We start from the raw sequence: 72089 nt of genomic DNA on the forward strand, positions 1-72089 counted from the left end.
CTTGTTGGGTCTTCCTTAGCATCTTGATGGTCTTCTTCGTCTGTTGCTCGATCATTTTGAGCCTGTAGCTCTTTGTTCTTGTATGTGATTTTGAGCCAATGACATAGCTCATCTTCCTCTTCAAAGAAAGTGTCCTCCCACAACCTCATATCTTTGAATATTTACATAAATCTTTAGGCTAAAAGATTCGCATGATTCCAGGTTTAGAATTGGCTACTTTGTCCTATCTAGCACTAAGAGTAACAGAGGCATGAGAGATCCATATCCTATTATGCTTGATGGTTGTGATATTTCGACTTTTATTTTCAATCTTCTCAACTTCCCATAATTAGATTTGGAGAGTTTTAGACTATTAAATAGAGGGAGTCTCAAATAAAATAATGTGAAATTCGTAACCCGACACCTTCTAGGGCTGATAAAATCTGTAGACATTCTTCACGAAATTCGCCATACATATGCACGATAGTCATGGCCCGTAAGTCAGAACTCACTAAGCACATTTAAAAACTTAGATAACTAAGAGGGAAAGTAAGAGAAAGCTTAAGATTTAAAAAGAAAGCTTATGAAGGAGAAGTTGACGAACACGTCGTCACTCCCCCCTTTTTTACGGAAAAATGCCAAATTTATCTCTCTCCTCCCAAAATTGGAGATGTTGAAAGCACAAAGAAAAGCCTGAATTCTCCACCTCAATCTCAGTAGAAGACTCTAGCAATCTCCCCCTTTTCTCAATTCGACAAGAGGCCTAGATTAGAGCAAGATCATCTAAGAGCCCAAGTGAATCAGTCATGGCATCTCTGGCAACCTCTCAGAGATTAGATCGCCAGCATCAGATTGCATCTTGAAAGCTTCAGATTGCTGGATTGCCAAGATACCCTCCACAAAGAGCTCCTCTTCTTGGCCACAACCCATAAACCCCTTCTTCTTCAATTTAACTATAAATATGGGGCATCAGGAGCCATTGGAGGGGCATCTTAATCGAAGAGAAGAGGCTCTTCTCAAACCAAGATTATAGAACAAGAGAAGCGCGAGGACAGAAATTCTTGTCATGAAAACAATGAGAATAATATGTCGTCTCTTGGAACCAAATCCCCCATCTACCTTCACTTCCCTATAGAATCAAGACTCTACTTGATTTTTTTTCTCAATTTCTAGTGATCATCCCCCATCAATTTGATTGTGACAATCCCTAAGCTCTATCACCAAAATCTCATCTACAATCTCATGATTAAAGACCATGGCCCTGAAGAAGAAAATTATGAAGGTCGAGAAAGGCAGGAGCTACTAATAACGCTGCGGATACGACCACTACTAACGGAATGGCGAGTATTGGGATTACAAATGAAGCTGTGAATACCATCAACCAAGCACTTGTTGTAGATCCCCATGTACCATATTTTGATATTAAAGGAGGCTAGCAAATCATCATCCTATGAGTTGGTAACAAAAAGATGCATTCATAAAATAGGAATTTTTTTAAATCTCTTGCATAAAATCTTTTGAAGAAATTCTTAACCAATAATTCCAAGGGATAAATTGGGTTTGTACGAGATGTTCCAAGGAGAAGTACAAGGTAATGTGTTCTTAAAAAGACGTAAAAATTTTGATATGTATTGAACTAATGGAATCTTTGATGGATAAACACGGACACTAATTCTCCATATGAAAAAAAAAGGGGTCTTAACGTGTAATTATTAAAAGACTACTTTTTTTAATACAACTAACCAAGATTTTTTTTATCACGAGCAAAGACCCACGAACTCCATTGAGAAAAGAAAAGACCATCATGGGAATTGTTCTCAAAAATAGAATTCTTGTTTAGATTCAATCTAGATTAGATCTCGAGGGGAGGGTAATCCGAGAAGATTATTCGAAGATATTGCCACTTATGCTAAGTTTTGCCTTGATATTATTATGTTTGGAAAGGAAAATTTGTCTTAGAAATAAATTTGTTAAAAGTTTACATATAATGCATTTGAAATAAGCTATTTGTGATTGTAAGTTAGGTACTAATCTTTCCTAAAATCATCAAGCTAAAATATGGATGATTGGGTACAGATCACCAACCGAGGCAGTATTCTGATGAACACAGAACACCGACTGAGGTAGTGTTCTTTGATAGCGCTAGACTTCCCCAAGGCCAGCGTGGATAAAACCTACTCCAATGGGTTCTTTTTGTTTTTGCGTTAGCGAGGAGTATAGACCAACCATGGCACGAAAGGTCTTATCCTAGGGAACTCTAGTTGGTAGGAGGAGGTGAGAATACCAAGGGGGTCTGGTCATAAACTCCTTAGATTCTTACAAACTGCCAACTACCCTTCGAATTCCAAATAGTATCCTGGAAGTTCCAATGCTAGTTTAGGAACTAAACTTGAAGAGAATAATACCTTCGTGTTGACATCATATCTAGCTAGAACAGAAAACATTGTAAAAAGTTATTTTTCTTAAAGGAACTATTGAGAAGATTTGCTTTACTCTTTCTTTGTGTCATGAAATAAAGGTGTGTAACGAATTTGTATCAAGAGATAGTCAAAGAAGCTATTTTTATATGTTGAATATAAGGTGGTAGGTAATTAGGTAATTAAAAATACTCTTTCGAGGGAAGTGGAAGGATGGATCCCCATCGACGGATCCAGACCTATGGTTGGGTGGACTCGGTGAGCCAAGAGCTTTTCTAAAAAGGAAAAAAAATACATTTTAAATAGGTAAATGCATGACCATTAGAGATCAGGAAGCCTCACTTGCATTGTTTTAGGGGTCGAAATGGGATTTTGCACCATGGGCAGAAGGGATTGAAGCAACACACTTCCCTTCGTCTCCCATTCCCGTTGAACCAATCGCAATGCAAGTTTGTTTCAGTCAGGTAATTTTATAAGAAGTGGAAACTCAAAATGCTGACACTAATCAGCTATTAATAGTTGATTTGACTCATAATGGGGATAAAAAACTCAAGTCAATCCTTGTGGGGACGGCCGGAAGAACTTCCATTGTGGGATAGACTCAAGCGAGTCTAGATAGCAAACTCTGAGGAATTTCATCAAATCACGGACGTCATTTTCTAGGACATCTCTTGATGGGCTACTAAGAATGTGCCAAAGAGGAAGCGGCTCAAGTAGGCACGTTACAATGGTGTATTGTGAATTTTCTCATAAAAGAAAATACATTCTTTAGCCAAAATAAAGAAATGAGGAGTAGAATGTGGAGCTAGAAGAGGTAAGAGCCTACCTACACAACCTAAAAGTAACGTAGTAAGAAGAGCACAAGGCCAAAGCATAGGGAGTAGTTGCTAAGGTAGAGCAAGGAAAGGTAAGGTTCATCAACCTCACTCAAAGGCTCATGGAAAAGCCAATTTTCTTGAGCCTTTATAGGCTTATAAATCACCTATGAAAAAGACCTTGCTAAAGCACTAACTAAGATACAAAGAGAAGTAGAACATGTCCAGGCCGATGTCCTCCATTGGATGGCATCAGACTTGGTCACAATGTCCTATTTAGAGAGAGTTACTGCGAGGATTAGGTATTAGTGTGTAGATATGCCCTTAGAACTAAGCCTTGCAATGACAACTTTGAATCAAGCTGACTTCGGAAGATTTCCACCTACAACTAGATTGAAAGGCCACCGATAGAAGAAATGCCCCCAATTGACATGGCCAAGCCTCCCAACTATGATGAAGAAGGGTCGAGAAATACTCAATAAGTGAAGCAATGACATAAGGATAGTAGGAGATGCATGCAAAGACAATCAATGCTCTAAGAGCTCCAATGCAAAAAGCAACAAAACTCCCCTTAGATGTATCACAAATGCCATAAGGAGTGAAAGAAGAGAACCTCTCACAAAGACCTACATCAATATCAAGCATTGCAATATTTGATTTCAAGGTGCATGGAAATCCCAAGTTTAGAAGGCCACTTTTCTTGCACACAATGAAATTGGTCATCCAAACAAGGGAGAATATAGGACAAAAATGGCTTGCCCAAAGAGACATAGAGGCTTACCACTGGAGATGTTGCCATGCATATACGAGAAGCATTGCCTTGAAGAGAAGTCTAGGGGTGCATGGTTACTAGCCAATGATGCCAAAGTGATCCCACCCCAAGATAGACAAGCTCCCCTACCTTGCCTTCTACTATGCACACACACCATCTGCAGCGGGGGGGGGGGGGGGGGGGGGGGGGGGAGAGAGAGAGAGAGAGAGAGAGAGATGTGTCTCTCTCTCTCTCTCTCTCTCTCACCTGCCCAGCCAGCCTCCAGCCAGCCTGGCCAGCCAGCCAGCCTGAAACAACCTGGCCAGCCAGCCTGTCCTCCTCCTCCTCCTCCTCCACCTCCACCACCACCCCCCCCCCCCCCCCCCCCCCCCCCCCCCCCCCCCCCCCCCCCCCCACCACCACCACCACCACCACCACCACCACCACCACCACCACCACCACCACCACCACCACCACCACCACCACCACCACCACCACCACCACCACGACTACTACACCCCATCCTTGAATAATGAAATTTGGACTATATAAATTACTCAAAAAATGAAAAGAAAAACAAAAACAAAAAGGAAAACAAAAAGAAAGAAAAAGACAAAGAAAAGACAAAGCCAAGAAGAGAGAGTACCACCATGTGCAATGCACCTAGAGAATCACTAGACCCTAGACACTTCACTTACTCAAGGCACCTTAAGAGCAAGAGCCCTGAGTACCGATCAAGGATCTATCACCCTAAGCATCACACTGCACAATAACTATGCAGTACCAATCTAGTCCTCAAGTATGGAACAATACTTTGGGCTTACCCTAAGTCTAGATTGTAGGACACACAATACCTTGATCCAGCTCTAGATTACATGACACACATACTTCACATCGGCCAACAAGGTAGTCATACCCTAGGGAATGCACATGCTTACTATTATAAGTGCACTAGTACCCATGAAGACAATCCAACAGTATCACTAGCCCCTCACCCCCCCTACATGTCCTATTTTCCACCCTTTTTTGCAACAACACCTTATCACCTAGCTATGACATGCACCCTCAAGTACCATCCCCCAAGATAACAAAGATAGCTCCACTTACTACACCATAATGACTACCAACCCTCCTATAAAATACCACATTAAGGCCACCCCCAACAACAAGATGCACCCCACTTGGTATAAAGTACCAAGGGATTCGTAGTCATCTCAAAGGATGGTAAATGTTGATCCCCAATAAGATACACATCGTGCTATGGAGTATCAAGGGACTAGCACTCATCTTGAAGGAGGCTAAATGTTAGCCATTGGTAGCAGCAAAAGAAGAAAGAGCAACATCAATGGAAGAGAGAGAAAGAAGGAAGCCCAATGCTTAAGAGAATGAATTTTTTAGGGAATATCACTCAACCTTGACAATTAATAATTGATTAGTTGCAATGTAGTTCATTGTAGAAGCCATTTTAAGATAGGCAAGCTCATTCTCAAAAAAATATCCTAGAAAATTATGCAAGACAATATGCGGTCTATGGAGGCAAGTGCTTAAAGGCAAAAGAGTAAACTCAAGGGTAGAGTAGAGAAAGGGTGCCCAATGTAGAAGCTTTGTGCTCTTTTGCTCCTTTCTTGCATCCAGACAGAGAGAGAGAGAGAGAGAGAGAGAGAGAGAGAGAGAGAGAGAGAGAGAGAGAGAGAGAGAGAGAGAGAGAGAGAGAGAGAGAGAGAGAGAGAGAGAGAGAGAGAGAGAGAGAGAGAGAGAGAGAGAGAGTGTGTGTGTGTGTGTGTGTGTGTGTGTGTGTGTGTGTGTGTGTGTGTGTGTGTGTGTGTGTGTGTGTGTGTGTGTGTGTGTGTGTGTGTGTGTGTGTGTGTGTGTGTGTGTGTGTGTGTGTGTGTGTGTGTGTGTGTGTGTGTGTGTGTGTGTGTGTGTGTGTGTGTGTGTGTGTGTGTGTGTGTGTGTGTGTGTGTGTGTGTGTGTGTGTGTGTGTGTGTGTGTGTGTGTGTGTGTGTGTGTGTGTGTGTGTGTGTGTGTGTGTGCAGGCACTTGAGGGAAAGGTAGAAGCATTCATCTACTTCTCCATCTCCTTTTCCTCCTCCCCCTCCTTTTGCTATGGAGATTGGATCTCGAAGTGCATTGAATGCATAGATCAAGCTCTTAGAGAAAAAGAGACTGCACAAGGATCATGAGACCATCTACTCATAATGATAATGGAAAGGGAGCCTCAGGTGTCTCTACTACAAACTTGGGATCATTCAGTTTGCTTACTTGCTTATGAACTTGATGGTTTGGAGAGGAGAAAATAGTGACTAGGTGAGAACTAGTCCATCAAAGTAGGTTTGCTTACTTGCTTGTGAACTTGATAGTTTGGAGAGGGAAAAGAGTGACTAGGAAAAACTAGACTATTATAGGTTGAACTCCTTAAGAAATAAAAGCTCCACTCATGTCTAATTTTTTAGTGCATGGACGGTTCGACATCTGATTTGTCATTGAAAAGCATGTTTAATTGCTATATTTGATCTATGCTAAGATTTCTTATTCTTTATCTCTTTAGTTGCATTGTTGCCTTGTTAGTTTCAAATGTCCTTAGTGCTTCTTTCATATTGGATCTATGGACAAGCTTTGTATAAGTCCATTGGTGTAATTATTTTAGATTTGTTGGCTTCCTTTAATTCTCCAGTGTGTCTCGTATGGCTAAAATAACTAAAATGAGCTTAACAATGGGTTTTCTCCATTCCTTGAGTTGCCCAAATTGATATGCTATCATATTCCTTTGCAAACCAAGGGGTTTGATTGTATATAATCTATTATCAAACTAAAAAAAGATGAATTAGTAAAGCACTTGCAATCAAACAATTGAACTTTAACAAACTTTAAGATTAAGTATCATATAGTGGGTGATATATTGATCTATCCATACACTAACCATTCACTTTTTGAACTCGTCTAATGTTGTTCCAAAGGCTTAATAATCATAGCGATTCCATACTTTGTCACAAAATTTAAAGTTTCAAAGACTTTCAAACATTGGCCTTACTTTATCATGCTTCACCATTGTTTGCATGGTCAAAAGTGTGTTATGAATACACTTAGCATGTTGTATTGAATCCTGAGTAAATTGTATTTCTTAATGATGAGTTTTATTGACTAAGATTGGTAAAGATAAAAATCTTTGTGCTTTTGCATCTCCAATCGAAAGCTCCATAGGTAAGTCTTTTGACCTTTTCTCATTCTTTTCAATCTTTGCATTTCCACCATTTAAACCAATGTTTAACAAGGTCTTCTTTAAGTGATGTGACTATCATAAGTTGCATGAAATTAGATCTTAAAGTCTAGGGAAAACATATGTACAAGAGCAATAGTTTCTCAATGGTTTTACATAGACCATGTATTGTGTCAATATGGACTCTCAGTAAAGAGGTGTTGTAAGAGGCATATAGGGAAGAGTGGGAAGTCACTTTGATGTTGGAACCATAGCCCACAGATGCTCCAATCTTCATTTTGGTGGCCAATTAGGATTTATATAATAGACCTTGCCAATCTTTTTCCATAATTCCAATCCGGACTGCCCATTAGAGACAACATCATAGAACATGTACTTAGAGAGGGATAATATGATGGTGGACTTACATAGCTCATCTAATTTAGCCCAAGCCTCTACCACAATAAGTTCGGGCTTGACACCCTTATGTTAGATAGTACTATCACTCAAGCTACCAACCATAATGAAGGCAAACAAGTGCATACTAACCAAGTAATGAATTATCCACAAACTCAATACAAAGAACTATCAAATAAAGGTGACATCTCACATAAACAATGCTAAAAAATTACAATTACAACATGTTGAAAACGAAGTACATCAATAAGAAATCAATGTCAAAGACGGGCAATCACTGATATAAGAAAAAATTCAACTTCCAGGAAATAGCTGCAAATAGCAGTGAGTTTATATGTGATGAGCACTAAGAATTGTCAAAGAATCAATATATCAAATTAAGATACATCCCATAGGCATAACCATTATGCATAGAGTGGGTCTCATGGGTAACATAAGAGACCAAGCAAAGGCACAATGGAATGGGCATGTAACAAAAGCTCAATATATAGCAAACCAAGATACATACATCACTGATAACATCATGACAAAGATAGGTGCTGGCCCAGGAGTAATGTCAGATTAGCCCACTAAGCATCAACTATGTACATAAAGAATGACAAGAGCATGTACACGTCACCAAGTCCCATAGTCTCACTGTAAAACTCTCAAGCTCAACTACATAACCAAATGTAATATCCATATCCAGGAGCATATGACCGAAGTAACTTGCAAAGCACTTACTAGAGCATCAAATAACCATACATAACAATGAGTGACATCTAATGTCAAGATTCAAAGCTCCAATTTTAGCTCAAAAGGAATCTAGGAGTATAACCAAGCATATAACATGAACCATAAGCATCGGTACATTACCTCAAATAATCGGTAAGCACCCTGTAGTAGCAATAAACATATGCTTTCACTGATAAAATAGTGTTCAACCCTATTATAAACAATACAAATCTCTATCCAAACTAAGCAAATGAAGTTCTCTAATCAACCCAAAATGATATCCAATGCATTGACATAACATTCGCAAGTGAAGTGATACCAATGGGCATCGGTAGAAGAATCACATAAGCATGTAGAGGCATTGTAGAACTCAGGACAGCCTGTTCCAAAACTATAAACAACAATGACAATGAATGTGGAGCTCAAGATCGATGCCTAATGTTGAATACAAGTGTCGAGAGGTGTTGCCAATGATCATTAAGATTGCCAAGAGTGCCATGAGCCTTTTAGAGGCTGGAGAAGTAGTTGAGCTCATCAGGGGAAATCATGTTAGAAACATGCGTAAATCACTCAACTTGTCCTAGGAGTGCTATAGGATGTACTAAGGCAAATGGGGGGCAAGGCAAGCTCTAAGTGTTGCCAAGGAAGGCCTGGAAGAGGTCCAATGCAGTTGGAAGTAGCCTAGAAGACATGGAGTATCAAAATCATACCTTCGAATGGGAAGCCATGGTTGCCAATGAAGAAACCTTCGAATACAAGCTATGTTAAGTCTCACGCTGTCAGAGGGGTTTTTGTCGAAAGGTCGTATCCACCGGGGATCTGAGATAGAAGGAAGTAGAGATAGGAGATGAAAGAGAATAAAAAGAATAGACAAGAGGTAAACATGACAAAGACAAAGCACAATAAATTGAATAAATATGTATTAATAGAACCTGAAATCCCTTGTCTGGCACTACTTAGAAGAAATCTCCAAGTATTAGATCTCCTGGAGCTCCCTCGTAGACCAAAAACATGGATCAAAATAACAACTTCCTCTCTGCTTCTCGGAACCCAAATCTAATGGCTCAGTTGGCTTCGAAAGGGGGGTTAAACCCTACGACATCCCAGAACACCTGGCCCAAAATCTCTCGGTTCACTCCTTCTTCTTCTCTTAGTTCAAAGTGCAATTTTCTCTCTATCCACTGCGATTGCGACGTGTGCGCTTTCGCCCATCTTTCTTTTTCATGAAAAATCCCAAAACTGGCTTAACAACCCACTTTCTTTTTGCATGTCATCCTAATCTAGAAGCTTTTCTAACTTTTTAGGATTTTTTTACAATAAATAATATAAAAAATAGGCTAAAATTATCCAAAAATCTAGTATTTTTGAACCATCCATGCCACGAACACTAGCACTAATGACTCAAATCACATTGACTCTTTACATCAATAAGAAAGTCGGATGATGATGTACTCCAGAGTTTTTCACAATGTACCCGCATAGTGGCACGACATCCACCCCCTCTGAACCTGCACATCCTTTGGTATGTGCCGAAATCCTAGTTGTCACTAGATTTTGTCCTCCTCATCCTCTACAACAATATCATTTGCTTCTTCATCTTCTATATCTTCGTGGCTAGCCCTTGTATCATGGCCACTAATTTCTTCCCATTCTGGCAACTCATAAGCAATAGATTCCTGTCTCTTGAATAATTTGATTCTTTTCCATACTTTGGGAAGTTTTATGGCTATCCCATCCAGCTCATTTAATGCATAAGTAGCATTATCAAACACATGTCTTACCACATAGAGTCCAAACCATCTTTTGGAAACTTTACGCATGGCACTATGCTGGTTGTCTAAACTGCTATCATAAACCAATACCCAATCCCCATCTTATATGGTTCTTAGTCTCAATCTATGCCTTTTGTCAAACCGTGTCTTGTTCTGTATCCTTGTTGCCCTTAATTTTGCAACTGATGCCTCTATGTCTTCTGACTTTCTTTGCAGCTGTCTAATGTGCAAGGCCAACAACTCCTCTCGATTCAACTCCTCTTCCCAAGGTAGCACACTCCATCTGAGTGTCATCTCTTCTATCGGCATGATAGGTTTTTGACCATACATCAATTCAATAGGCATATATCCTATAACGGCACTATGAGTTGTTCTGTCAACCCACAAAGCATAAGGGAGCAATCGTGGCCACTCTTTTACCTTTTTTCCACATGCTTTTGTCAATGCCTTCACAATAGGTGAATGTACTCTTTCACTTTTACCATTTCCTTCAGGGTTATAAGCTGAAGTTACAAGCTTTATCCCCAACCATGCAAAGAAATCATGAGCTTCATTTGCATCTAGCTCACCCCTATCTGCTGTAATTTTTCCCACATAGCCATATCGACAAAAGATCTCTTCTAAGAGAAAGGTACACAGTGCATTTGTTGTCTTAGTACATAGAGCTCTCCCTTCTACTTGATTAGTCAAGTCTTTACGAGCAAGTACAAGATATCTCATTTTCCAAAGACCTGTAGGCATCGTGACTAAATCCACCACCCACTTAAAATGAAGAGACAATGGATATGTGAGCTGCAATCCATATTGATGTCTCACAAATGAATACGTTTTCAACAAAGTGATCAACATCATTATGCATACCCTGCCACCAATATCTTTTTTTGATCTTTGCAAAAGTACCCCAAACACCACTATGGCCAGCCCACAAGCTTTCATGAAATTCTTGCATAACATTTACTTGTGAAGCTCTATCACCCAAAACTCGCAATGGCATACCCTATTTCTTTTTAGCATATTTCCATAAATATCCATCTTTTAAGAAAAACCCATATGCTTTTCTCTTGATCTTCTTAAACTCCTCGTCTGACCATTCGTCTCTCTTTGTTAATGTACTGAGGTATTGACCAATTCTCAGCCATTCTCTTGCATATTTGTCTTCCGAAAACACTTCGACACAAGATACAAAACATCTAAAGTGTCTTCTCTTTGTTGTCCATTCTATTAATGTTATAGAAACTCCTTGCATTGCTAAACCCACTCTTACAACATCATTTTCAGCCGCAAGAAAGTCATCTTCTTCCTCCTCATCCATCATTCCATCTTCATTCTCATAGTGTGCCCGAGATAGCATGTTGGGTTATTTCTTCCTGCAATATGCTAAAATTTAGGGTTCAAAGATTTGATGTATGTAATCCACTGGAGCATAGCAATGTCCAAGGTAGAACAACTAGTAATCTTATCCAATACCGGCAAACAATCGGTCTCAATGACTACACGAGCACCCATAAAATACTCCTTATCACATTTAAGTGCTATCACAATTTCCCATAATTCTCTTTTTACCTATGGATACCTTCTCTGTCATTCAATCAATACTTTAGCACCAAAGTGAATTGCATATATTTTCCCTTCCTCATCATCTTGTCCAATTGCCCATCCAATCCCGATTGGGCTTGTATCAACAGTAATAATGATAAGCTTTCCATGTGAATAATCAACTTTTCTCAATGTAAGAGTAAAATTTAAGAGCTGCTTCAATTTCTTCATTGCTTTTTTATGCTTCCTTTCCCAATGAAATCTTTGACCTTTCCTTAGAAGCTGATATAGAGTATCAGCTACATGTGCAAAGTGAGAAATCCATATCAAATAGAACACACATGCACCCAAGAATCTATGCACCTCTGATACATTCGTGCATATATCTTGCATTCTATCAATCCTATCTATTTTTGCCGGTGATGTTCTTCGCCCATAGGGCCCACACATATGCTCAACAATCAAAACCTCTTTAACTCCAAAGACAGACTTTTGTCCAGAAAGAGTTTAATGCACCTCTTCTAGAAGCGTCAAAATCCTCTCACAATCCACAATATGGTCTGCAACAAACTATTTGCACCCATGAGTATCCATCTCTTCATTCTTTTCATCCACTACACACCCTTTGATTGGAACATCATCTAAGAAGGGCGTTGTCAATTGTGGTATAAAATCCCTGAGTACCCTATTCATGGCATGTGTCATGTGTGCCACTGAGTTTGTTGCACCCTACGGGAGAGTACACATCCGTACTAATCCCAAAGGAGTCTTCATGGTTGTGATATCCTTGCTCTCAATTAAAGCTGAAACTGATCATACCTCAAGTAAAGATCACCCAAAGAATAGATCACTCTACCTGCAAAAGCCTCTGCAAATTCATCAACCACAGGACCTGCATCCACATTTCTTATGGTCACTTTATTGACCGGTTGCATGTCTTGAATAAATCTCAAAGCCCCATTCTTTTTTGGCACAATAAACCAACAATTTGAGTACGAGACTAAAGAGGCCTCCAAGATCTTCATGTAAATCTTTTCATTTAGCAAATCCATTAGGTTTGCCAAGTAAGCTTTAGGCATTGGAATAGGCCTCATATTCCATGGTACATGTGACACAGTAAATAGAGAGAGACAACATTTGGATCCACACAACCTATTTCAGTTGGTTGAAATGCAAATGTCTTTCCATGCCTAACCAACATCTGCATAAAACAGTCTCTTTCAGCAAGCAAAAGAAACCCTTCTGCATCAACTTTCAATTCCTGTAATGTTTCAGATGTAAACTGATGACCTATATCTATAGGATCCCATAAGCTTGGCTGCCTTGACAATTTTCATACAAACCTTCACTTTTTGGTGGAAGCGACAAAGCAATTGGTTTCACTTTTTTGTCAATTGTCTTATACTTTGTCTCCACAAGTGTTTCAACCCATCGTAGTCCTTCATGTTGAGCAAACAATGCTATAACATCATACATGTCCAAAGAACATACTGACAACACTCTATTTTCAACCTCATTTTTTGCATGTATAGTTGCTGAAATTTCAACCATAGTGTCATTAATATTCAACCCATAAAAGATGCTTGAAATACCTTATTTTTCAACTAACAACCTCAATACTCTCAGTTCCTTAGTAACCTGTTTCATAGATATGCGTTCAATCTTGCACATAGCTTTCATAGGCTTAAAAAAACATAATTGTAAATTGAGAATAACCAATAGTAAATACATGCTTCATTCCATCAAGAGGCAAGTATATCCTCTGAACATCACTACTATAGCCACGCATTACAGCAGTGCTTAATGAAAATCCAGGTCTTTGAATTTCCTTGCATTTGGAGGCAAAGGAGACTCTCAAAGCGTATCCTAATTTTTAGGATGATTAACACAAACAACAAGAAATTGGACTCCTTTCCTCCCATCCTTGCTTCTGACTCTTGCATAAGCAGAACCATCATCAAGCACCTTTGTTTCCATATGCACTCCTGTAATATAGGGTTGTCCCAAAATCACTACACATGAGAAATAATCTTGTACAAATAAGTGTTGCTCTTCTTGTACATCACCAATTGTCACTTTTACATTAGGACATCCAACATAGAGCTCTCCCGAAGAATTATTTGCAACCCTCATACGCCAACCATAATCAGTGTCCACATGCTATGCACCATTCTCATACAATCCACGCTCAATGACATTAATCCCATACCCATGGTCAAGCAAAGCAACACAAGGAGTTTCATGTTCCTCTATTTTCACTACCGTTTCAATGGTAGCTCTGGTCCAATGATTTCTTGTGTAATGACTTCAAGAAATAAATCCTAGAGTCTCTTCCCCGTATTGTTGCATTTGCCTTACTCCACCATACATATTGCTACAAGACAATGCATTTTCAACCATTTTCTTCTCTTTTTCACATGCTATCCACTGATTAGTAGCATCCTGCATAGATAATCCAGTACTTACTTCATGCTCATATTCAACCTGAATACCCAACAAATCAGTTTTCTCTTCAAATTGTAGCAATGCACTAGTGGTATTACCAAGAAATTGATGCTTCCTCTTAATTATGTCAATGATCTCATCATGAAATTCTCACTTAGCGATGCCAAGCATCTCTCCCAAGGTGAATTCCACTCGACTGTTTAAGATCCGTTCTTCAAGAACCTTCTTAAAATCTATGGCTGTCTCAATGTCAGACTGCAACTTATATCCTAGTTGCTTACCCTTCTTTTTGCCCTCTTGTTTGCTATTATGTTTTTGCTCCTAACTGACCTCTTCCATAACATGCTCGGGAGGTGGCTGATTTGTAGCTTTAGGTTGATCCATACTTCTTCTTGTCACTCTTTTAGATGTCATTGCATTATCTTCATCTCTCTTTCATTTCTCTTCCACAAGTACATCCATGTTTTGTACCTTTGCTAAATATGCATACATTGAATATGCATCTATCAGTGATTCCCAACCAATTATGTCCTAAATGTCTTGCCCTAGTCATCTAATACATCTTTCCTAACAGTGGGAACAATAGCAGATACAGCCATAGAAGTAGGTGGCTTACTGGAGACATCAACTATTTTGCCCATAACAGTGGGTAAGCTAGAGACATGTAATATTTCTCTTCTTCTATGCTTTTTCACAAGTGCAATAACACCTTGATATGTCTCCACTCTGTTTTAAGACATGTCTTTGTAGTTTGATCCTCTAGCAAACCATCAAGTTTCTCTTAAAGCTCAGAATCAATTGTTTGTAGAAACAATTCAATTTTCTGACTTGTAGGAGCTTATTGTTCTGCAAGATCTAATTGCTCAAATCGACTTTCAAATTCTCTTAACAATTCTGTAGCCACAAGACCCTTATTAGGTTGTAAAATACACTTGTAAAATACACTCTTGAAAAGTCTTGCACGTAATCAAACTGGTATCTTCAATGTAAAATTCTTCCCTGATTGTCTTTTTGAAAGCTACCCAATCAGCATCCTACATGTACAATTTAGTAATTTACACTTTCAATTCATGTACAATGATCCAAACAAAATACCGACCCCATGCAAGTTGAGCCACTCCAAAGAATTCCATCTTTTAAGCATATGTATGTACATATGCAGATACATTCTTGCCATTGAACAACTTTATCTCACGCTCAACTACTTGCAAAGCATTCATCACAACAGTTTCTGTTTAAGCAGAAGCCCATATCACCTATTGTTGTTGTACTTGCATAAGCATATTCATATTCTGCACTAGCTGCTGCAAAATATCATTGGAAATTGTATTCGAAGGTTCCCCCATCTTAGATTTCCTTCTGAACAACCTTTCACATCGGGTTCACCAATAACGGAGGGATTTTTGCTGAAAGGTTATATCCATCATGGATCAGAAATAGAAAAAAGTAGAAATAGGATATGGAAGAGAAAAAAAAGAATAGACAATAGGTAAACACAACAAAGACAACACAATGAATTGAATCAATATGTATTGATAGAACCCGAAATCCCTTGTCTAGCATTGCTCAAAAGCAATCCCCAAGCATTAGATCTCCAGGAGCTTCCTCATAAACCAAAGACGTGGATCAAAATAACAACTTTCTCTATGTTGCTCGGAACCCAAATATAATGGCTCCGTAGGCTTCGAAAGGGGGATAAAACCCTAAGACACCTGACCCAAAATCTCTCAATTCACTCCTCTTGATTCAAAGTGCAATTTTTCCCTGCCCACTGCGATCGCAACACGCGCGATTTCACCCATCTTTCTTTTTTATGAAAAAATCCAAAACTGTTTGCATGTCATCCTAATCTAGCAGCTTTTTTTACTTTTTAAAATTTTTTACAATAAATAATATAAAAAATAAACTAAAATTATCCAAAAATCTAGTATTTTTGGACCATCCATGCCGCGGATACTAGCATTAATGACTCAAATCATATTTACTTTCTATATCAATAAGAAAATCAAATGATGATGTACTCCAGAGTTTTTCACACTATGTCCGCATAGTGGCACAACAACACTTGAGCTCTTAGAAAAGATGGCTCTTATACCAATTGAAGAGAGTGAACCGTAAAGTTGAAGCATGGAGTGGAAGCAAGAGCTATGGTGGAAGAAGCAAAAGCAAGAGAGAGAGACACACACAATGTGGAAACTCCAACAGTCACAATATGTGATCGGTTTTCCCTTTGTTGAAATGTCACTGAAAGAATAAAGAATGAGGTAACAATGATGGGCGCCAACCACCTGCAATGTACAAATGTGTGGGTATGTAGATATTGTTAGTGTAACTAATACATGGGCAATTAGACACATGCGCATTTACCCCAAACAAAGATTTGGCAAGAGGACATAGTTCTCATATATTCGCTTAAGGGTTATACACAAAAAGTCAAGTTTAAGGGGATGGAGCCCTACCAAGTTTATGCAATTAGCCAAATTGGAAATTGGAAATATAGAACTAAAGACCCTAGAAGGGGAGGAAATTGGATATTTTAATGGTAGCTATCATAAGAAATATCACTCTCGAGGGCATCCTAGTTTATGAACTATCCCTAGAATCAACAAAAGTCCCTCTACTAGTAACATTCAACAAGATCACATAAATCCAATTAAACCTGGGAATTTCGAGGTTGAGGTTATCAAGCTTATTAATTTGGATGAGAAAGAAGTCTTGGTGATACCACCAACCTACCTTTGACTAAGGTTGCCAACCACTAAAGAAGTCCTTGTGGATGCCCTTGTCAATGAAGGCTTGTACTTTAACTCACTACTCTATCATTTCTAGAGCCAAGTGGAGGAAACTTCATAGGTACCTTCAATGCTAAACTCAATCCATAGGAAGAGCAAACGTATACAATATTGGGCAAATGTAAGTTCATGGTAGTAATGAAAATTTAGAGCATCTTTATGCTCTTCTACATCCTTTCTAATGGAGAAAATAGCGCTAGCATTTAGATTAGCTAACACAACCAATCGAACAAAAATACTTAGTTTTAGGATGCATTTTGAAGAAGGTGATCTCTAATTGTCAAATTGATTACCTTGATAGATGGGCTACCATGTGCCTCAATAATACCGCCACAATGGTTCCATCACTCTCCTTTTTGCCACCACCTAAGCCTAAAATGGAAGCAATTACCAAAGTTAACGACCAAAATTGATACAACTCTCTACACCCAAAGAAGGATGTATCCGTAGGAGGGCATCCACTAAACCAAGGTAAAAATTAGGGGCAAATGTTATCCCAAAGGATATTTATTGGAGGTTTTTTTTCATCAAGCTAATTTGTTATTTTAAAACTCAAAAAATAGCCAATATATACAAAAATTTACATTTTTGGATTTAAAAATTGATCCAAAAATAACTCAAAAATCCACCCAATTTTCTAAACTCTTCACCATTGCTCGACCAAAGATCCACCCACCTATCTACAAACTAAAAATCCACAAGGTCCCTTATTTTTTGTCATGGGCTTAACACACCCAAATTGCTACTTTACTTTGCTGAAAATTTAACAAGTTGTAGAAGTAATCGAATTATCACAATTGTTTCCAAGCTACTCCAATTAGGATATGAATGCTCAACATCCTTCACTCATGTCTAACACCATTGATTGTGCTTTTACGCAAGAAACACATCAATTATACTATGTGCTGGGGTGCCTATACATGTGTCCATTCTGGACAGTTGTCACTGATTGTATAGCCAACTCTCGAGACAATATCCTCAAACATTATCCGTGTATCTGTGACTAAAGACTGCCTTTGGAAAAGCTTGAAGTTTATGGTTTTTAAGCAGGTAAAGAGCTTCCCCCTATTACTCTATATAAACTGCCAATTGACGAGCAAGCAATGGGGATTTGAACTTCTCTTTCCGCGGCAGGCAACTCCACCGCCTTGACAAAGGCACAGGCCGCAACATTTTCTCCACAGCATTGGAGCTCTGCAATGGACTGATTGCAGTCGAGATAGAGCTAAATTAATGGATCGCATCAAGAAGCAGACCCTCAAAATACCAGCGAGAACTTGAGGATGGATCGAAGGTTTCTCTCGAGAACACCAGGCAGGAGCTCAAAAGACTGAAAGGGAGAATTTCACAACCAAGAACTGCCGTACAGGCAAAAGGCCGGGCTGACACCATTTCTACCATTGCAGGTTCCATCTCTGCACTCTTGCTTTGCGGCCGAGTGCCATGGGATTCGTGCAAAATCTTAAGAGGAACCTTCTGAACGATGAAGCCACTTCAAGGTTAGGGATCCTACTGAAGCCATTCAAAAAGCTATCCACAGCGAAAACAAATGCGGGCTGTGGGATAGGCCCGTGTTATACTTGGTGAGGGTGAACCTTGTTGAATCTTAAGGATTAATCAGTAACTCATCCCTTGAGGACTGTAATGACTCACAGTTCGAACCCACATAGCTGAGCTGTTGCTAGGAGCAAGGAAAGAGATGGGAACAAGTCGTTATGAAGGGACGTGAGTGCAGCAGTGAATTACATTATTGCAATTCTAAATTTATCCAGACGTGCTTGTTGACCGTTAACATGAAAATCGTGTGTGTGTGTGTGTGTGTGTGTGGGTGTGTAGAGAGAAATGTGCAAGGGACTCGTTTTAAAAGGAATACTCTTGAGAGTGAGTTGCACACATTCTTGATACGGCAGGCTCCTACATGGACAGAAATCTTAAGAGTAGTGCGCTTATTGCAGAGAGGGGACATGTGGAACCTTCTCGCGACACAGCAAGAGACTGCAGAATCCCATCAAGAAAGACTTACATAAGGCCACGGCAAGTACTGTAGCTGACATCCAACAATATACTGGTGGGAGAGCCAACACTGAAATCTATTGAATTGATTCGTTGAAATGCAAGGATGGTGTAGGTTTAGGCTTCATTCCAACTAGTAATTTATTTTCTTCTCCTCTGCCAGACTGTTGCAACTTGCATCATCTATGTTACTTTGCAAAGTCCGAAGTCTGCAATGCCAAAGATCAAGGAGAGTTGGAAGATGGTGTGGGGCCCTTTAAAGAGCTCCAAAGTACCAGACTTAACCATTATGGAAGATAGTGTGAGAGTTTTCAAGAGCCTCAAAAGTGCCAGACCAAACTGGAAAAAATGGCTGGTTGCCATCAAAAGAAGAGAGGGCTGGTTAAACCCTTGACCTAATCAATCTTGCACAAGCTAACGCAAGTACCATATCTGCATTTGTCATATCAAACCAACATTTCCAATCAGTAAGAAACTGTGAAGGATGGGTAGTTGGGAGACTCCATTGTCGGCTATTTAATTCAAACTAAGAAATGGGTTGTGATTGTTAGCTAGTTCAAGTGTGACTTGCATGCATCCTTACACGAGCTTTGACTGAGGCAAAGCAGCTTAACTAAGGAAGTTGTAGATGGACGAAGGCAAATATGTAGCTCCTCTCTTAAAGTAAGAATGTAAGTTGCACATGTAGCTTCTAAAGGGCAAGCTTATATATATGATGATATAAGTATTAATTGTGGTAACAATTTGTAAGTTCACATTACTCATAAACTTGTGAGTTTAGGGGTTGATCGAACTCTAATGTGGCAGAGACGTTATTTCTCAATGTGGCCAAAAAAAAAAAGTTTTTTCAAAACTTAGATGCCTCCAAAATGAAACATGCATTATTTACTGTGTTAAGTTGGAAAAGAAGACAAATACTCGCCATTCACGATTCACATGCATGACGTACCATACAACACATATCGCCAACTGGGCTATCTCTATTTCATAGACCCTTTGTTCTGCTGCCGGCATTACATGTGTGTGTGTGTGTGTGTGTGTGAGAGAGAGAGAGAGAGAGAGATGCCTGCCCTTGCTTTGGGTAACAAGCGGATGTCATTTAGTTATATTTTAACACAGATTGTGGCGAGAAACAACCAACTGATGCAAAAGTAACCGTCTTGTAGACACCAGAGCTTGCAACCAACTTCAGCACAGTGAGCCAATGCTTGATGTAAAATATTTAGTCCAAGGGAAAAGGACCAGAATTGATGGAACTGGTACCTCGCAGTTCATCAACCTGTGAAAAGTTGTCTTATTTACTATATATGTGATATATGTAAGTCATGTTTCCATCACCTGGAATATTTGCAGTTACTCTTCACACTCTCATGAATCTTACACTGATTGAAAATTGAGTTACATCTGATAGCTGCTAGGCTAACCTGTTTTACACTCAACTAGAACATCCTAGCGAGAGAGAGAGAGAGAGAGAGAGAGAGAGAGAGAGAGAGCGCTTGTACCTCCTGTACCAAATACAAACCCATCTGTTGGCATAATTTTCTTGTCTGCCACCTTAGTGATAACCTATAGGTGCAGGTGCTTCATTCAGCTTTTTCCCTTCCTCGTGAACATCCTGGAAATGGGTTGAAACTCAGAAACAGGACCCCTTGGATGTTGTCAAAACAATTGAACTTGACCTGCATTAAAACAACAGCATCAAACTAAGCACTAATAAAGAGGGGTTGAATCTTACTGCCGCAAAGTGATTGACATCTCGATGATGTGCTTCATCAGCCCGCACAACCAATACAACATCCCTGATTGTGGAATCCTTTGGTAGCCTCCAATAATCAATGGCTATGGCAGGTGCAGGTACGTTTGGTAAGTGCCCATTATCAATCTCTTTCAGATACTCTGTATATGAGTAAATGGCTTCTTCTTCTAGATAGCCAGTGATTCTGTGTGCAAGGCGTGGGGACAATATGTAGAGCAGAAAATAAGCATTGAAGAAGATCCCCTGCACCATGACCACCAGTGCACGCTCATACCACTTTGGCTTAACTACTTCCATGAAGGTCATCAGATGCATTCTTTCATTTTCTGCTTCATCTAATAGGGCTTTGATCCACCCTCCACTGTGCTCAAACCTTCTCAATGATCTCAAGTGCAAAAGCATACCCCCTACCATACCAGGAACTGCAGCCACTGTCTCTAACATCATTGCTCTACACCCATAGCGTTTCTATGTTCAAATCAAAAAATCAATAACCACTGTTTTCAGCTTTGCAAGAATGTTGTGTCAAATTGTACTTGCCAAGAGAAAGATCTGAGATTTAAGTCTGAAAACTCAAGAAAGTATTATGCTACATACGCAAGGAACTACATTGTGAATGAGAAAGGTGCAAACCGCATGGACATAGGGGTACCTGGAAAAACAGATCAGTGGGAACACGAAGTGACTTCACTGTCCAGAGTGCCATCTTATCAATAAAGCTATCTGGAAGGTGATGCTTCTTTAAGTCAATCTTTGTATCAGAAACATAAGTATCACTCGGCTGCCAACCAAACGATAAACCTTCTGATTCAGCATAGTGCAAAGTAAATCTTGCTAAACTTTGTCATCCAACATTATGCGCTAAGAACTAGTCCAGTCCATAGTACGTTGTGATAAACAGCCTCTGCAAATGTACTGATGTGAAAGATGAAAGATTAAATAGACAGAGAATCAAACCAGAGAACGCACAAAAACTCTTTTCTAGCAACATTCGTCATTTTCGATAAAGAAAAACTATATCTTACCCCATGCAGTAGAATTAACGTCAAGAGCTCCTGCAAGCACAGAACTCTTTCATAGTGATATTCATTTTCGATAATGGAAACTCTTATCTCATCCCATGTGGTAGACTTAACATCAAGAGCTCCTGCAAGGGAACCAGCCCATACCTAGACTATTGCAGCTGGAAACAAGGTTTTCATAGGGCAAAGCTCATGCAAGGGAGCCACCCCCCACTTAGCCTGCTGCAATGGGGGATAGGGATGTAAACTTGTGATCCACTCCTGTAGGCTAGTTGTGGGGCACAATAAGTTTTAGACAAATTCCCACATTGTGAATTATGACCACATCATGAGCTTCTGCGGCGGGGGGCAGCATATCTTGGGCAGAGAGCCGGCCGGTAGTCCACTCCAATAAGTTAGGCATGGATCACAAGAAGTTTTAGACAGATTCCACGATAATTCTCAAATTGTCAATTACAACAACATCATGAGCTTTCGCGAGGGGAGGATCCCATACTTGGCTAGGTGTGGTAGGGGGTCGGGGGCTGCTGCATGTGATGCCTCCCGAGCAGAAGCTCGTGATGTTGAACACTGTAGGGAAAAACGAGGGAAAAGAGCCCCTTTTCCCACATGGGAATCTGTCAAAAACTCATTGTGCTTGCAGAAGCTGATGATGTTGTCAGAGTTCTTGGAGGTCCGGAAAATGTCTAAAACGTCTCGAGGTGTGTCGACGACAAAATGAAAAGGAGAAAACAGTAAAACCTTGAAGCAGTGCCATGGCCATTGAGAGCCATCCTCTCGCTTGATCTCTTTGGGGATGATGCCCCAGTAGTTGGAGACATGGAGATCCTCGGATTTCTCTGCGCGGAAGAGAGCCTCTTTGAATGTGCTGCCGGGAGAATTCGATGATGACGACGACGACGACGATGATGATGGAGGAGCCGCTGCGGCCACCTCCTCGTCGCCTTCTCTTTTGTGGGGCGACCCTCCGGAGTAGCTCATACCAATGCTGTGCCTGTGGGTATGGTTGCTGCCGCTGCCGATGCAGTACTGAGGCGGCAGGGGGCGGCCACTACCGCCTCCTCCATGAATAGCGGCCATGAAGAAGAGCCTCCTACTACTGTCAGTAGATACAGGGGAGAAGCCGCCATGGCGCGGCGCTACGAGGGCGGGCAAGGATCCGTCGACGAAAAGGCTTGCGTAACGGCCGCATAGGAGTCCTCTACCTGCTCTCAAGACAGGCATCAGGCTTCTGCGAGAGAGACACAGGGAGAGGGGGCTTCTGAGAGAGAGAGAGAGAGCGCGAGCGAGCGAGCGAGAGATGTAGAGAGAGAATGTGTCTTCTTCAGGGGAGAAAGAGAGGGAGGGAGAGAGAGAGATATAGAGAGAGAAGGTATCTTCTTCAGGGAGAAAGCGAGAGAGAGAGAGATGTTAACATTGTGACGGTTGGCTAGCAAGGAAGAAATTTGTGCGCACAAGCTAACAAAAGGTATATCTCCAAGGTTCAGGTCACGCGTGCTCCTCCCTCCTTGCTCGGAAAGTCTTATGGAAATCTGCTCGATTCAGGATTAATGTCAACCTACGAAGACACGTGCAACCCATCTCATTTGGGTTGTTTGGTCCGAATAGATCTAGGATCTCAACATCCATGATCCAAGAAGACCTCTGCATAAAACTAGTGTGTATATTTTTAAGATCTCTCAAAGCATGCACACCACCAACCATGGTATTGGACTCACCATAGGTAGCAAGGCACTAATGTGGCATAGAATATTCACTATATTTTTTGCTAACCCGACTCTCCTCCAGTATTGTGGGGAGAGTTCGTGTTAAGCATTTATATCTACACTAATAGATTATTTTCGTTGGAGGTTGGGTGAAACACCAAACCTCCAAATTCATCCCAAGCCTTGGGAGGTTCTAAGCCTTTTAGCATACTTTTTTGAGATTTTTTTACACTTATTTAAATTTCAAACATGATTAGTTTGGAATCATGATGAGGGTGTAATTACACTCCTCCTTCTACCTCTTTGCTTTAGTTGATGCAGGTTCAAGTGTTAATCCTACTTGGGGAGGGGGGTGCGTAGCATGGTGCGAGTTAGGAAGGAGGAGGATACAATGGTGGCCTATCTATTGGCAAGCAAATATAGTTCGGTGGGACCACATGTAAGCACTTGGTCTCAACTGCACACAAATATCTACACTCCTACACATGGACACAGAGAGAAAGAGAGAGATGAGTTTAAACTTGTTCTCTTGTTCGTTCTCTCTCTCTCTCTCTCTCTCTCTCTCTCTCTCTCTAACATCAAGCTTTCTCCCCTCCCTTCTTTCGACTTGCCACCCCACCATAGTGCATGCTAGAGGCATTCCCTCCTTGAGGTGAAACTCCTTCCTCACCATCCAGCACACCATGGTGGTCACCCCCTCCCAGCTTGCCACCTACAACCAAGCCTAGGAAAGTCTCGAAGAGAGATAAGGAAGTGAGGAGGAGGAGGAGGAGGAGTAGGGTGAGAGAGGTAGTAGCATGAGCAACCAGAAGTAGCTTCAACTACATGACTAGGCAAAGACTATGCAATGGTGAGTGCACAACTCGGCTTTGACAAGTGGTGGCCGAGGCAAGTGTCTACACCGTGAGCAACTGAAAGGCCAACAGGAAGAAGGAAGGAAGGGAGAAGGAGGGGCAGGGTGAGAGAGATGGAGAATGAGAAGAAGAAGAAGAAGAAGAGGATTGGTAGGGAGAGAGAGAGAGAGAGAGAGAGAGAGAGAGAGAGAGAGAGAGAGAGAGAGAGAGAGAGAGAGAGAGAGAGAGAGAGAGAGAGGAAGAGGGGTAGAAGAAGAAGAGGAAGAGACTGTGCAGGGTGGGAGAAGAAGAATACACAAAGGAAGATGATTTGTGGTACTAGCCTGTGTGTCATGCCTGCATCCTTCATCACCTGCCCCAAGGAGAGAGAGAGAGAGAGAGAGAGAGAGAGAGAGAGAGAGAGAGTGTGTGTGTGTGTGTGTGTGTGTGTGTGTGAGGGGGGAGGGAGGGAGGGAGAGTGTGTGGTAGGCAGAGAGAGAGAGAGAGGGGAGGGGAGGGAGTGAGAGTGTGTGGCAGGCAGAGAGAGAGAAAGAGAGGAGTGTGTGGTAGACACAGAGAGAGAGGTAGTAGAGAGAGCATGAGAGTGTGTGTGTATGTGTGTGATTTATTATATTATTATTTATTGTTACTTTTAATTGGCAGAGAGAGAGTTTCAGGGAAGAGTGAGAGTGTGGCACAGAGAGAGAGAGAGAGAGGAAGAGAGAGTTTAGATTTAATTATTATTTTAATGTGTAGAAAGAGAAGAGACTTTAGAGATAATTATTATTATTATTAATTGGCAGAGAGAGAGTTTGGGAGAGAGTGAGAGAGTATGGTAGAGAGAGTTTGTGTGGCAAAGAGAAAGAGAGAGTTTAGATTTAATTATTATATTTAATATGTGTAGAAAGAAGAGAGGGAGGAGCAAGTGAATATATTTTTTATTATTAATTAGTTTTTATTGTTGATTTTGTTTTTTATGTAGTTGAGCGAGAGGGAGCATTCATGCTTTTGAGCAAATAGGGTAGGTAGAGTGTATCTCTCTAGGTTGCTCAATTATCTCTCTTTAACCTCTATTTGTTTAAGTGTTATCTATTTGTTTTGTTTTTAATATTCTATTAGTTGATTAATTGTTTTTAGTATTCTATTAAATTGTTTTTTTAATTACTTTAGTTAGTATTAGTTAGTTAGATTTACTTGATTAGTTGGTTAGTTTTTATATAAAAGTTAGTTCAATTCTATTTATTTTTTATTTAGTTATATTTAGTTTAATGCATTATCCAATGGGGGTAGTTATGTTTAGTTTAATTAAGTTTTCTTTTGAGTTAGTTTAGTTCAATTTAGTTTTTAGTTTAACTTAATTTTGTGTTTATATTGATGTTGATATGAGAGGGGGGGGAGAGGGAGAGGGAGAGAGCTTGGTTTATTTATTAGTTCTCTTTTAAGTTAGTTTAGTTCAATTTAGTTTTTAGTTTAACTTAGTTTTGTGTTTATGTTGATGTTGGTGAGAGAGAGAGAGAGAGAGAGAGAGAGAGAGAGAGAGAGAGAGAGAGAGAGAGAGAGATTAGTTTATTTGTTGGTTTTCTTTTAAGTTAGTTTAGTTCAATTTAGTTTTTAGTTTAACTTAGTTTTATCTTTATGTTGATGTGTGTGTGTGTGTGTGTGTGTGTGTGAGCTTTGTTTATTTGTTAATTTTCTTTTAAATTAGTTTAGTTCAATTTAGTTTTTAGTTTAACTTGGTTTTCTACTTATGTTGATGTTTAAGTGACTATCTATTAGTTAGTTATCAGTTTGTTCGATTGTTTAATTTGATGTGTGGTGTGGTGTAATGTGTAATGTTTGTTGGTTTGTTGGAGAGAGAGAGAGAGAGAGAGAGAGAGAGAGAGAGAGAGATGGTAATATTGAACGATGTGATGTGTGACATGGTGTGATGTGGGGAGAGAGACATAGAGAGAGAGAGAGAGAGAGAGAGAGATGTGGTGTAATGTTTAATTTGTTTATTTGTTGGTTCATGTACTTATTTGTTTTGTTTTTTTGAGTTTACAAACTATATTAGTTAGTTTGGTTTGGTTTAATTGACCAACTTATTAGTTAGTTATTTATCAACTTATTATTAGGTTGTTTATAATTAGATGTCTAATGTGTTGTAATGTGGGAGGGAGGGAGAAAGAGAGGGTTTTTTTGGGGGGGGAGGGCAGGTGAAGGGAGGGGGGAGGGAGGGATTGTAATGTTTAATATGATATGATGTGATGTGTGATGCAGGGTAATGTGTGTGTATATGTAGAGAGAGAGAGAGAGAGAGAGAGAGAGAGAGAGAGAGAGAGAGAGAGAGAGAGAGAGAGAGAGAGAGAGAGAGAGAGAGAGAGAGAGAGAGAGAGAGAGTTGTTGTACTATTCAATTTTGTTTATTTGTTGGTTTATTTACTTGGATTAGTTTGTTAGATTATTTGTTGTTACTTATTTATTTATGTAATGAGTGACAAAGAGAAAGCTTCTAATTATTGAAATGTTATGATTAGAGCTTTGATCGTGTGATTGTGAGTTGATAACAAAGTATTTTTTACCGCTCTTGGTTGAGATTGGTTTTGTTAGCTTGCCTATGTAAGTTTTGTCAATCTACCATCTCGTGGTTGTGTGCTCTTGTCAGAGTCTAATAGAGACATAGGAGCTCTAGTAGTTTAGGTGCATTTTCTTTATTTGTTGGCTTCCTGTGTGCATTCCTAGGCCCATTACCACTTTCCACAGTTTGCCTACACCTGCTAGACATTGTCATTGTCATCTGTGATTTTTTCGGGATTAGCTCTATTTTTCTGGTATTTTATTCTTTAGTGACCAACATTTATTCCAAGTTAGCCAGTATTTATGGCCTCCCCTAGTATAGGTCAATAGATTTGGGTATTTATGGCTAATAGCTAGCCCCCCCAATTGGCAAATACACACTCTTTAGTCTTCAATCTTCCCTTTGTAGGTGCACACTCCAACTCTCTATGCTTCGTGCTACCATCATCATCAGCTTGACCTAGTGCCCTCATTGACACCTTAGCCAACGCATAGGGACTAATCGGTCCATCATCATTGTATTAGCATTCTTCTTCAATCAATGCAATATTCTTCCTTCATCTTCTACTCTCTCTCTCTCTCTCTCTCTCTCTCTCTCTCTCTCTCTCTCTCTCTCTCTCTCTCTCTCTCTCTCTCTCTCTCTCTCTCTCTCTCTCTCTCTCTCTCTCTCTCTCTCTCTCTCTCTCTCTCTCTCTCTCTATGTGTGTGTTTGTATTTCTATTCCATTGTGCATTCTCACACATTCATCCCTTCCTTCCCTCTTTCATTTGATATAAGATTACTATTTTGTTGGTAGTGAAGTAATGCTTGAATAATATATAATGCTAGAAATGTTTGGTTTAGTATTTATATTTGAATATTTGAATGTCGCTTTAGTGATTTTTTGGGGAATAGTTTTACTCTTCTCAACAAATTATGTGATTTTATTTTGTAAGCAAAGTAGATCTCTCTCTCTCTCTCTCTCTCTCTCTCTCTCTCTCTCTCTCTCTCTCTCTCTCTCTCTCATCCATAACATTTTAAGATTTCATTTAATATTTCAATATTAAATGAAAATATTGAATTCTCTCTTTTTCTCTCTCATGCATAACATTTTAGGCTTTCATTTAATATTTCAATATTAGGCAAATGGGAATGTTGAGTTCTCTCTTTGTCTCTCTCCTTGGCCCCCCCAAAACAATGTAAGATGGAAATGTTTTCAATGTTTAATATTGTAAAAAAGGAAACATCCATGCGTATCATTTTTTATCAATATGTCACTAAAGTTGTATCTAATGTTAGTAACATTTCCTATTGGCAAATTATGTTTAAACTAAAGTTGTATCTAATGTTAGAAACATTAAATTTGTATCTAATGTCTTTTTCTCCCTCCCTGTCCCCCCAAAATAATGTAAGATGGAAAAGTTTTCAAAGTTTATTATTGTGAAAAAGGGAACTTCCATGCATATCTTTTTTTCTCCCTATGGCACTAAAGTTGTATCTAATGCTAGTAAATTTTCATCTTTTTGGTAATTTATATAACCAAACCCGTATCTAATGTAATTCACTCTGTAACAACTCCGAAATGATAATATGCAATTAGCATATGAAACCCCTCTTAGGGTAAGACAAGTCATAGGGATAAATTTTTTAATTAGATAAAGGCAAATTTTTTTAAATTTCCCCTCTGCCGAATGTCGAGCTAGAGGAAGAGGGGAATAGATAGTCTAGGCAAGCTCCTAATTAAAAAAATTATCCCTATGACTTATCCTACCCTAAGAGGGGTTTCATATGCGAATTGCATATTATCATTTCGGAGTTGTTACACACTCTCTTGTTCACTAAGGCCACATCTCCTTTGTATCACCTGTGCTTGTTGCAGAAAGGAGTTACTAAGTGGATCCAAACATCTTCCCACTTTCCACCCCCTTTATTGAACAACAATCCAACCAAAAAGTCTTGGAAATCTGTGAGCTAGAGCATATGGGGTGTTAAAGGCCAATGGAAAAAGGCATATATTTCTACCTAAGGAGGAGTCACCCTTTGTAGCTTCCCAAGACACTTTGAGAAGTAGTCCTTGCCACACTGACACTCGAAGCCCTTTGCAACTACACAGGTAAGGATCTTGATAGTTAGGTGTAGGTCAGTTAATACATCCTGCCAATGGACTCCTTCCCGCGTCTTCCCTCTAATCTTCACCTCTGTAACCTAACAAGCCATGAGGACTATCCAAGGTTGTGAACCATCCATCCTTCTAAGCCTACTCCTCATGGAGTTTAAGATATTATTCTACATCCTTAAGATACCTTTGCATTATTTGGTCGTCAGGAGAGCCCTTAAGAACCAATAAGAGGGCTCCGCTAGCAGGTGTAGCTTGCTCTAGATTCCCCTTCCTCATGGCTGCCTTCTTTCTACCATGAAATTTGGTAGCCTTCGTGATTGCACGCATTTAGTGCTCGCGTCTATAGTCTGGGTTATGGAGGGCTCTTGGCATTCTCCTAGATATGGTGCACTTGCTTCTTCATAAAGGACTTCTCTTCCAAAAATGACACATTGAATTGAAAAGGAGACGATCCATAGTTTTAGTGATTCAAGAGAATCAGCTTGAAGGTTGAGAGGATAGGGGTGTGATCAAATGCCACATAGCCCTCCACAACAGTGTACTTGATCCCACCACTAATCCACCGTGCTCCATTCGATGCATAGAACCTATCGAGTCTACTTTCCTACCATGTTGAGTCAAAGTGTTTATTGTGCCAAGTAATTTTTTGATGCTATGTTCCTGAAGCAACAAGAGCCAGGTCCTGAAGTTCACAATATGTCACTAGTGCTTGCCAGGCTTCCTTCTCTTTTGAAATCATAGAGCCACCCTCATGCGACATATCACAAGGATGCTCAATCATATTCCAATCCCCTCCTGGGATTGTATTCTTCCCCTCCAATTTTTGCTCCATGAAGGCCCATTGTTTTGCTCTTTCTACAGGGCAATTGTAGGCATAAATAGAGCCAACATAAAACTCCTCATTGTAGACTTCTACCCTTGCATAAAAAAAGCTACCATCTTTGGCCTTGCAATGGATTCAAGGCTTATATGATTCACAAATCAGTAGGAGAGTCCCTCCTCTCCCATGGCATTGTACATCAAAGATAGTGACATATCCTGGAAAGATTAAGGCTCTGCATGCCTCTTCATCTAAATTAATATCCTGTAACACCACAAAATTAGGTTTCATTTTTCTAACAATACCAAAGGCAACCTACTTTCTTACATCAAAGCTAAGCCTGGCCTCTTATGTTCCATGAGCAGTACTTCAACTTCGTGGACAGGGCTGTTCTCTCAACACATAGAAGCTGGTCTATCCAGCATCTCGTTGTCTTTGATGGGAGTATAGTAATTCTAGTCAACATAGCTATTTCTAGCTAGGTGCTTAAGAAATGGCTTACCACCCACCTTCTTTGCATTACCTTATGATCTCCTGCCATTTTGGAGGGATATTCTCCTTATTTGATACATCCTTTTGCTACTTTGGCAGAGGATCCTTCTTACCTTCCTTAGTAACACCATCCAATGCATCACCGGGGGATCCCTTACTAATTGTTTCGTCTCCTGGTTGCCTCTCGTTTTGCATGACTTGTGATCTATCATCCTCCTTCTTCTTATCTTTCCCATCATCTTGCATTTGCTTATTCGAAGCCTCATTACTTTGTGAGGATAGTTCCTTGCAAAGTGACCACTTCCCTTACAATGGTAGCATGCATTGGGAAAGGCAAAGAACTTGACAAATAGCACAATCTCCATTCCCAACAGATCCTATAGATGGAGGATGTTTGGGGGCTCGTTTTGTCTGTCCCATAATATGCATGCTCGATTAGTCAATTTGATAAGACCCCATGCAGTAGCTGACGATGGGGCATATGGAACTTTACCTAAAGTCGCAGCAATGTCAGTCACCTCATCAACCATCCAAGCACAAGCAGATCATCAATCTTGATCCACATAGGATATTCATGGTTGAGAACCCCCTTGGGAGAGAAGGAGGAAGACCATGGTACTGCATACACCAGATTCTCCTTATATCCCACTGTTGAGGCAAGTAGCTAGTCTCTTTCGGCTTTGGAGCGTAGAAACACCAAATAGAATCCATGACTTGTAAACTTGTACTAGACCAAGTTGGCTCAATCTTGATATGTACTATCAAACCACCTAACAAACTCATCCTCCACATGGGGTTTTCCCATGAAGTACAAGTAGAACCTTGTGGTGAGAAGAGTTGCATACTTGTTCCAAACTCGACCATGAGAAAGGGCCATTGTTGCCTTGTGAACTCTTGCTTCAATCGCCTTAGCCCTACATGCAATATTATGAATGTCTTGATCTTTCCATAGAGCCCTTTCAACCTTTATCATATCTAGAGCATGTTGATGCACTGCTAGCTTGTAGTCTAGAGCTTGGCTGCCATCTTCCCCCTACATCTCTTTTGTGTATTGTCTTTTCCCTTGCATGCAACTGGGCCTTGCACATGCCACATTAACTTCCAATGATTTTGCCTCCACACCAAGCCATGTTAGACTATGTGCATTAACTTGTGCCATGTCAGCCAATTAGTTGGGCATGCTTAAGCTTCGTTCCCCAATCCCTCGACAAAGGAAGAGGTTCAAAAAATGAAGCTTTATTGGTTCCATGTTTCCACTAGATAATGAAGATGAGTCTAGGATAATGAATATATGTATGGTGTGACCTTGGACAACATTTGGCATGTTAGACAATATTTTATTGGTATTTAACTAGTGCCATGTATGGATGTGACTAAATGTTAGTATAGACCATTAATATGTGTCGAAAATATGTTTTTATTTGTGGCACTAAATTTGTGAACAAAAGACTCATGTGTCTATAAATAAATTGTTAATGTCTCACCAAAATGACTTTTATTGTGTGCTCGATAACCTTCTTTTAGCTCAATAGGTGTAGATTGTTATGCTAGAACTCTTTTATCTTCAAGCCTATGGGTGGCCTACTAAAGTCATTGTCTTGGAGTTTGGGATTTGGGTTGTTTACTATGTTTAAAGTGAAAATTTTGTCAATTTATTCTTGATAGACATGATTGTTTTATTTTACATTGCAAAATGAGCATTCCATGGGAAAAGTAAACTTATATCCACTTCCACTTATGAATACGTCATAAAGTGGCACATTAAATACTGTGTTGTTCCTTTTGACTAAGAAGCCTAAACAATAGGATTGTAGAAATAGGTAATGATTTCATTACCTATTTCTAGTATACTATTAGAGTTTCACTAAGTCAATCATGATGGATAGAACCATAGAGCCCTCATTGGTTCTCTCATGGTTGATTATCTGAGTTATGTCATAGATGATTGTGTTCTAACTGAAATCCTTGTTATTTTCATACCCAACTGTACTTGCTTTTGATGCCACCAAATCCTCCATTTTGCACCTAGCTCAAGGAGGAGTAAAAAGAAATATATGGCTTGATCTTTGGACTTTATGCATTGATTCTAAAAGGTTAACGCTCAAATTAAGGTCACCTTTTTCTTTCCAATGCATCTAAAAGGATTTTTCAAACAAGTACTTGATAACCTTCTTTCACCTTAGTAGGCGTACACAGTTATGTTAGAAGTCTTTCACCTTCAAGCCAAAATGGTGGAAATTCAATCAATGTTGAATATTCACATTGATCATACAATGTTTTGGATGATCTAAAAATATATCATTTGATGATCATACAATGTTTTGAGTGATCGAAAACATATCATTTGATGTTAGCACAATGTCAAAAACATTCATTATATGAGCTAAGTAAGGTGCTTTGGAGATTTGCTTGGAATATCACTTGAAAATCTAGCCCCTTAAGACTTTAGAACTTTTTTGAAATTAGATTTTATGCATTAGAAGGCTAATCCAATGCTGTCTTAGATTTTTCACTTTTTCTAAATTTTGAGAATAGTTTACATACACCTCAATGCTAATGTATGCATTTTGAGAATAGTTTATATACACCACCTCAATGTTAATGTATGCATTTTGTGTAGTATGGAGGCTTCTACAGCAAACACAAATGTATCTACAATAAATGTTGTACAATGCACTCCTAACATGCAAATGAATATATGCAAAATGAAAGAGATCACAAGGAATAAGGAAATTCATAGTGTGCCCAAGCATGTTGGAGGGCATGCTAGTTTTGTTGGTTTCTTGAGGATCATTCATCTCTTGGATAGGATTGAAAAGCAAGTGAAGACACTATTTCAATATCAAAAAGCTTCAATTTTTCTTAGTTAGAGCATTGGTGACCATCTACAAAGGATGGAGAGAATATTGAAAGACAAATATGAAGGGAATCTTATGGATGGAGTAATGATACAAGACGAGTTTGAAGAAATCAGGGGTTATAAATAGAGGATGGAGTATGTGAGTTAATTGCTCACAAGAATGAGAGCTTAGTTGCACTAGAGAACATTGCTCTTGACGTTCAACTTTTTTGAAAGTTTATCTTAATAGATTTTTGGCAATGTTAACATGGATGAATTGTTACGCAGGCTCATTCTCTCACACCAAAAAATATTGCCCTTAATGTGCAATTTACTTCTTTGAAAGTTTATCATAATAGATTTTTGGCAATGTTAACCCAGGTGAATTGTTGCATGGGCTCATCCTCAAATCCATAGTTTGCTTAATATATGTAATCTCTACAAGACTTCTAAAATGAATTATTTGATGGAAATCTCCATTTTGAAATATATTGCCTATCTCTTATAAATTATGAAACTTTTTTTAAACCATTTTAATTTTCTCTTTTTTCTTCTATCTTGAAAGTGAAGTCAAAGTTTGAAGTTGAATTTGTTGTGACTTGCACTACATCATTAAGAAAGTCATATTATTAAACTCTACCACTTGATTATCAAATAATGTATCGATGTGTCACTCATGCTCATTTGTTCTACAAGGATCATAAAATGTTACAAAGAGAAAAGAGTTTAAATACAAGTCTTTAGGTTTCTAGAAATAGGTAATGATACAGTCATGAGTTTGTGACATTCCCACTTTAAAGCTTATAATGTTAAAGAGTTTGACTAAGTCAATCATGATGGATACAATTTGACTAAAGTGCTTTCATAACTTAGATTAGATACATAAAATACTTGTATCTTAAAGGTGTTGAGATACAAAAATAACTTAATAATGTGTTTTACAGTAATCCAGTGAGACAAAAAATGAATATTGCAAGGTCTCACCTTAAGTTACCTCATGATTAGCTAGCATCCTATTTGCTAATGAGATTAGCTACTAACACGTCAAGTGCAATAAGATGATGATGGTGAAATCTCTCACCTTAACTTACAGCATGCTGATAGTATTTAGGTTAAGCTTTTACTTTCAAGTGGACGCTTTAGGACAGCTTTGAGTTTAGGAGTAAGCATCATGTACGCATATACTTGTGTGTGGCTATTATTTTCTCTTTTGGTCTAGGATACGTTTAATTTTAGGAGTGGCCTACCGAATTTCTTGCCATAGAGCTTGTCATGGATAGCCTTCAATGCATGTTGTACCTTTCGTTTATTTTGTTTTATTAATTGGCTAGAGCTTTTTTAGATGGTGATGCTTTTACCGTTTTAATGCTCCACATGTATAGTGTGGTAGAATCCTAGTTCATTGAACAATAACATAAATAAGAGCATCATTGAAAATAGCACCAAGAAGTATTTGATGTGCTTTCATCTCAAAATATAGTCCTATGGGATGTCCTTATTGCGAGATATACTCATCAATGGTAGGTTATGAACTATTGAACTGTTTATTGAGTGCTAAATAACCTTCTTTCACCTTGGTGGGCATGCATGGCTATGCTAGAACTAAAGCATTTCTATTTTTTCACATTCAAGTCTCAAACATCTTCTAGTCTAAGACACCTTCATGCCTTTGGTGAGTGATGTGTGTAGATATAGATGAAGAAACATCCATCAGCAAGGCCTTTGGAGAGAGAGAGAGAGAGAGAGAGAGAGAGAGAGAGAGAGAGAGAAAGAAAGTTATATTAACATCTTCTAAAGACCAAAACTGGCCTATGAGACAAACTGTGATACAACTGATGAGGTCCATCTATCCAAAATAAAAGTGCTGAATGAAAAGCTAAAAACTGGAAACTGAAAATACGGTGCTGTGAGTGTGATAAGTGTTGTGTATGTGTATGTGTGTATGTAGCTTTGGTACTCCAGATAATGGCTACAAAAGGGGAACAAATGTCGGTTGTGATAGGGGAACAACTGTCGGCTGTGATAAAGTGGTGCGATGTGTATATGTAACAGATACAGGGAGATATACTATCCTGGGATGTAGTAGCAGTCGTCGAAGTCGCTAATAGCAGGTGATCCCTCCTGGATGCAGGATGTGGTACATTGGCGGTGGAGAAAGAGCAAACTGGAGATCTGAGATCCAATGTGTCGAGTGTCGTCGGATCTCAATCTGCTGTCGATGTAGATCAAGAATCCTCCAGATCTCCTGTCGGTGTGGCTGTGGGGTCCGAAACCCACGGATCCTCGTGCGGCGTCGGGTACGCTGGTCCTCAGCCTGCTATAGTGTGAGCCCGGAGGTCTGGCTGGAGGCTGGTACAGTAGCTCTCACTCTGTCTGTCTGAAAGAACTGTGTAATAGTCGTATGGGTGGGCCCCTCTCTGACTGGGACCCGCTGTGTGCTCTGCTCTCTGATGTGCCATGCCTCTCCCAGAAAACGGCCAAATGATCTCTGATCCATATCAGTCATATATCCCTGAAGTGAGCTGCTCAATGTGTATCTAGATCTCAACTTTGAGTATGCCGCGCATCTGAGAACAAAATGCTCCTCACTCTCCACCTCTGATCTGCAAAGGGGGCATATCCTCTCCTCCCGTGGGATGCCACTGGCTCTGCCACTCTCAATCATAAGCTGATGTGATGATACCCTGAGCTGTCCAATAAGAACTCTCAATTAATGTGGCATATAGATATGCATATATCTCGGAATCTCTATGAATCCCTGCTCTGATATACTCAAGAACTGTGTATAATAATGTGCCATCTTCGATGGCAGTGGCTGTGCAGGGCTGACCCATGTCCTCTGTATATAAATATGCCATATCTCCTGTCTGATGACTCTGTTCCTCTCAGAGAGAGAGAGGGTGTAAGTGGGAGCCTGAGTATCATATAGAAGAGGTGGGAGTCTATCAATGTCCAGCCCATGTCTGTCAAACCAAGCTCTAGTCTGTGCATACCATGATGTGGTATCCCCCGCTCGAGCCATCTCCTGAGATGCCATATATACTCTATATGCAATGCGATCTCTGTCCATATCCTGAAATCTGTGTAGGAAGCAGACTGTTTGAAATAATGCCTCGACTAGCATGGGCGGTGTGGCAAGCTCTGCTCGCACAATGTCATGTGGGACTGAGGCCTTGCTACGAATCAATCTAGATATCATGATCACCGGAGGTCTCTCCATCAATGTCCATACATAATCGGCAAGGCCTGGCCCCCATATAGCTGCTCCATACATCAGTGCTGGAGTGACTAGAGTATCAAAGAGCCACCCCTTGGTGCGGGGCTCCTGGAAATGTGCCTGATGACACTGTCGCTCCATAAGAGCCAATGCTAAGTATCCTCTAGTGAGGCGGTCACGAGCTGCCTGTGTCATCGAGAAAGTCCCTGAAGCTGCTGTAAAGGTGAGAGAGAGAGAGAGAGAGAGAGAGAGAGAGAGAGAGAGAGAGAGAGAGAGAGAGAGAGAGAGAGAGAGAGAGAGAGAGAGAGAGAGAGAGAGAGAGAGAGAGAGAGAGAGAGAGAGAGAGATTTGGCTGGCCTTTGGGGAGCACCATATATGCATGTGCTAATGCATATATGCTATTCTTTTGCCTAGGTGTCCTTACCTTTGAGTCGGGGATACCTTTGATTTAGGGTTTACAGTTGCAAATGTGTTTATCACTTATATCTCGAACAACTTTGAGATTTGTTTGTTGGAACTCTTAAATCCTCTTGAAAGTCTTGTGTAGTCATGAAACAAAGCAAAGCCATGTGAGATGTTCCAGATATAGTGCTTTTGACTCCATAGAATGCAGTGGATTTAGTAGAATTAAACAAAACAGCCATGACATCATCATCTCTTTGGCACTTGCCTACTTGGAGTTGTTTGCATGGGTATTGAAGATAATTGTTTTATTTGTGTTTGCATCAAACTGTTATATACTTTTTTGAAGATAATCATTTATATATTTTGTTGTATCCAAAATGTGGGCTCTAATAGAATGAATGTGCAAAAAATGAAAGAAGTGGCAAGGGGACAAGGAATGCACGTTGCTAAATGTACGAGAACTACAATAATTTGAAGAAACATGAGGATTGATTAGAGTACCTTAGACTTTAAAGATCTTGAGACCAAGATGAATGAGTTGATGGAATTGTAGATGAGTTTATGTACACGTGTTGATCATGCACTTGTCATATACCTAGTGGAATTACATGAATAGGCTACAGGTTTGTACATTGTTGTGTGTGAGATAAAACATATCTAGAGTATTATTTAGCAAGTCTCACCTGATATGGGATGTGAAGTAAGGGCACTTTCAACAATTATTCTAAGATAATCAAGTTCACGAATATGTTGGTGAATGGTATGTGGGCATCATTTTGGGGACTTGGAGATGATTACCAGCCTATAATTTGCCAAAGGGGTTGTTGATGAAAGGTAGAGCCTGAGTGGAAGCATACAAGCGTAAGCAAGAGCAATGCAAGAGCTATGGCAGGGGGAGCAAGAGAGCAAGAGAGAGATACATTGTATGTGGGAACTCTAACAGTAACAATGTGTGACCAACCTTCCCTTATTCCAATGTCACTAAAAGAATAAAGAATAAAGTGACAATGATGGGTGCTTGCCGCCTACAGTATATATATGTATGGGCACTGTTAGTGTAATGAATACATAAGTGGTTAGGTACATGTGCCTTTACCCCCTAACAACCTCCCACTTAAAGGTGAATGTACCCCTAATGAGGAAAGAATAATAAAAAAGTATCAAAGTACAAATGAATATAATAGGATGAGAAATAGACATGATCTCATCCTACACCCATCATCTTCCTAAGAAAGGCAAAATTTTCTACTGAGAGACTTTTAATGAGCCGATTTGTAGGATTCTCATCAGTCAAGGTCTTAACGATCTCAACAAAAGTATTCTCTACCACTCCCTGATGAAATGATAGCACACCTCAATGTGCTTTATCTTCACGTGGAAGATCGGATTCTTGGCCAATTGAATGGCATTCATAGAATCTGAATGCAATGTAAGGACCACATCAGTAACACTAAGTTCTATGACTAGACAACCTAACTAAAGAGCCTTCCTATAAGTCTTAGTGGCTACAACATACTTTGACTTTGTAATAGAGAGGGTCATGCATTTATACACCCTAAACATCTAAGAAATGATGCCTCTAGCAAAGGTGAAGATATAGCTAGAGGTGGAATTTCTACTATTTGCATATCCTACATAATCAGAGTCAATGCATCCCATGACTCATGTATCCTGGCCACCGTAACACATGCACATATCTACATTGCCCTTAAGGTATCGTATGATACCCTTCATAGCATCCCAATGCCGCTTGCCAGATGAAGCCATATAGCATGCCACAACTCCCCCATTTTAAATGCTATATTAGGATGAGTGGCTATCATGGCATACATCAAACTACCCACTATAGATGCATAAGGGATCTTGGCCATCTCAACCTTTTGCTTATCAGATTACAAACAATTAATCCGATCAACCTTCATATGAGAAGGTTAAGGACAACCAATCAGCTTAACATTGTGCATATGAAACCAGTCAAGAATCTTATGGATGTACTCCTTCTACGAGAAGTAAAGGAGACCCTTAGAGTGATTGCACATGATGTACATCCCAAGAATATATGAGGCCTATCCCATGTGCTTCAACTCAAAGCTCTTCTTGAGGTGATTTTTCAAGGCATCCAACTCATCATGAGTGCTCCTAGCAATCAATATATCACAACATAGAGTATCAAAATCATAAGGCTACCATCATGAGCCTTCTTTGTGTATAAACACGGATCTATATCATTATGGGTATATCCTCGGGAATGCATGAAAGCATCAAACTTGTAGTACCGTTCCCTAGGTGCCTACTTAAGGTCATAAAGGCTCTTTCTCAACTTATACATTGGGTTTTTTCCTGCCTTTTTCCTCAAAGCTCTTGGGTTGTTACATATAAATCTCATCATGCAAGTCCCTATATAAGAAAGCTATCTTGATATCCATTTGATAGAGGTCCAAATCGAGCTATGCAACCAAAGCCAAAACCAAGTGTAGGGTAGTCATCTTGATGACAAGAGAGAAGACTTCATTGAAGTCAACTCCATGCTTTTGCTTAAAACCCTTAGTAATCAATCTAGCCTTATAGGATAGCTTAGGGTATCCAAGGGTACTCTTCAACTTGTATACCCACTTGCATGGCAAAGCACATTTTCCACTAGGCAGCAAAGGAACTAAATCCTAGGTATACTCTATGGCTGCATGGCCCTCTACAAGAGTGACTATCACCTTTGCACATGGCCTCATCATAGGTAAGAGACTCACCAACATATGTCACCATAACATAGTCCATAGAGGGCTCAAATTGATTATGCTAATGTCTATCTCTAGTGGTAGACCATTGAAAAACATTCTGTGGGGCATGTACATCTTGTTTAACATCAAGGTCTTGGGCCGCTGAAGCATCAGTTGTCGCAATCTATCTAGTTGGCTTTACAGTAACAAGATGCTCCTCCTAAAATATCACCCTTTGTACCTCAATGACCCTTTCGAGCCTACGGATCCCATAGGCAATATCCCATCTCACATGCATCTCCATAACCAAAGAAGAATGCATTTCACATACTTAGGATCTAGCTTATTGCACTTGTCCTTGGGAACATAGCAGATAGCCTCACAACCAAAGACATGCAAATGTGTTAACCCCAATGCAAAGAAAGTAAAAAGAAAATTAAAAAGATGCAAAGGGAAGAACAGAAAAATGTAGTTTGGCTAAAGAAATAGGAGGAAAAAAGGCCAAAAGCGCAAGGACAACCTTAAAAGTTCAAGGCAAGCGCAAAAGAGGAAAGGTGCATTTTAAATATAAAAGCACACTCTAAATCATTGTAAAAGAGCACTAGGTTCCCTCCTGTGCAATTTGTAAATGTAGAGGGGCAGGTAAAGTCACAATGTAAATAGGAAGGGAATAGGAAAAGAGGACCTAGGCTAAAATAGCCGGTCATGTAAAGAAGGGATGGGTGCCCAAAGGGGATTAGGGTTTTGTATAAAAGGCAAAAAGTGAATGAAGAAGCTCATTCTTGTGTGTGGCCAAAGCTAGCTCTCCTCTTTCTCTTCTTTTTCTTGTTCTTGCTTGCTTCAGCTTGTGCTTGAGAGAGGGAGTGAGTGTGTGAGGGTGAGGGACCGTGGTGGAGAAGCTCTCCATCTTCTCCTCTCTTCTTCTTGTCTTGTCTTGTCTGGTCTCACACACGGCAATGAAGCAGGGAGCTTAAAGCTTGAGGATTGAGCATGCACTTTTCAATTTGTTTTTGCTTTAACTTTAAGGCTCAAAAGCTTAACACATTTTTTTAACTCAAAAGCTTTAAGGTTCTAATCTTAAAATCGTTTTAACCTTTTTTAAGTTCCCTTTTGCTTTTGACAAAATGCTAAAGTCGCCACCTTTGTGTTCCAAGAATACCACCGAATTATTGTGTTCGTTTCCATCTCCATACCTTCGCTTTAGCACACCCATCAGTTAGCCCATAATATTGCTATCTTCAAGTTTTTTCTTTGTAGCTCTTGCACTCTACTTCTTTTAGTGCAACACTCCCAGTAATCCTGATAGTAAGGTCTTAGCAGATCTCCTTGAAGACGTTCAGAGCACACCTGGCAGCTTCTCTAACAATGGGAGGAATGATATCCAACACCTTCCCATAGCAGTCAAAGCAATCACTCTATTCTCGATTAATTCAGTTTTATCAAAATTATAGCCTTGCAAACCATCCACAGCAATGGATGCACATTTCGCATCCACAAAAGCCAAAGCATAATATAAATTGACGCCATTTGAAATTCTCTCCGCATGATCCATAATATATAACCTTCTTCTATACTCTCAAGCCATATTAAGGATTCATCCACTTAATCAATTGCTTCTCTTGACTATGCCCTACTTTCTTCCTCATAAAAGGGATAGCATGTAGCACAAACCTAGCCCCTTTATTGGATGAAACACCCCCACGAGTATTAGATATATCTAGATAGCTAAAACTTGCATTCTTAAGATTAGGAGCAATGGTTGCTTCTGACAACATAGTAGATTAGTTATCATCACACTCAATCACTCCTATAATTTTGTTTGCCTACTCTTCACCATCCTCAAAAATTGGTATTGCAAAGTTGTGCTTGCAGGATACACAAATCTAATATTTCTGGACTCCACTTGTTTGGAAACATTCTTCAAAATTTTCCATTTTCATTATCAAGATCTATGTTCGGTACCCTATGAATCATTTTCAAAATATGCAATGACACTTGTCTCCGAGATATACTTGAGATTAGGAAGTGCACTTCCCAATGCCAAGCCTCCTAACAATGCAGTAAGGCCAGTGGTAATAACTCGTCCATCATTGTATCCATGATACATCACAAATGGTTGCCATATCCTATGTGAGGAATGTATAACTCATGGTAGCTTAACATATAGCAATTCCAAAAAACCCTCTACCTCCAACTATCAGCATTGCTTGCAACATTGATTATCAACACATTAAGCTTTAAGCGTGTCCCAGTCCGCATAGAACACATCACTTGCAATCCAAGTCACTTGATCCACCTATGCCTCACCATAAAAAGGCCACCTTGACTTGCTAGGAGAAACGACACTAATGCCTTGACTAATTGTGCATTCAAGGAAGTGTATGCAGTCAATGCTATAAAATTTCTTCAATTTGTCTTCACACCCACTCGAGTCTTCAAAGATTGATATTTTCTTCATATGTACCCGATTTTGTTCATGCAATGTGTCCTAGAGAATATGCTTCAAAAATGTACGTCGTGCTCAATCAAACATGATTTGAGAAAATATGCAAATTTTGATATGTGCGCTGCAAGCAAATAAGGGATGCTTCCACATGAAAATATGAATGCATTGAAACAATTGTGCCTAGCCTATCTACATGTGCTTGTGCGTCATGCAAAATGCAAATACAATTCCTTGATTATTTAAGATCCTTATCCTCACCTCTCAAAACTCAACAAAAAATTGTTGTACTTTGCTCCACCCACCCAAAATCTTCCAATCACTCAAGGAAATAATGGTCCTCAAGATGTTGACCAAATAAAATCAACCCATGTCACAACAAACTCACCCAACCACTTTACCCACTCAACCAGAGGTTCCTAACTTGGTGATGAGAACCCCAACTCTTGTGCGTGCAAGAAACAATGTGTACTCAATGAAGGTGCTCTCTCATGTGCACATGCAATTAATTTTACTGCATATAACTGCAATGGGCCTTATGCCGTGCTAGTGCTCAACCATGGTGCAAGCGTGCATCAATCCAACCCATGGCATGGAAATAATTGATCAAATCAGGAGACAATCCCCAAGTGCAGTGCCTTGAATAAGTGCAATGTAAAGTGCTCATGAACCCATAATCCCTGTGATGTGCAAGAGTCTCAACAAGAAAACATACATGTTCCATGATGTCAACAGCCATCAACAAACTCCAGCTTCAACCTGTCCAAAATAATACCAAACTCAACCAAGGCTATCAAGTTCCCACACTCAAAAAATCAAACAAAATGACAAAAATAAACCTCGGATAAACAAACATAGAAAATTCAAGTATGAAATGACAAAACAATAGTCACGCAAACCTCTAAACTAACAAAAATCAAACCTATCTACACTTTCTCTAGGGGTTTTTAGTTTTTTTTAAAATTATTGACAACGTCTAGGACACTGTAGAGACCAGAATGAACTAGCTAGAGTGGTCATTAAATGCACAAAAAAATTAGGAAAAGTATATGCTACATTGTATTGTTTGGAGTTGCACACACTGCATCAATTGAACATTTGATGCACACCAGAAACGCTGAAAGCCTGATTTTGCACAACGCACTTTGAGGAGCACACCATTGGTATTTGAGTGCCTGTAACATTAACAATTGTTTTAAATAATAAGGAATTCACACAAGATAAGATAAAATGAATGAATCCACTAGTAGGTGGAGACACCCAAACATTGAATACTAGCCAAGGATCCCAATCATGGAATATTGAGAGACTCAAATCATTGAGTCATTAGGGAGCAACAACAACAGGCATGATTAAGAACACAACTTTACCCAACTTGATTAATCTGATCGATGCCTTAGTTGCTCAAGAAGTCAATAATATGTCAAGAGCTAGCACCAACCCGGGAAATGACGGCTTGACTTTGGGAGAATTCCTAGTTGACATCCAGCAAATTGATGACCCGATATGAGCTTGCAAACCAAAATGGAGCATCATGGTAGACCAGTTGAGGACATCATAGCCGATCTAGAGTAGGAGAGAAGGTTGGCAAGGAAAGCCCTACAAAGCATGGGTGCCTATAAACCGAGAGCAACAAGCTCAAAATTTGAGACTAGACATAGAAATGTGCGAGGTCCAACGTGTCTTAGCTCTTGCCAATAGAACTAGGATAGGACCAAATGATAAGAGGGAGAGAGCACTAGAAGTCGACCTTATGCTGAGCGAGCTTCTTACGAAGTGACTTTAAGACAACACATCTGTAGAGCACAACGGAGAAGCTCTAGTGATTGCATTGCTAGCAGGACTGGGAATCACCTAGAATTCTAGGAGCTAGACCAAGATACATGTGGTTGCTAAGCAACTCGACAAGTATCAACCTAAGACAATGACATGTATAGCTCTCTGGAGTAGTTTGAGAAAGTATGCAAGGCTAATGGCCTCAGGACCTTGCTCAACCCGCACAAGCTTTTGGACTTTGCCTAGGAGACAAAGGACAGATGTGGTATACTAGTCTACGCAATGCCAAATGCAATGACTTTAATAATCCCAAGAGTCTCTTCATCAAGAGATTCTCTAAGGTGGGATACCTTGACAACCTCATTGTCAGGTTGATAAATGTCAATGACAAGGAGGATATTCGAGACTACATCACCCACGTATGAAGTCTCTTTAAGAGAATCCCAGCCAGTAGAGCAACTTAGCGAATGAGTAGTCTCTACTGTGTTCATAAGCACAATTTGAAGCAAAGACCTTTACAAGGCCTTGGTGAGCAATTCAACCATGCAAAGGTCTTTGAAGAAGCCATACGAGTGGATGACCTACTCAAGAAGAGGAGCTTAAGACCCACAGCCTGAGACAACATTGCCTCTAGAATCTCAAAAAGAGCTATGGCCGTTAGTGATGTGTAAAATCAGAGTTGCAGCAAGGAGAATGTGCACAAGAGGGAGATGGGAGCTCAAAGTGCAAGAACAAAATCTTGCTTACTAAGTTGCTCAAAGTACAGCTTGGATACACTCTATCTCACACTTGATAGTGACCCATAGGCTGTTTATATAGCCTTTGTCAAGCTAGGGTTAGGGTTTCCCCTGTCCCTTAAGGCCATTCACATCCATCTGCCCTCATATACCCTTGCTTAGGGTGAATTTTCTCATGCCTATATTGTAACACCCCCCCTCAATGCCAAGGTGGCATTGCATCACAAGACATGTTAAAGTTCCCCCCTCAATCAAATGGGATGCCTTTATAAATCAGGCTACAAGGATATTCATAGGTAGAGGATGTTACAAGACTCAAAAGAGTCAGTCATTTGTGGATTGGAAGGCAAAGTTGGCCTCTAATTCTTTAGATACTGGTGGAACACTGGGACACTTACTAGTAATTTGCCCGGTCTTTTTACATTTGTTGCACTTCATTTTGTCAAGGTATTTCTTCCAGCAATTGCTTACAATATGCCCCTTTTTGAGACAAAAGGAGCACTTAGTAGAAGCGGTATGGACTAACACTTGCTCACGAGAAGTGACTGTTGACGTTCCTTCAGTATGGTTTCTCTTCTCTTCATCCAGGCAAGACTGGATGGTACTTGCCAAAGTTGGGTTTGAGATATTAGTTAGGGTAGTCACAAGGTTTGGAAAAACCTTCTTCATAGACTTTAGCAGGATGGCAATGGCATCTTCATCATGGATGGGTGCTTGAACGAAGGCAAGCTGTGCCATAACCCCCTTCATATGTGAAATAAACTTGCTTAGATCTTGTCCCTGTTTGTATTCCAAGCTAAAAAACTCAATCTTGAGAAATATCTTGGAGTTCTTCCATGTAGCACCGTAGAGCCTTTCAAGCTCATCCCACTTTTCTTTGGCAGTGGAGAGTTGGTCAATATGATGAATTAAAGATTCATCTAAATGGAGCATGATGATGGCCTGAGCTCGTTTATCATCTTCTACATCAAGGTTATTGGATGGGTCAATTACTTTGGTCCCTTTTATGAAGGGCCAATAGCCTCTTTCCATCATTTTGTATTTTACCAAGACTTGCAAAGGATGGAAATATTTTCCATTAAATTTGCGAATTTGAGGCCTTACATCTGCATAGGCCATGGCCATTATAGGAAGGTCTTACCAATTGCCTTAAGCAATGCAGTGTCTAATCCTTTACAGGTGGCCAAGTACAACCGAATAATAGAACCGATAGCCAAGTTTTAAAGTTGTAGAGTTGAAAACGGTTCGAAATCATACATATGCAATATCTCAAGATAGGATTTAGGAGGTCCTATTCTTCGAAGAACCCTTGATTTAGGCTTTACTATTTTTCTAGGTTTCAACTAGGTGAACTTTGATTGGACTTCAGGCTCTACCCGATAATGTGGCCTATTAGTGGAGTTCTTGGTGGAGCATGACTTATCGATCAATTCTATGCTCTTGGTTGAATCAGAGGAGAGTACAATAACACTCATATCTCTAATGTACCACAAGACTAGTATTGGGATACATAGTCTATGTGTTTATAGTTGTACACATAGCCTTACAACTAAGCAAAAAGGGATAAATGTTATAAGGTACTTTGATGGATTAATTTTCTGATAAAAAAACCAGATTGGGTCAACATCTAGCTAGCAACATGATTGTACAATGCAACATTAGTGCTTACAAGCACTCATCTCAAGGTTTATGCCACTTGAGATGTAAGATATGGAGTGTTTGGTGAATTAAAGAGATCCATCGAGTGTAAGAAGTTTGAAATGGAGCTTTCAAACCTTCAACTAAATTTGGAGAAGATTAATTAGTGATTAGAATCACTGTTAGTGCTCATACATTGAAAATTTTGAAGAATGAAAAAGTTTGAAGTTTCCTGGCTATGGCTGCCAAGAAATAGACAGTTAGGGTTTGGTTGATTGCAGCCTAGGAAGAATTTCACCAAACCCTCTTAGAGGGAGATAGCTCACTTGGGGGGCTTTGAAAGCCCTATGGTGGCTAGGAGGATTGCGCCGCCTCTGCAGACCACGCCATGCCCTGGAACATCACGTTGTCCAAAACTGCATCGTTTTCAGGAACTAAGCAATGCTGTCCTCCACGTCGACTAATCCTAGCGTTTAACATGCCATGATGAAGCAGCTTGTGTTGGGGAATAAGTCTTTAGTTGAAGTCAGGGGCTGAAATGCTTTCCTTTGGCTTCCTCAGGATCTCCAAGGTCAGGAGGTCAAGCTGGCTATGGAGGTCGAAGGTCCAAGATGTGAGAATGAAGCTTTTATTGTACATTTAGTGAGGTTGAGGTTAGAGGAAGCTGAAAGGATCAGAGGAGGCTCTAATACCATGTGGAAAATCAGAGTTGCAGCAAGGAGAATGTGCACAAGAGGGAGATGGGAGCTCAAAGTACAAGAACAAAATCTTGCTTACTAAGTTGCTCAAAGTACAACTTGGGTACACTCTATCTCACACTTGATAGTGACCCATAGGTTGTTTATATAGCCTTTGCTAAGCTAGGGTTAGAGTTTCCCCTGCCCCTTAAGGCCATTCACATCCATCTACCCTCATATACCCTTGCTCAGGGTGAATTCTCATGCCTATATTTTAACAAGTGAAAGATCTAACCAAAGCACCCAAGACAAGGGAAAGAGTATCAACCAAAGTCAAGAGTTGGTGGATGTGAAGCTAGAGTTGGCTAAGATTCAAGAGATAATGAGAAGGCCCGCATGACCTTATGTGCAATGTGTGCATTGTGGAGGAAACCACATTCTAGCCGAGTGCATGGATCTAGATCTTTCAAACTCTATGCCAATTGCGGAAGGTTTGGCCATGATGTAATGCATTGCCGATTTACCGAGGCGATTGTCATACCCACAGCCATACAATTAGCCTTACTACCTAGGGAATAGATTGCTACATTATGGAAGGGGAGATCCACTAGCTCTCAAAGCACTCAATAATTCAAAGCCAGCCATCCCTAGGATGGACATCAACCCCACACGAATACCTAGACCACTTGGATGCATTGTGATCCATCCACGAGTGATGCTTTGGTACATTACATAGTAGAGGAGCCGAATGAGGACGAAGCATACATAAACCCTTACATCTCATATGATGAAGAGGGAAATCCTATCTTGATGGATTTCAGACCAGTGTTGGTGATGACGTTGGGTAGGGAAAGAGATAGAGGTCTAGGAAGACAGAACCAAGAACCCATCGCATGCTGGACTTACGATCACCTAGGACACATATCATCATAATGCCTCAAAAGGGAGCAAGCTAATCTAGAGAAGACTGATTGACCTGAGATGCCCTGAGTGTGGGATCACACACTTGTATGCCAAGTGCCCTAGGTGAAAATCTTCTACCATTAGTTCAGCTATCATGCCATTTTGTACCATTGGGAGTGTTTGAAGTTGAAATAGTTGATGGTGAAGCCATGCCGATTTCACTGAATGTCATGACCCGAGCATGGGCAAAGCAAGCCGGTATTTCATTACACGGACCTAGCAACCTCGACGTAGCTTCAATAGGGAAGAGAAGCTATAAAATAAGGAAAAAGAGGGCTGAGACAAAGATTATGATTAAGACAGAAAGTGCCACCAAGTTATTAAAGAGGAAGCAAGTCATGGACATAGAAGCAAAGACATCTGTTCCTAAGATAGCAGAAAAGGGAAGTTCCAAGCTTGGAGAATATCCCACTCTGAGGCACCAATTGGAAGTGGTTGATAAGGTCAAAGAGTGGATGAGAGAAGCCCAACCACAACTAAAGGATGCATAACCCATTATCGAATACGAGATTGATGAGCTCTCTAGTGTGAGCACATTGGTCTTGCCTACTCAGTTCAAATCAAGAGATGGGTCCACACCCCACGTAACACCACATAGACAGAGCCTAGATGCCACAAGTGGGCAGATTGCCCAAGATCATTAGCAAAAGAGTGTACACCCTAATGAAAAGCAGACAATTGGCAACTTGCTCACGATGTTGATATCGGCCCCTGTGACCCTACCTCTGAGAGAGCTGCTTAGGCAGTACTCGATGCTATGGTAAGGGTTGAAGTAGTGGGGGTAGGACGACATGATGAGCTTGAAGTGATTGACTTGCCTGACCATGACACAATAATGCATATACCAAGCTTAACCTTGAACTCATTGTCTAAGTCTTTGCACATAAATGCCTTTTAGGAAGGCACAAAGATACACGCAAACTTGCATGCCAATGCATGAGAAGATGCTACAAGAAAGAGAATCATAGATACGGGAAGGTTAGACTGTTTGGAGTGCTAAAAGATTGGCCCTTGAAGACAATGGGAGTCCAATTCTCAGTGAATTTCTTACTCATGGAGGGAGCGGACTATGATGTCTTGCTAGGCCAACCTTGGATACGAAACACACGAGTGATAGAAGATTGGGGCAACGGTCTTATATTCTTAGGCAATAGATCGGATGCTATAAAGGTCGAGATGGATACTTAGAAGACCATGCCGGTTGACCTAGATGCCATCTCCGCTATCTTGAAAGGAAACTTAGAGATTAGGAATTCCTAGGGGCCATTAACAAAGTATATCCCTTGCCTTGAGGACAAGTGGGATTGGATGCATGTGCTAGCCACCATTGATCTACCGTTCTCAGATAAAGAGGAGAATTATAAGCAGGCTGCTAGGGCAATCGGTGAGTCCCAAAAAGTCACATAATCTCAACTGTCATTGAAGAGTAGGATCTCACCATTAGTGCCACTTTGCATGATGGCTAGGAGCTCTAGCAATCGAGCAACACCAGTGCATCCACCACATGAGCCTCCGAACCTGCCTATAAATGTAAGAGTAGCCACCACCACTAAGATTGAGGTAGAGGATGAGGAAGAAGTGGCACCTACATGCCTGTGCATATCGATCACTGGTCACACAACATATGCCTTTGATGCACTCATCAACGAGGGAGCTGATTGTAATATCCTTATGCTAAACTACAGCCTACTAATGCTAAACTTAGCCCATTTGGGGGACAATCCCACTCACTACTAGGAAAGTGCAAAATAGTGGTCTCTATCGAGACTGAGAGCCTACCTATGATCTTCAATGTGATGCCTAACATCAAGGCCGTTGGTAAGAAATCGCTATTAGGATGCACATTCAAGAAACAAGCACACTGCAATATCCACTATGACTCACAATGTATTCACCTTGCCATTGGCAATGTTTGGATAGTGACATCTTTCAGCAAGGGTAGCACGACTCCATCGTAGCAGCTTGCATTGCCACCGGTAGAGAAACCAAGTGCAAGGTCTAAGGAGAGGGGGTCATAACTTGTCCCACATCTTGCCAAGACAAATAGCCCGCCACCTAAAGGAGCCACATCCAAGAGCATTGAGCAATAACTCAAATGGGTGCCCAAATGCCAAACATAGTTGCCTAGAAGCCAAACTGCATGAAGTCGTAACCTACTACAACATCATGCCCTAGGCCTAGGAGGAAAAGCTAGCGCTATCGAAGCAGACGAATGATCAAGCGGCGATGGGTGCCCAAAGATCTATTGCACGCTTAAGGCTACTATGAAGGCAACAACTGGATTCGGTTGCCCAAGACTACAAGCGGCATGCGTATTCCTCAATCCAGGTCCTCTTGCCCATCTCCATCAAATGGTAAGCCAACGAGGATTGAAAAACCAATTGATCCAAAAAAGGAACCAAACCCATTGAGCCCCAATACATCTATAGACCAAAACCACAACTAGATGTCTCTAGACCAACTCAACTTGACACTTCTAGTATTCCAACAACTCCACAAGTAGAGAATAGCACATCAACAAAGCTGCAAGCCCAATCCATTGCACAAGTGGTCCGACAAGCACTCCATTGAATAGCATAGAAGGCAGGCATCAGTAGTGGAGTTATCTAGTCCAGCCAAACCCCAACCTCCTCATAGGCCTCACACCTTCCTATAAGAGGAGATCCATCCTTGCCTTGGCCTCAGACCTAGCTGTGAATACAGGGGATGATCTCCTCACCTGTATATCAAATGCTTGGACACCACATTCACCACGCTAGCTAAGAGCTATCCTCGATGAGACATTAGCAATGGAAGTACGCTCCTTGCCATGCACTTGGGAGGAATATGAGTTCGTGTTCGTCAAGCTTCCCGAAATGGCCAAAGCCTTGATTAACAATGAGATCTCTTGAGTGCAAGGTTGCACACAACGGCTGATCACATCCTATCGTTGGAGCAAAGTCTTTGTAACATGCTAGGAGCTAGAAGAGTTGACAAAGCTAGCCAACTCTGAATCTTCCTTTTTGAGAAAATGGTATGCTCTGTGTCTCCAATGTAAACAAGAGGACCGCCAAATCATGACCAACACCAAGCAGAGGCGCACAATCAAAACCACTGAGTATGACCCTTCCTATGTGGCTTCTACCTCGTTTTCAGAGTCTTGGACATCACGCGCAAATGACATTTAGAGGAATATGTCATGGCCGATCGAATCTTGACTAACAAAGAACTGCATATCTTCGATGACTTCCTCACTGATGTCCTGACCTACATTACACACGTAGGCATTAGACCTTATGACATGGACCATCACGTCTATGTGGAGTAAACCCAAACTTCTACGATTAGCTCATGATGAAGTAAAGCACAAGTACGCATGCGCTTCATGCCCTTCACCCTTCATCCTTCACACCATGAACATTGAAAAAAGACTCCAACAACACAAAAGAAAAACCGTAAAAAAAAAAGAAAAAAGAAATCCAAACCTATCAATAGTTCAAAGAAAATTTTGACGTGAGCATCGAGGTGATTGTCGACAATATAGAAAAGGCTATGAACTTGGAGCAATATACAATTCTGCAAAAAAATACTACATTAGGCTACAACAACCTATACGGACACCAGGGAGATGTAAAAAATATCACTTTTTGAAGAGAAGAAACTTGATTTAGTATAGGAATATATTGTACACAATCTATTTCATGCCTCTCCACATAAAATAAAAAGTACGATTACTGCACGTGCCAATCTAATTATTTTTCAACTGCAAGGCCTCGAGGTTTTTCTAAAAGACGGTGGGAAAACCCCCTACTGGACCAGGTTTAGGCTAATAAGGTGCCTGGTGCATCATAATTTTGAAATCGAAAGAGTAGACTTGTACCAGAACCAGGAAGAGAGTGTCTGGGACTCCACTCCATGGATGATGACGAAGATATACCAGGTTCAATGGAAGTGGGCGATAGCTCCCTCTGCTCGTCCGCTCCCGCAGAAAGTCTCTACCCATCAGCTAACGATCTTCCCTCGCGCCCCGCACCTGCTGTAGAGCGCAATTACACCCATTATTTTGTCACAGGTAACACTCTAATACAGCCTCTCGGGTCAACTTTTCCCAAAGTTTGAACCCTCGATTTCCTACTTGGTCAGTTGCAGCGTGTTAGTTTTGGTTGTTTGGTACAGGAGCACACGATCAATTGAATGGTTCAAGTCGTTGTTACCTGCAATTCTTCTCTAAATCTTGAGTTTTTTCAAGGAAAAACCCTGGATATTGTTGATTCAGTGATGAATGGAATCAGTCCAAGTCTCCGTACCTGCAAGCTGACTCTAATTCTGGTGTCTGCCATTAAGCATCTGCAGATTTTTGTTGATCGGGAATTGTTGATTTTAGATTACATTTTTCTAGAACTTTGAAGACATCATCGGGAGAATCTTTCAAAGTTTCCGTACCTCAGATTCTAAACCTGGTGTCTGGGTCACATGTCTGTAGATTTTTTGAAAGAGCAGCACGATCAGTACATTTACAGGCATGACAATGGGTACGGCTGTATGAAATTCGATCATGGATTTTGTTTCCTGTGATCATATTTTATGCCTGCTTATGTCTGTTCTACTTTTTTGTCCCAAAACTATTGAAAAACGTCTACGGAGAAGATTGTGTGTCATTGGACTAGCACCGAGTCACATTGCATTTGAGGAAGGTTCCACAGTTGCAGCTGTTGATTTCAATGTGGGAAAGAAGAGTCGCGTGGATATGAAAGCAACTGGAAAGCGCAAAACTGTAGGTCCTCTGCATTTAGCAGTTGTCATTGTGATTTCACTACATAGGTATTATGGGTTCACGTAACCTGTTCATGCAGGATGCATGTATATTAGACCCGAACTCCGCTTTATGCAAAGTAATCACAAACAAGTCAACATACATTGTCAGGTTTGGTGATAACAGTTGTACCTGCTTAGAAGACTAGAAATTCAGCTGAGTTATTAGACTGCAACACGCATAAGTTAAGGACAATCTTTGACAATCTTTATGAGAGTTTTTGGTGGCAGATGTTGTGTGAAAGGAGCCCTGTTGGAAGTTAATGAACGATTGTTAACTGAACCATCGCTGCTCGAATCTAAGGTGAGTAATTCTGTTTCTTTCTCAATGCTAACATAACTTGAACTCGGTCTATGGGGATCCCTACTCAAGACTTACTCTTGAAGAATACATGCTGTTGCAGACATCTTCTGAAGGATATATAGCCATTTTGATGCCAAAGTCAGATGATTGGAAAAGAGCTGTACCTACTTTTCTAAGTAGCAAACAATACACAGATCGTAGGCTTGGTGCAAAAGAGCAGACAGAGAAAGTGGAGTCCCCTAATCTTGGGTTGAATTACTTTTCTAAGTAGCAAACAATACACAGATCGTAGGCTTGGTGTGCAAAAGAGCAGACAGAGAAAGTGGGGTCCCCTAATATTGGGTTGAATTACAAAACTCCGACTACTGGGCAGAGCTAATCAGAAAGCTCTCTACTTTGTCAAACATAATAGTTCAGTTGGTTGATGGAGAACTTAATGTCCCACAAGTATTGGCATTCATTTATTTTGTCCACATTGGGCAGTTGGCAAAATCCCAAATATAAATCGTTTTGTTGAAATCCCTGTCAAAGGGCATAGCAATCTATATATCAGAAGGGGTTTTGATACTTTTACAAGTTCCCTGAAGGCAGTTCAGTCAAACTGAATGGAATTAAATATCTATGCATAATGAATGGCCTTCAAGAAATAAATTTCTTTCTGTTCTGCTCCTGTTGTGGTTTTGAAGGCTCACTCCTATTTGTTGCAGCAACCGGTAAGTTTGTGGGGCTATTTAAGCGGGCATATTCATGAGGTTGATAAACATTGGTATGAATAGAAGCTTAGCTGTTTATTTGTGCACACTGGCTGTCACCTGGAGGATAGTCCACTGGCAGCTCAACTAGTATGGCTGCTTACACGCGCTCCCAGGCAGATCTTTGGAGAGCAGCAGATTGCCTTTTGTGCGTATTATTGAATTGGAGAGGGAGGGTTTACTATGGGAGTAGTTTATGATGACTGGCCTACAGTTGCAGCAGCTATAAAGTCAAGTGTGTCCCATTCAGCCAAGGCTAATGTAGCAGGCATGACTGTCCCAGACATTTGGAGTCCTGGGTAATACCCATGCAATCGACTTAGTTTGTACTCATTTTTCAGGTCTGGATCTGTTATCCTAGTGAGTTATGTACTATATTGTTACACTCTTTTAAAGACTCAGAAGTATACCTTTGTATTCATGTGGCAGGAGTAGATATTGGCATGTTTCCAGCTTGCGTACTTGGAGGGTTGCAAGATGGCATACCATATCATATGCAGGGGTTTGTGTGTAGGACATACGCTTCAAGCACTCATGTGCTACCCTAGGGAGGTAATGACATAGGCTTAAAGCACCATTTTGGGGACTGTTGCCTCCTCGGTAGATTGTTATAAGGTCCAGCCATTGGAGGTAGGATTGGATTGGTATGCTTGGTTGTGGCTTGACTGTACTACATTGCCACAGGCTGGTGGATTGGTATGCTTGGTTGTGGCTTGAATGTACTACATTGCCACAGGCTGGTGGAATGCGACACCACTTTTGATTGTTAAGCATGTCAGGGATGGGGCATATGTACTTGGAGGAATAGTGCTCTTGGAAGCTGGTGGTGGAGAGAGATGCTTTTAGGTTTGACTAACTTAACCTCGGTTTGTTTGTTGTGAGCTATAAAGTGCAAGACAATGGAAGGCTTTGATCTTGCATGCAAGTGGACTTGAAGTACTATCAGCAGTTGAGCCAAATGGTAATGATGAGCAACAAATGGCAATTCTTACTTGCCACCTGCCATTAGTGTTACTTATGCTTTTAGTGTGCACTTGGACTTTGAAGATATGTGGTTAGCATAAAAAAGAATTGTAAATTTTAGCACATTGAACTCATGCTGCTAGCAGGTAACATCTTAGATGATGTTCTCTCAAAAAGCTTCCATCAGCTTTTCATGATTGGTAAGTGCCAACCCAAGTAGGGTTTGGTCCAATTGGTACTTGTAATGTGTAAGAGGAAGCATGCAAGGCGAAGGTGGAGGAATGGGGACTCTTGCAGAGTGATATTTCAATGTGTTGGAGTATTGGCCATGCTAACTGACGGGTTTGCTTGTTTCATGGGTGAAGCCCACATGCATGGTTGACATGTGTGCATGAGATTGTCTTGTGACCTTCCATCAAGTTTGAGGTTAGCTATTGCTTTTCCCTTGTAGCAGATAAAATCTTAAGTAACTTCTTGTCTCTAAGTTCCTCAAGGCTGCATCTGAGTGGAGGCTTGTAGGGAATGTGAGGAAATAACAAGGCAAACATACAAAGCAGAAAATGTACAATCAGTGGCAACAAAATGTATTCCCAAAGAGAATGGTATAGATGAATGTATATATAAGGTTTTCAGGGAGTGATAGAGGACTACAATGCCTAGCCTGTCTCAAAGGATGGGGGTGTGGGGTTGTTGGAGCATTGTACTCTGACAGATCTCGTGCACACAGCAGTACTGCATTCAATGTACGTTTTGAGGGTCAAGCAGGATTACAAGCAAATGGATGAGCAAAAAGTGAAGTTGTCTTTTGCTCTGGGGATAATGCGGCAAGCAAATGGATCTGCATCAGCAGTGTGGCAGTTGAAATCATAAAATGCTGCTAGTTGGGCAGCAGTCACTAAGGCTGGAGAAGGCTCCAAGATTAGCAGGGATATTGTGGTAGCAGCATGATGGCACCGGACAGCAGGCAGGAGCACTGCCTATATCCTAGACATGATGATGATGATGAGGCAACAGGGATGACAATCTAGGTAGTTAGTGGTGATGATTATGCTGGATGGATGCTTCATCTGATTGGAGATGATAGGGTTGCAAGGAAGTGCATTGGCTGTTGGTCTGGATCATAGTAGGAGCCTCAAGAAGAAATTGGAGCTTAGTTACAACCTTCAAAGATAGATGGCCTTCATGGTACTTGATATTAGCCTTGGTAGAGGATGCGGCAACAATCTCTTGCTTCTTGTTTGGACCAAGGGAAGGGAGGCTAATCAGAAGAGAGTATATACTCGCCATGGGATCATAGGTGTCCAGATTTCTAGAGTAGTCATAGTGCATGAATCCATACAACAATAGTCCTTGATTGAAATCCATGTCAAACATGTATATTAGGGTAGTTGTGCTAGTTAAAGTAATATTTTTTGGAGGTTCTTTGATGTGAGAACATTTGAAACTAAAATATGTTGCTTGCGTTCCCACCATGTGTGCTTTGTCTCTTCAATGCGATTTTTTGTAACCAACTAGGAACTAAAAAGATGTAGTGTAGCATTCTATTTCTAGTGTGCATAAAGGAGATCGAGCCTTTATCCTAGGCTAGGGTGGTAAACAACCGAATTTAACACTAATTACAACAAGTATAAAATTTGTATAAATTGAGAATGCACACTTTATCACTTATAATTTTGGACAATGGATAGCATGTTGGCACTAAAATTGATGTCCCTTGGGATATTTCTCTAACTTTTATTATGAATGGATGGAGTACAATTGAGATCCTTTGATCTACTTTGCTAATCCAAGTGCTTTTTGTTATCAAAATTGATTGAGAAGTTTACAAACTAATTTATCCATTAGTTTACTTAGAGATTGACATTTACCTTGTTACTTAAAATACAAATTTAGTCCTAATACTAGTTAGTCTTTTAAATCTCCTTGAAATTTCTTAATTTCAAATGTTGGAATTCAAGTTGTAGGTTTTTAATTTTGAGCACATGTCTTGAGTTTACTATTAAGACTTTAATTATCCTAAACTAGGATTTACATTAGAGATAGCTTGAGAGATGGTCGAAGAATGAGAGAGAACGTTGAAGAGAAATTTTAGATTTTTATAATGAGAAAGGTTAAAAAATTATTGCTATCTTGCTCAAACAGCTATTGAAGTTGTCACCTACAGGTTAGAACCATGAGAAAGATTGTTGTCTTCTCTTGTGTGTTAACATTTGTACTAGTTGAATCTTGGGATGTTTTTATATGTACTTAGAGTGCTTTAAACTATTGTCATCTACTATAGGATTGGTCATGATGGTTGTGAATGGCATCAACATCTTCTTGTTTTCTAATAGTCATTTTTTTTCACAATGGCTTTTCTCTAACAATGGCTAGAATAGATTTTCATTAGCTTTAAAAAATATGTTTTTCACTTGCATAGACAAGTTTTATTAAGTGGTAGTCTTTTAATTTCATTTTCAAGAGTATTGAGCTTATTAAATTGATATTCAAAATATTAATGTAATAACTATTTCAATGTTCATAAAAATAATTTCACCAAATAATAAATATAGTGGCTATGCCAACTTGTCTTTCAAGTATCCCTTAGTAGTTATTGATCCTTGAAATGACATTAATTAGTTAATTAATGCAGTCTTTAATGTTACCATTAATATTAGTAGTCAATAAATTGATCTAGGTCTAAATTTGATATTGAGCCCTCAACTTTGTTGCCATCACTCTTATGATTTCACAATTTTTTCAAGGCATCATTTGAAAAAGGCTTACATTTTGTTTACATGTTGTGTGTTACATTTTTGCATGCTTCAAATCATGATGTGGATAATGATGTGCATCTAAGTTTACATGATATTTCTCAATTGTCATTAGAGTACATGCAAGTCTTGTATAAGAGTGATTTGACTAGCTACAACAAATTAAGGAAACTCCATGGCTCACATACACATAAAGACAACATCATCCATTCTCAATCCTCCCATTGAAGTACATACCTTGTGCTTTGCTATGAAAAGAACGGTCTTTAAGAAAAAAGTCTTGATATCAAAGGTAGATGCTCTCATTGAGACTTCTACTTCTTAAAGCTCTCAACCAACTATTACAAGGGGGACTAATTTATAACCCTTCATAGATAAAACTACACGAATACTGGATTTTATGATCAACATGTAAAGAAACACAAGGAAGACTTTCAATAATATCATAGCCAAGCATATTTATGTAGCTACAGAAAATTTGTTAAGAATATTATGTACTTGCAAGCAAAAACTTGAATACCCATGGAAGTTGTGTAGTCCATGCAAAAATTCCACAAACCTTGAAGCTTCTTTCCCCAACTAGGTTGGACTTATCTATTACCTTTATTTGCTTCCATATCTCTTTGAGATCTTTAATCAATGGCTTTAAGTACACATTAATATGTGCAAAGAAAAGTAAACACTTTATCTTAATAAGCATGTCTAGGCAAGTTGAACATCTAGTAGAGCACATGAAGAATGGGTTAACACCATCCCAACCAACAACCATCTTGATGTGACATGGATTTTTTTCAAACTTTCACCATCTAGAATCGATATGTCCAAAGGCAAGACAATCAATAGGACTTTGCACAATTACTTCCTTGCTTACATCCTTGGGATCCCAATCCATTATCTTTGCTAATTTTTAGCTCCAAAATATGTGTTGTATATGAGGAGCCAAGGGACATGACGAACACCTTGTCCAAGGGTAATGATTTTGGAGATTTAGGATAAGAAAACTTGCATGTAATCTATTAATTTACTCCAAGTATGACAATTATGGAGATTTAGGATAGGAAACTTGCACTTTCTTACTTTAACTTTGAGATTGCATATATAATTTGAGAGATTCTTATCGTAGAAGCCTCTCATTGTTGTTGTTATCATTGATGCTTCTATCATCACACTTATCATGCAGAAAATTAGTAATGCCATCATTAATATCATCCATAAAATTGATACAAACCTCATCAACAAGATGAGCTTGACTATGTGGGGTGTATGGTCAACATCTATGAACTCAATTACCTCAATATAGATAAACATTCAAATTGATTTTGAATGCTTGATTATTTTAGGATCATATAAAAGATCTTAGAACTTGAGAATCACATCTTTTGGTAGGTTTTTTTGAAATTGGATCGATTCCTTGCCAAGTATAAAGACAATCATGCTACAATGAGATGAGAGACATTTAGTTTTCGGTCCATCCATTTTTCCAAGAAGTTATGGAAAATTTTGGAGCCATATATTCTTTGGGTCCACTATAACAAGCTTTTCTTCCATAAAGATCTTGATTCTCCATGGTGGTAAATTGTGCATATCAATCCTAGATGTTAACGGGCCAATGTTGTAATTCTTGATAATGTAAAAACATATGCATTGGTTGATTTCATGCCACATGAGCATTGTGTGTTAGCATAATTTGACAAAAAATCTTAAGCCAATGACACTGATGATGATGAGTTCTAAACGAGAAAATTGAGCTCATTAATGAGAGCCCATAACCACTAGATACAGAGTTAAGGATAAATAAACTTCAAGAAGAAAATAATGGTGATGAAGAATTCAAGTTAATTTTCAATCTTTCAATTTGTGGGATTTCCCCTCAAAATCATGTATATTTTATGAGACTATCCATGTAACTTATCTATTTTTGTATTTTTGTTTGTTATTCATGCAAACATGTCTATGCATGGAGAGATTTCGCATGCCAAGTTGGCAAAGCTCACTTCTCACTGACAAATCACTTCTATTTGTTTCATACCTTTTTTAGTACTAAGACTTACTAATAAGGGATTGGTGAGTGGGGAGCTTGATGGTCATAGCTTACAATGGCTAATATAGGGAACATGATATCCCCAAGACTCAGATTTTTGTTATTGTGCTTATATAAAATATTAATTGATATAAAATGGTCTACAAACCTCATAAACTCTAATTTATAATCTACAAACCATATGATCTCTCTCCTCTCTTTCTCTCTTAGTTGCATGAGTAATAAAATAAGCATTCAAATCTTATTGTGCATTATCTTGTTGATGTTTGAGGAGAAGGGCCATATCTTGGAGGACGTATTTATGTGTACATCCAATTCCAAACTCATGTCCATTTTGTCTTGATCTCTACATTGATTTAAAAAAATACTAAGTTAAAAAAGTAAATGATCAATACAACTTTTAAAAAAGTTGTATAAGCAAGGTAGTGATAATTACATCCATAATGGACAGAGCCTTGGCATGTAAAGACCAACTAGATCTCTCATGCGGTAGTAAAACACTGGGTTTCCTCCCACAAGCACAATACACCTATTTGTGATAATGTTGCCTCACTACATGCTATAGAGTGAGAGGGATAGGGAGTGTGTGATGTCCTCCATCATCAAAGTGGAGCCTCACTACATGTAAGAAAAGTACAAAGCAAGGTTAAATATTGATAGCCCAAATTATCATGGTTGAAATTCAAGAAAATGAATTGATTTGATTAGCTCTCATTAGGACTACCTAGGTAATAATCCCTAGATCCTATGTTGATTCTATCTCTAAAAGGTAAGTGCTTGGTCTAGTGAGAGAGAGAAGGCTCTTGGTGTACACAAAAAACAGATTTGGTAATTATTATGTGCATGCTATAAACTAAAATTTGAGCATTTATTAATTAGAATATGATTGATGAAATTTTGGATGTGTACCCCATGAAGAACCCTTACATGGACACACTAGTTGTAGAGAAGCGCTCAATTATAGAAGATATAATCAATATACCTAGCGATAAAGGAGTAGTAGATAATGGTCTAGATATCATAGATAAAAGTTTATATTTTGTGCTTTAGTAACCTCATATAGCACAATCCCCACTGGACTAATTACGATCTTAATCTCCTTGACTATGAACAATATGGGAATCTTGGGTATGGCTAAAATAATCAAGAGGCTTACTATGCTCATGATATCCAATAGATTTTTCATCATGGTCATAAGCCATTAGAATAATATCCACCTTCATCATAGTAACCACAATGATTGTCCCAATCCATAGTAAAATAGGCTAAAAATTCCTTAAAGACTAGCATGCTATCTAGGATCATGTTAACCCTCTCAAAGAAAAAGGACACCAAAGATAAAATAAAAGCTTGAGGGTGCCAAAATCTAAATGCTCTTTGGATCACGATCAATCCCTAGAGAGCTTAATGTGTTGATTTGGGCACCACTAATCTATAAGGTCCTTGAAATGTCTCCAATTTATTACCTATGGGTGAAAAACATCCTTCATAACTGTAAATATTCAATGAGTGCCGAGATTATTCCCATGCAAACTGTGAATTATTTTTGGAGCTACATTTAAGAGACCTACAATTGATGAAAAGATTGTGGGAAATCTCTATATTCATTTTTACTTGGGCTAAATTGTGTCCAAAAGAGCCAAAGCATAATCAAAAGGAATAGTCGTTAGTGGAAAAATATAGAGGGTACCCAACTTAAGTGGGAAACCCTAACCTAAACCTTATTGTATATAGCATATAAAGTGGAATAGAGAACTCATTCTTGTGTATGACAACTTTAAGCCTCTACTCTCTAACCTTTTTGTTTATCTTCTTATATAATGTTGCTTGAGAGCGAGGGAGAGAATGAGAGTGTGAGCTTGAATGAGAGACTAGTGAGAATGAAGCTCATCTTCACCTCTTTCTTCCCATGTCTTCTTCCTTACTTCCAAAGCTCAAAGGATAAGGAGTTGAGTGAGGGGGAGTGAGAGTGAGGGTGAGGGATAATTAGGAGAAGCTCTTGTCCATTCTTTCATTGTCTTTATTCTTCTCTATCTTCTTTGAACTTTGGAGCTATGTGGAGTGGATGAAAAGGAGTAGTAGATAGATTGGAGTGCAACGTATGGATTGGAGGCCATTGGAAAACATTTGATGCATCTAAACTACAACTCAATGAAGGTAAGTAGGTGAGTCTACTACACCTCTTTAGTCTATCTGTTTCTCACTTGCACGAGGATTGTGAGAGGAAAGTAGATGTTTTGGAGCTAGAACATGAGCCAACTAGGTGAGATATAGTTGAGCCCCTAATGTATAGAATTGTTGAAGAAATAAGAGTCTCTGTACAATATCTTGATTATTGAGCTCTTGTTGAGCTTAACATTATGGTTCCATTCCCAAGCCAAGGATAGAATTGATCCACATAAGGTGTTTGTATTCTCACGGTGTAGCAAGAAGGAGGCTTGTGTACATGAGTGGGATGGTGAGGAATTGATCCCTCACTTTTGTGCCTTGCTTATTGTGAAACACACACAACTAGTTAAGATGCCCAATTGGTACGGAATTGACTTGGGAATTGGAAGTTTGGAGAGATTATAGTAGATTAGGAGCATCAAGTAGAGTAAAAACTTAGAAATAGTTGTAAATAATTTCAACTCACTAACTTTTTGTGAGCAATATTGTAGTTGAATGTTCATTCATACATTAGTTTCTTACAAAAGATCAATTCACCTTTATATGGATCCATAATCTCTCTCAAGTGCTTGAGAGTGTTGCAAAAAGGATAAGACTGTGGGAGTATGTGTGGTTTTGAGAAATTTCTTCCCTAATTGCACCCATTACCATATGATTCATGGCATCCTCCATGTGATCCAATCCGTGGTGGGAGTATGTGTGGTTTTGAGAATTTTCTTCCCTAAATGCACCCATTACCATATGATTCATGGCATCCTCCATGTGATCCAATCCATGGTGCACCATGCCCTCTAATTATATTACCCATTAAGTGCATTCGACACACCCTCCACTACACTACTCCATTGCTTCCCATCTACCTCTCTTCAACCTGAGATCTTGCCATCATTGGCTTCATCATCGACATCGTCATCTTCGTCTCTTCCATCATGTTTCACGCTCCATCCACATTTGCACCTACCTTCTACCCATCTCATCCCTTATTGTCCCTATTCTCACTCACCAATTTGAACATCACCCCTCATCATCATTCTCATCAGATTCCCATCATCAACCACTTGATCACACTCCCATCCATCCATGCTCCTTATAATGGCTCTCTCTTTGTACTGCATTAGTTAGATCTATAGCCATCTTCCTAGAAAATTCCTCTTTCTTTATGCATCCTTATTGCTTTCTCCTCTACATTTCTAGTCTCTCTAGTCAAGGTAGTATATATTTGCAACCCTATGAAGGCTTCCTTAAGTTATTCTTGTGAGTGATAATTTCTCGATAGCTCCCTAGTTAGAGTGGTTATTTTTGCTTTCTCATGCTACATCTAGATGGTGAATTCTATCATTGAGGTTCTAGTTTCTTTTTAAATTTTATATATCTTCTCCATTTTCATCACCTTTTCTCCCATGTCTTCCACTTGCTTGGTCCTATCCTCTAGTTGTATTTGTGCTTCAAAAAGATTTTGGATTGACTCTTGTACATACTCCAGCTAAGAAGCTTTTTCATCATCCAATCATATTTGAATCTTTTACCACTCTTTGAAAGGTCTTGCCTTATCTTATTTGAGTTCCTCATATAGATTCTCAAGTATAGTCACAGCCTTGAAGGTGCGGATTATGTTACTATGTCATTCTTGAGAATTTTTGGTTGATTTAGCATGTTGCTTTGTTTGAGAATTGACAATCATTTCTTTAGTTGCTTTCATCTTCTTCATCTCAAACATCTCATTCTATATTTCTACATTGTTTCCAACAATCTTCACAAATCACTTATGGATAAGGGTGTCTCCTCTGGTAGCTTCTTGTTCCCTTTGTTTGGAACTCTCTCCTTGTTTGGCCTTGGCAAAAAATTCCATGTATACCTACTTTGCAACAAATTCATTCTTTTTTCTCATATTCTCCTCAAAAGGAATTCTCCTCAAAAGGAGTTCTCATGGCCATGAGTGTATCTTCATATTCTTTGGCATGATTAACTTCTCTGGGTTCAAAATTTCTCTCTTAGATCCTTCTAATGCAACATGGTATTCAATCTCTTATACCTCACTTCTAGAGGTGGATCTTTTTTTACTTTTCTTCTTTCTTTCCTAGTCCTTTGTTTTCTCCTCTAAAAGTTAGGCTGCTCCTTCTCTTTGTCATTTCTTGGTTGATCGTCTTTTCTTATTTTTTGCTTCATCCCCCAATTCACCTTCCTCTCTTTCTTGGTGCTCACTTTCTCCTTATTCTTGATGGTGACCTTCTAGTTCATCTTCTTCTCCTTTGAGATCAAAAGAAAAAGCTAATCATTTTGAAGATGGTTCTAATGGGATCCCCTTCTTGATTGTGGTGGGCTTGTTTCATGCAACCCTAATAACTCTAACAAGAGTGATTGTGGCCCCCTGACCTCTATCAATGTTAGTATTTTACTAAGGCCCTTTCTGAGTGCTCTTTCTGCTCTTACTATAGCATCAATGGCCAACTTGATCCAGACGTAATTTAGGTTCCACCTCACTAGTCCCCCAATTTGGTGCGCAAATCGGATGCCATATGCGTACGTAGTGAGCGCTGGAAGGTCCTCAAGAAAAAAGAACTCTACTTTTTGCTCAAAAACCAAGAGAGAAGACTTGCATGACATGAAGTAAGAAGACTAATTGGGTACAATCTCCCCCCATGCCTTGTGTGAGCGCTCCACAAAGCATGTATTTAATATATTATTCATCTCCAAGCTCAAAAATAGCCCAAAATAAAGAATAAAGCAGTTGGGCGCCCCAAGAGTGGGATGTGCCCAAACACAATGTCCAATAATGAATATTTAAATCGTGCGCCCATACGCATACAAAATAATAAATATATGTCAAGCGCTTTAATAAATAAGCGCGTCAAAATAAATATTGGCACCACGCCTAAGACGCGCGCCCGTAAAAAATGATCATTTCTTCTAAATAACTTGAATACACGCTCTTGCCTAGTGCTTCCCAGCGCCACCGCCACTTGCTCTACGCATTAATTGAAGCATTCACAATTATTAGAAAATAATAAAATTAAATCGACAAAAGTGAATACCTAGCAGTCTTCAGCTACAAAATAAATAAATAGGTTGGAACTCTATCATAACCTTAATTTAATACGAGTGCACACTCTAAACTCATAAACATCCATTAATTTAAATATGTATTTTACGGAATCACTCGCTATGGAATCACCCACTTGCACAATAAATTAACGAGATGCCTGAAAAGGACAGGTGTCCCCATTGACTTTTCGCACAAGGAATCCACCTTGTGTACGAGCTCCGGCAAATAAATATAATTTTACGGAATCCACCACAAAACCTCACGGAATCCACCGTGGAATATGCCTCTTGGCATTATAACCCCGGGATGGGATAGCAATTGTCCTCAATTTCTATTAGCTCAATGTGGAGCGAGCAATGAGGGGTAAGCACTTAGGTCACGAGCGTGCATCCATTGGGCCTCTTCAACAGGATGATTTTTAAATTTCACAAAATATCTAGACTTTGAAAGGTCGTAACAAAATGATATAAAAAGTGTTGTAGATTTTCTAGTGTTTGGGTGGTTCTAATTTAAAGGCATTGTCATTGATTTTGTGAAGAATTTGAAAGGTCTATAAAATCTAGGAGCTAACTTTACAACATGGTGTTTCTCAACACTTTGTAGTCTTCGCTTTTCAATTCGTAACCAGGCATAATCAACTGTAAAATTCATAACTTTTCTTTTCTTGTTTGCTTGTTTAGTATATGATTGCTGGGCTTTCGCAATCACATCTTTAACTTTATCGAAAATAGTAGCATGCATGTGGGCAATATCATCAACTACTTTAACTTTGTTTGACAATGAAGTAAGAGGTGTAGGCAATCTATATCCATAAATGATTTCAAAAGGTGCTTTTCATGTAGCTGTATGTGGAGTGTTATTGTATACAAACTGAAGTAAATGCAAGTGTGTATCCTAGGTTTGTGGTTTTGAAATTGTGTATGCACGTAAAAGATCTAAGATTGTGCTATTTGTAGCTTCTATTTGTCCGTTTGTTTCAGGATGAAATGCAAATGAAAAATCAATCTTTGTTTCTAAGTTAGCAAACAAAGTAGTCTAAAAATAATTGCAGAATCTAGAATCATGACCAGAAATAATAACTTTTGGTAAACCATGGTTAGTGAAAATAGTTTTCAAAAACAATTGAGCAGCTTGAGATGCAGTTAATGTTTTCTTGCATGGAATGAAATATGCCTATTTGCTAAATCGATCTATAATAGTCCATATCATTTTGTGATTAGCTTGAGTATTAGGCAGACGAGTAATAAAATCCATTGAAATATGCTCCCATGGTCTTTCAAGGATTGGTAAAGGCATTAACAAACCATACTGCTTACCATGGTGTCGCTTAACTCTTCGACAAATTAAACACTCAGATACAAAGTTAGAAACATCGGATTCCATCTGTGGCCAATAAAAATCTTCAATCAAAGTACGTAAAGTAGAAATAATACCTCTATGGCCTTGATATGGGGGGCGATGAATTTCGTGCAACACAAATGATCTAAATGGAACAATTACACATAACCTTTTCTCATAAAACATAAATCCATCAGCATAAGACAATGAATCAATTGGAATCCAGTTATTGGCAATTAATTTATTCCAATCAGCTTGAAAACTAGGGTCTTGGTCATAGGTATCTTTCATAGGGATAAGAGAATCAAAATATATCATAGATATATATTATGAATAGTTGGTCTTCTACTCAAGCCATCGGCAACAATATTTTCTTTTCCAAGTTGATATTGGATAAGTGGATGAAAACATTGAATAAAAGCAGGCCATTTAATGTGTCAGTCAGATATTTGTGGCTGACTAAGGAGATGTTTAATACTTTTTTGGGTTAGCTTTAATCATGAATTCAGATCCCATTAAATAGTGTTTCCATTGACGTAAAGCTTGTACTATAGCTAGCAATTCTTTATCGTAGGTAGAATACTTAAGTTCAGAGGGTTTAAGCTTGCAGCTAGAGTAAGCTATGGGATGTGAATCTTGCATAAGGACAGCTCCTATTCCAGATCCACTAGCGTTAGTGACTACTAGGAAAAATGGTCTAGTAAAGTTAGGGAGTTGCAATACAGGAGCATGAGTTAAAGCATGTTTCAGTAAATCAAAGGACTTTTGCTGATTTTTAGACCAATGATACACAATACCTTTCTTTAATAATTTTGTTAAAGATAATGCAAACAATGAAATCACAAATTTTCTGTAAAAGCTAGCAAGATCTAAGAAAGAACGTAATTCATGCACATTTTTAGGTATCGGCTAATTCAAAATTGCTTCTATCTTTTTAGGATCAACTTTAATACCTTCAGATGAAACAATATGTCCTAAGTATTCAATTTGTGTTTGGAAAAATTCACTCTTTTCAAGATTAGCATATAATTGAGTCTCTTTCCTTAATTTGAAAACCAAAGATAAATGTTCATAATGCTCGTTCTCATTCTTACTGAAAACCAATATGTCATCAAAGAAAACAATGACACAATGTTGATGCTTCAAAAATATGCGATTCATCATACGACTGAATGTAGCTGGTGCATTAGTTAATCCAAAAGGCATAACAAGGAATTCATAATGTCCAAATTGAGTTCTAAATGCTGTTTTGAAAATGTCAGATGTGGCCAATCGTACTTGATGGTATCCAGATTTAAGATCTATTTTGTTAAATATTGCAGTCCCCTTGTAGTTTGTCCATAAGATCGTCTACCCTAGGGATCGGATATCTATTTTTGATAGTGATTTTATTTAGGGCACGATAATCAATGCACATCCTATAAGTGTTGTTTTTCTTTTTAACTAATAGAACATGTGGACCAAATGGAGAACTATTGGGTCTAATGAGTCCTCGGGTTAACAATTCTTCAACTTGAGTTTGAATTTCTTTCTGCTCAATTTGATTATGTCAATAAGATGCTTTACATGGTGGTTGGAAACCTGGAATTAAGTCTATTTTATGATCTTCAGGACGTGTGGATGGTAAACCAAGTGGTAAGTCAACAATAAAAAAGTATTTAAATTGTGAAAGAAATTGTGCGTACCTAGGATGCAACTTATTTTCCCCTTAACTTCAATTTCATTCACCCAGATTAAATAAGATTTGCTACCTTTTCTTAATGCACGTTTAGCCTATGTATGACTAAGCAATGGAAAATTATCAAAAGTGTGTATACCATGCAATGTGATTCGTTTCCCATGAGAATGAATCTTCATTAAATGCGTGGAATAATCTATATGGGGATTATCTAGATGATGCCAAGGCATTCCTAAAATAATGTCACTAGATTGCAGAGGCACAACTAAGAAATTTCTACATTCAACATAATCACCAATTTTAATTTCTAAGTCATGCACTTCTTATGTTCCTAGTGCCGTCTAAGAATGCAGGCTTGATGCGATAACGAGTGGAAACAATATGTAATTTCAATTCTTTGACCAATTTTGCAGAAATAAAGTCGTGTGTACTCCCATCATCATGTAAAACAGACTTTTCTTTACCATGCATAAGACATTTCATCGTTAATAAAGAATGGGGATTTGGTATACTTGGTAAAGTATCTGAAGTAGTGCTGTTATCGTCATCGTCTTCCGTGAAATCTTGCATTTCTTCATGGTCTTCATTTTTAGCCACTCCCAAATAGTTGATGTGAACAGTTGGCTTTTTGGATTGACAATTTGCCGCTAGATGTCCAGGTTGATGGCATTTATAAGAGACTATGGATTTGGCTTTAGACACATTATTGATAATAGCGAAAAGTTTAGGAATGTTGGGATTTGGCCGAAGAGATGGATTAGGATTTGGATTTGTGTTTGATGGTAAAGCAAGGGGTTGTGTCCAAGATTTACGGAATGAAGATGGAAGGAAACGGTTTGATTGAATCTTCGAAAATTAGAATTGAATTGTTTTATACTAAAGTTACCATTGTTTGAGAATTTTTGTGGTTCCCTCGTCCTCGATTTTCTTTAGCATCATGGGCCAAGGAAATTGCATCTTCAAGAGTCGTTGGCTTGAACATGTTCACTTCAGCATAGAAGTGACTAAGTAACCCATACATAAACTTGCGCTTATGGGTCGTCTCTCAGGTACATCTTCGAGCATTCAAAGTTGTAATAAAGCATTCCAAAAACACTTAGTATATTGGAAAATAGGCTCACAATCTCTTTGTTGCAGAAGATCCCACTGTTTGATTGCTTTTTCGTGGAATTGGGGTGGAAGAAAATTTTGCAAAAAATTCTTTTGGAAAGTCTCCTAAGTAGTAGGACAATCAATGCTTTTGCAGACAACAGTCCACCATAAGGATACTCTGTCCACTAAATGATTAGTGACACACTTAATTTTGTCTTTTTCGGCATACTGTTCTTCATGAAAATGATCATCAAATTGACTGATAAAAGCAAGTACAATCTTTCCATTACGTGAACCATTGAAAGTACGAAATTTGAAATTTCTTTTACTTATCTTTGTTTCTTTCCGAATAGATTGCCCTTCAAGTGTTGCATCAATCATACATCGTATAATATCTTCGGGTTGCGATCCATCTTGACCTGGAATAGTTTGTTGAAGACTGGCCAATTGAACTTGCGAAGTTTGACGTGCTCTTCGTTCCTCTTGAATTTGCATCATAATTAGGTCCAGTTTTTGCTCCATCGTTGGTTCCGATAGATCACCTTCGGCCATAAAATCTTCCATATTTTGATTGGTCATCCTACAAAATTTCAAACAACCTCACACACTCGAAATCTTATTAGCGGGATGAGCGTAGCTGAAGTTCGGGATTACAAGGCTTGCCTTTTTTTTAAAAACTGGCTTTTTATGATCTTTCCTCTTCATGGCTACGGAAATTGATGTCGGTCTTCTTCCAAGAGGATACTTCGTCCGTGTAGACTGCGTATAGCAATCTATGTGTTGGAATTTAGCTTTGTCAGAGCACATGTGCGAATAGGGGCTTGCAGGGAGGTTGAAAACCGGTTCGGAATTTACCAGTGTAAACGCCGGCTAAGAAGAAAATTTTAAAGTAGTAGTCTTTAAGTTTTAAGCTTTAGTAAGCTTAAAAAGCTTAATCTTTAATAAAAGAAACATGACTTCCCTAGAATCAATGTGATAGGACGGCGACATGTTCTTGTCGACATCGACTACAACAAATTCATACTCTCGCCGTCGATGATGAAATTTAGATTTGAAAAAGTGAAGCTTAAGATTTTGTTAAGCCTTAAGCTTATTATTAATGAAATTCTTAAGTTTCTGTCTCTGAGAAGAAAGATGACTTTCAAAGAGACTTCCCTGGTGGTCCTTCGCTTCCTGAGAGTGGTCCCTGGTGATCTGAATGCGTAGCGGGGGGTTCTTCACCGCCAGGAACACGTTGGTATTGACGGATTTTTGCGAGACTGACTGTAGAGCTCGATCGTTCTAGGAGCTTTGCCTTTGCGCGAGATGGTAAGCGATTGGAAGCCCTCGATCTCAATTTCGCTCTGATACCACTGGTGCACAAATCGGATACTGTTTATGCGTACGTTGTGAACACCGGAAGGTTCCCAAGAACAAAGAACTCTACTTTTTGCTCAAAAACCAAGAGAGAAGACTTGCACGACATGAAGCAAAAAGACCAATTGGGTACAATCTCCCCCCATGCCTTGTGTGAGCGCTCCACAAAGCATGTATTTAATTTATTATTCATCTCCAAGCTCAAAAATAGCCCAAATTTACAATTAGTATACTTTAGCTTTTGTGTTTTCTTTTTTTCAAATAAAGAATAAAGCGGTTGGGCGCCCCAAGAGTCGGGCTATGCCCAAATACAATGTCCAATAATGAATATTTAAATCATACGTCCATGCACATACAAAATAATAAATATATGTCAAGCGCTTTAATAAATAAGCACGTTAAAATAAATATTGGTGCCATGTCTAAGATGCGCACCCATAAAAAATGATAATTTCTTCTAAATAACTTGAATACACACTATCGCCTAGTGCTTCCCAGTGTCACCGCCGCCTACTCTACACATCAACTGAAGCATTTACAATTGTTAGAAAATAATAAAATTAAATTGACAAAAGTGAATACCTAGCAGTCTTCAGCTACAAAATAAATAAATAGATTGGAACTCTGTTCTAACCTTAATTTAATACGAGTGCGCACTCTAAAATCATAAACGTCCATTAATTTAAATATGTATTTTGCAGAATCACCCGCTATGGAATCACCCACTTGCACAATAAATTAACGAGCCGCTCGAAAAGGACAGGTGTCTTCATCGACTTTTTGCACAAGGAATCCACCTTATGTACGAGCCCCGGTAAATAAATATAATTTTACGGAATCCATCGCAAAATCTCATGGAATCCACTGTGGAATATGCCTCCTGGCATCACAATCATTAAGTCTTCCATTACCATCCCTTATAACACAATCTTAGTGAGTTTGAGAATCTTCCAATTCCCATTTTTTGAACACTAAAAAGGTGGCACCTAGATAATATGCCCATAAGTTTCTCAAAACCATATGATGTGACCTATCATTGGAAAACGCTTGAAAAATGAAATCTATTGAGCTATAGAGCGCTCGATTTGGAGTTATAGTGTTCAAGTCATGACAAATCCAAAGATTTGACCGCGTGTCCCAAACTTATCAAGTTGTTTTATGGATTATACTAACACAACTATGAAGACCTTCATAGATGTCTCAACAAGGCAAGTAGATGCATGTGGGGCTAAGAAGAAAATAAATGACTTGGTAGTGTAATGAATGAGAAGTCTACTTTTATTGACCTATTTCTTCTTCTTCTTGTTTTGCTTCTTCCTCTTCTTCTCTGCTATAATAGTCTACTAAGATAGAAAGCTAAAAACCCTAGGTTTTCTCATCCTCCTCCTCCTCCTTATTCTTCTCCACTATAACAACCTACCAAGAATAAGAGAGAGTACAACATACATAGTATAAAATTGGTGCATAATGTGAACACGTTAAGTAGAAAGATGACTAGATAGATATCTGTAACTTGGGTAGGTGGGCTAATTGATGTCCAATTGTAAAGTATCACTAGAATGATATCCTAATGCAGATATTGACAATGTTAATGATATAAATGCCAAAACAGTGTCGTGCCGCTACGCGGACACAATGTGAAAAACCTTGGAGTGCATCGTCATCCGACTTTCTTATTAATCTAGGGAATCAATGTCATCTTAGTCATTAGTGCTAGTGTCCATAGTATGGTTAGTTTCAAAATAGGAGATTTTTGGACAAGTTTAGCCTATTTTTGATATTTTGGATCTTATTTCTTGTAAATATCTTAAAAAGTTATAGAAAAATTCTAGAATACAGTGACATGCAAAAAGTAAGTTGCTTTTTCAACCAATTTAGGATATCTCATGTAAAAAGAAGGGCTTTCAAAATATGGCATGTGATCTTAGTTTGCAGGCAGCAAACAACACTCTGAACTGGGAGAAGAAGAAGGAGCGATTTGTGAGAATTCTAAGGAGGTGTCATGAGGTTTCACCCCCCTTTTGGTGCCAACGAAACCATCAAATTTGCAATCTGAGAGTAGCAGAGAAGAAGCTACTATTTGGTGTACATTTTTGGTCTACCAAGGAGCTCTAGGAGATCTAATGCTTGGAGATTACTTCTGAGTAGTCCCAGACAAGGATTTTGTTTATCTTCTCAGGTTCTATCAATACATATTGCTTTGATTCATTGTGCTTTGTCTTTTTTCATGTGTACCTCCTGTCTATTCTTTTTCTTCTCTTCTATTTTCTA

General features: G+C 39.3%; 3 protein-coding genes across 6 annotated transcripts; 2 read left to right on the plus strand and 1 right to left on the minus strand.

The window, feature by feature from the left end:
* Positions 1 to 17918: 17918 nt before the first annotated feature.
* Positions 17919 to 20348, plus strand: LOC148037751 (uncharacterized). 4 transcript variants are annotated; one of them, XM_087676719.1, is made up of 5 exons: positions 17919 to 18148; positions 18241 to 18333; positions 18490 to 18559; positions 18790 to 18902; positions 19011 to 20348. In XM_087676719.1, exons 2-5 carry the CDS (start codon positions 18318 to 18320, stop codon positions 19145 to 19147), a joined length of 336 nt encoding a protein of 111 aa, XP_087532845.1. In that variant the 5' UTR covers positions 17919 to 18148; positions 18241 to 18317; the 3' UTR covers positions 19148 to 20348. The 4 variants fall into 4 exon arrangements, 3 of the variants coding, with proteins under 3 accessions (XP_087532845.1, XP_087532844.1, XP_087532846.1); XM_087676718.1 differs by having other exon boundaries at positions 17919 to 18333; XM_087676720.1 differs by lacking the exon at positions 18490 to 18559.
* LOC148037752 (ubiquinol oxidase 2, mitochondrial-like) lies at positions 20024 to 23033 on the minus strand. Its single transcript, XM_087676717.1, has 4 exons — positions 22367 to 23033; positions 21256 to 21384; positions 20583 to 21071; positions 20024 to 20462 (listed from the first exon to the last, which is right to left on the minus strand). Exons 1-4 carry the CDS (start codon positions 22847 to 22849, stop codon positions 20403 to 20405), a joined length of 1161 nt encoding a protein of 386 aa, XP_087532843.1. The 5' UTR covers positions 22850 to 23033; the 3' UTR covers positions 20024 to 20402.
* Positions 23034 to 51351: 28318 nt separating this feature from the next.
* On the plus strand, positions 51352 to 55769 carry LOC148037753 (Single hybrid motif superfamily protein). The gene is made up of 6 exons (XM_087676721.1): positions 51352 to 51589; positions 52001 to 52049; positions 52165 to 52291; positions 52371 to 52441; positions 52561 to 52633; positions 52734 to 55769. Exons 1-6 carry the CDS (start codon positions 51433 to 51435, stop codon positions 52902 to 52904), a joined length of 648 nt encoding a protein of 215 aa, XP_087532847.1. The 5' UTR covers positions 51352 to 51432; the 3' UTR covers positions 52905 to 55769.
* Positions 55770 to 72089: the final 16320 nt, after the last annotated feature.

This window comes from Lygodium microphyllum, chromosome 4 (assembly GCF_053477565.2).
Source record: "Lygodium microphyllum isolate KBCC chromosome 4, Lygodium_microphyllum_v1.1.10, whole genome shotgun sequence".
NCBI lineage: Eukaryota > Viridiplantae > Streptophyta > Polypodiopsida > Schizaeales > Lygodiaceae > Lygodium > Lygodium microphyllum.

Coding starts and splice junctions, on each gene's coding strand:
- LOC148037751 (XM_087676718.1), top strand. Junction 18,560..18,789: donor ACAAGTCGTTATGAAGGGAC/GTGAGTGCAGCA, acceptor CGCTTATTGCAG/AGAGGGGACATGTGGAACCT. Junction 18,903..19,010: donor TGACATCCAACAATATACTG/GTGGGAGAGCCA, acceptor CTCCTCTGCCAG/ACTGTTGCAACTTGCATCAT.
- LOC148037752 (XM_087676717.1), bottom strand. CDS start 22,849: ATGCCTGTCTTGAGAGCAGGTAGAGGACTCCTATGCGGCCGTTACGCA. Junction 21,385..22,366: donor GGCCATGGCACTGCTTCAAG/GTTTTACTGTTT, acceptor TTTGGTTGGCAG/CCGAGTGATACTTATGTTTC. Junction 20,463..20,582: donor ATGTCAATCACTTTGCGGCA/GTAAGATTCAAC, acceptor ACCCATTTCCAG/GATGTTCACGAGGAAGGGAA.
- LOC148037753 (XM_087676721.1), top strand. CDS start 51,433: ATGGATGATGACGAAGATATACCAGGTTCAATGGAAGTGGGCGATAGC. Junction 52,050..52,164: donor ATTTACAGGCATGACAATGG/GTACGGCTGTAT, acceptor TCTACGGAGAAG/ATTGTGTGTCATTGGACTAG. Junction 52,442..52,560: donor AAGTCAACATACATTGTCAG/GTTTGGTGATAA, acceptor TTTTGGTGGCAG/ATGTTGTGTGAAAGGAGCCC.